This window comes from Harpia harpyja, chromosome 1 (genome assembly GCF_026419915.1).
Source record: "Harpia harpyja isolate bHarHar1 chromosome 1, bHarHar1 primary haplotype, whole genome shotgun sequence".
Lineage (NCBI taxonomy): Eukaryota > Metazoa > Chordata > Aves > Accipitriformes > Accipitridae > Harpia > Harpia harpyja.
The window spans coordinates 13442735-13514823 of record NC_068940.1 but is presented as its reverse complement, the minus strand read 5'-3'; the positions used below and the strand labels follow the sequence as shown (position 1 = coordinate 13514823).

At 43.8% G+C, this 72089-nt stretch overlaps 1 protein-coding gene across 3 annotated transcripts; it reads right to left on the bottom strand.

Moving 5' to 3' along the window:
- Positions 1-16123: 16123 nt before the first annotated feature.
- Positions 16124-44751, bottom strand: PXDC1 (PX domain containing 1). 3 transcript variants are annotated; one of them, XM_052780047.1, is made up of 5 exons: positions 44562-44751; positions 28593-28684; positions 28196-28313; positions 24332-24443; positions 16124-17760 (listed from the first exon to the last, which is right to left on the bottom strand). In XM_052780047.1, the coding sequence occupies exons 1-5, from the start codon at positions 44734-44736 to the stop codon at positions 17643-17645; spliced, it is 615 nt and encodes a 204-aa protein (XP_052636007.1). In that variant the 5' UTR covers positions 44737-44751; the 3' UTR covers positions 16124-17642. The 3 variants fall into 3 exon arrangements, with proteins under 3 accessions (XP_052636007.1, XP_052635998.1, XP_052636017.1); XM_052780038.1 differs by lacking the exon at positions 44562-44751 and adding an exon at positions 41963-42452; XM_052780057.1 differs by lacking the exon at positions 44562-44751 and adding an exon at positions 30608-30823.
- Positions 44752-72089: the final 27338 nt, after the last annotated feature.

Below are 72089 nucleotides of genomic sequence, written 5' to 3'. Positions count from 1 at the left end.
GAAAATAGGGAGCTTTTTCCTCTTTCCACATGATTTCCAGTGCAGACCAGATCACAGCTTGACAGCCTTGAAAAATTTGATGCAATGGGTTTACCATACAGCTGCAGACATCCATTGCAATCTTGACCTTCTAGTGCTTCAGTGACCATCTTTCAAGTGAATTATAAGGATCCTCATATTCAAAAAGTAGTAGCACAGAGGAGTGAGGGTCAGAAGGAGTGAAAAAAAAAAAAGCTATCCTTACTATGTTCTGCAGTTTTGCCTTTAGACAACCATAAGACCTTCTAACAAGACAGTCCTGTGCCACAGGGAATTTGGAACACAGCTTATGAGTAAGAAACTCAAGTACTGCAGGTTCATTTGGGTGGACACTCTTGAAAGGACAGATTTGATTCTGGAACAGTGACTCAGTTTTCGAGTACAATACTTCTCCAGAACAGTGTCATCTGTGTTTCAGAGGAGGGAGCGAGCCAGAAGAAAGGAGCTAGCTGACGGAAACCCATCACGTTACCCTGGTGATAACCAAAATCATTATAGCAGAATAATATGCTTAAGCCAGTTGACAGCCCCAGTGCAGCCAGGCCTGTGTCCCAGTTTACAAAAGTAGCCACTGCTACTGCTGTTTGCATGCCATTTCAGTCCAATGAAATGCTTCTCTGGCTCTAAGCTGCTTTTGGAAAAGCAGATGTGAGCTCCTCAGTCACTTAGGTATTACTAGAAATTCTACCCTGCTCATATTAATTAAGAGGAGAATAACACTCATTACAGATCCTAATTAGCACTAGATTTGGCAGAGGGTTCTGTATCATATATGTGCGATGTTTAATGAGTATGTGGCAGATGTTAGTCATCTCATTTAACATGCAGCTGGCAGAGGGTCCTCTCAGAACAGAGTAGGATGGTGAAGAGGAACCAACCACAAATACTGCTTGGACCTAAACTGTCCTTTGCAGAAGTGTTTCTGGGTCCCTAGCTGACCTGCCTATTCTCCTCTCTGCTCCACCACCACCACCGCCCCCCCCCCCCCCCCCCCCGATTCCTAGAGGCCCACCTTGATTTTTGTGGAGCTAGCATATCCCCACATTTTTCCAGGGCTGCTACATGTCTCAAAGATGAAAGCAAAGCTGTAAGAGGTTATTTTCATGAAGTAAGAGGGATATAACCCCACAGAGCCAGCCAAATGCTAGTTGACAGAGGCACACATACAGTTACTACTGCATATCTCAGAGCAGTCCCAATTCTCTCCAAATTTAGTTTGACTAGAGCTGTGCCCTATCACTGCCAGCAGTGTAAGAAGTGACCACCATAGACACCTCCATCAGGTGAACACCAATAAATATCTGTCAAAAATTCTCCCCATCAAAGGGCCACTGCCTTGTCAGGAGAGCCTCATGACTGGCAGGTGGCTGTTGTGGTGGCCGAGCATCAGCAGCAAACTGTGCCCAGCCACATGCTCAGCTGAAACCCATCCATCACAGCAAGTAGTTCCTTAACTCTTCAGCACTGGCAGCATTACAAGAGCACTCTATTAAATATGAATATCCTACAATGTTAAGCTGCCACCTGCTATAAATAGTAAGGCATTCATTTTAACCATTTTATTGGAATATGGAAGCCTGGAAATGTCTTGCTTTGGGATTTGAATATTTATTGCCTTTTGCAATGTTCTACTGCTCAGTAAGCTCCCCATAATGGTTAGCCGCTTCTTCCATCAAAAACTCATTTTATTTTTCTCGAGTACTGCAGAGCTGTAACGTAGAAATTGCAAACAGAAAGACACCTGCAACTTAGGCTTTATGAGAACAACATATTTAAAAATGGGGTGGCTTTTTGTTTATTTAGCCAAAAGGCTCATTTTTAACTGTAGTTAAATTAAGGATTTATAACAATTAATGAAAATAAAACAAATTAGAATAAATCCTGTGACAGCCTTGCCTGGAACATCAGTTAGTCCCCCAAGTGCTTTTACCAGCATCCATGACAGGCAGCTGCACTCACCTTGGAAATTTTGTTGATGCTTGCTCAAATAAACAGTTCTGTGTTAAAGTGGTAAAGAACTACAGTTAAACACTGTGGAGGAGAACAAGAGAAGTCACCAAGTTTAATTAGTGATGTAAGATTTTTCTTCTTTTATTGCTTTTTCTTTCCCCTTTCTCTTCATTACACTCAGGACTTGCAGGAGAGCATTAACCAAAGTTACCTGACTGGCAATTACCACTTCAGATTAAAAAATTTTTGTAAAGGGTGGCTTAGTTATTCCCTAGCTCCTCACTCCAGGCTACAAATGTATGCAGAGGCTCTGTGCTGGCCTTTTCAGAAAGGCCTGCTAACTCACTCTGTTTGTAATGAAGGCTTCCTCAAATTTTGTAGCAGAGGCAATGAGTTCTTCAATAACAGTCATTGGACCAAGGCTCGCTTCACCTTTACAGCAACCTGTGTGTGACAATACAGCTTCTTATGATTTTCGTGCATAGTAACAGCATGCCCTGCACTCCTGTAGATATGTCAAACACTACTCCTGGGTTCAACAAACCAAGAGCTGTACAGAGCTGGTCAGAGCCACAGGTACTTGCCAATGCTACCAAGGAGTGTAAAGGCAAGGAGAGAACTATTGCATGTCTCCCCAAACTCTGGATTATTCCTCCATTTTATTTTGAGGAAAGAACAAAATGGAAGTGTACAATTCTGAATAAGAGGAAGAAAGCACTTTTCTTCCTTACACAAGAAAATTGCACAACTTTGTTTAGTAACGTGTTTTACAACGTAGCCTGTTTCCTGCCCTTTAGCGCTCAAGAGACCACAAATCAGACTGCTTTCAGCAATCTAAGACGACCTAATGGTAAAGGAGAGTGCTACATTTCACAGTAAGACAAAGAGGTTAAGAATAACATCTATTTTCCCAATTTCACATGCTTTTACCTAGGGTGGAACGGCCACTACAGACACAAAGCACATTTCCCCTGTCCCGGATGCACTGGTTTATGTATTTGCTCTCTGCGGATTTCTCACTCCAAGAGCAGCCATATCCCCGTAACCATGGAAACCGCTCGTGGCAAATTCCCTCAAAACACAAAAGCAGAATGATAGAAAGGAACAAACATTTTAAGAAGGTTGTACACAAAGAGCAAGACAGCATCTTATCTTCAGAGAAGTGTTCCCAATGGCTTGGGAAATACCCAGGACAGGAGAAAAGCACAGTTTCTTGGTGCTAGAGGGTCCGCTGTCAGGCTGCTTGCCTTCCTCACTGGACAACAAAACAGAGGACTTTGTCTAATGCTTTTCTTTAGCATCACAGTTGTACTCTGTGAAGACTTGCACGCTTGTGGTCTCAAAGCTTTTCTGAACATTTGGTGGATCAAAGGACTCAATACTGAATTTTCATGACAGCCTATAACAACCTTGCATAATGCCTAGGACAGATGCACTCTGAATTAAAAAAAAGTAACTTAGATTTTTGTCTTCAAAAGTAAAAAATAAAGGTATGCTCCTGTGTAAAATCATAACAACAAAGGAAGAGTCATATCTGAGCAAACCTTGGTCCACCTAATTCAGTTTTCTGCCTCCAACAGTGCCTGTAAATGAGGAAAAGCAAGTACCACTTGGGAGGCACTTTCACCCAAACACTCTCCCCCTGTCCAACTCTCCTGAGCCTCAGGGGACTCCCTGAGCCTGTTGTAGATTGTCTAGATAGTAAACCTCAAAGAAGCTCTATTCCAAACACTTTTCCAGGCTCCTTTCCAAACTGTCCTTTGGCAGGCAGTACAACAAGCCTCATTCACTCCACATGAACAACCACCTCCTGTTTGCATTGAGCCTACCACCTACTAGAGTCACTTGATGGCCCCCTGTTCTCATGCCAGAAGAAATAACAAACGGTCAATCTCTATTCACCCCTCCCATGTCACTCAAGATTTTGTAGATCTCTATCATATCACCCATCCATCCTTGGAAAAGGACAACATAAAGTTCAGCCTACTTAACTGTTCCTTGAGCAGATCACCTCATACCTTCACTGCCTTTCTTCAGAATTTCTCCTGCTGTAATATATCTTGAGATGAGAGGACGAGAACTGCATGGAGGGGGTGAATCTTGGAGTCACACAGTGGCTTTTTTTTCCTCTATTGTCTTTCCACAAAGTAATAATATTTCATCTTTTTTCCATTGCTACAGAGTGCTAAGCTGTTGGTTTCATAGAGCTATCATAAACCCACAGACTCCCTCTTAAGTGACAATAATGAAGTCATAGCTCAGAATATTATATGTGAGGCCAGGATTACTTTTACCCAGGAGTTACATTCACCTCCACTGAATTTCACCTGCAATCTTACTATCCATTTCTCAAGTTCAGCAGATCATTCTTCAGTCTACCCTTGAGCTCCTCCAGAATGCTTGGGTGATTAGCACCAGCCCTGGCAATCAGTTAATTTTCATTTTATTTATTTGTACCTCAGCCTGTTTCATAATTACTTCAAAGTTTAGGCTGATCTTTTGCCAAATCACTGCTAGAAAGAATGGCACAGGGAACGTCCCCAGCTTCTACAGCAAGCAGACACAAATAATTATCTTCTCTGCAGTGGTCTTGTCCACATGGCTATCAGATGGCCCCATGAACTTTCTGGTGGACTTTTTGTTCTTGGCGCTAGGCCCTGCAGTCTCTCCTCCCTCTCCCAGGGCCTTGATAGCCATTGCTCAAGGCCAGCTCTGACACAGTGCAGCAGCGTGACCTTGGACCTGACTGCTGGGAGAAGCCTTACTGGGAACCTCTGCTCCTTCCAGGGCATTTAAGCTCAAGCCCTTGCCCTTGGTCCCTGCCCAAGCTATGCTGTAGGTCGCCCTGTGCCCACCCTTCCCCCTCACCAACCCAGACCCTGACTCAATGATTTAACTTCCCAGCCTTGGACCTGCTTGTCACTATGGACTCGTCTGGCAAGCTGGACTCCTGGCTGCCCCAGGTCACCGCCACCTGACCCACGCTGCTCTCTCTGCCTGGGCACTGTGAGACTGGGACCCATCACGAGGGCACGGTCCTACCTGCTTTGCTTCACCTTCACTCCTGGCCCCCCTTCCCCTACGGAGCAGCCTCAGCCCCATTGCTGCCCGGCAGACAGGCTGGAAGAAGGATCAGTTGCTTTACCTAGCTGACCCTTGGATGTGGATTCGCATTATGGTATCACAATATATTTCAAACTCATGATGACTAAAGCTGAGGAATGTTTTTTGAGACAGATGTGGAGAGGAGGAGAAACAGGGGCCTCCAGTTTATCCTGATGTTAGCGGAGGAGGCTCTGCAGCTGCGTACCCACACACATTCCCTCTGCAGGACCTCGATCTGGTTGCTTAACTGCTCCCTGTTAGTTTCTCTTGCTCTAAAAAGGGATTAAACTTTCCTCCTGAGAACAAAAGAACACTCCTTCCTCCCTCCCTGTAACAAATACCAACGGCAATGGCCCTGACTGGAGCTGGGAAAACTTGGAAGTTTGCCGTTAACTTTAGCAAGTTAAGAAAGAGGCTTCATTTACAGAGCAGGGACAAGATGAACTACAGAAAAGTGTTTGGTCCTCCTGTGTTCAACATGTATAAACACACTAGCGCATGAGGCTGGGCATCAGATATCATTCCTAAGCCTTGTGAAAATACAGTTACAAACTTGCAGAAAGCAGCTTTTCATTCTGAAGCATGAAAAATTTACTAGCGAGTGTAATGCATTAGATGGCTTGTGTCAATGTAGCCAGCTTGTAGCCTCAGCTAGCAGGCTTTCCTTTTTAAAAATCTGTATTTTGGCAACAAGTTTACTATGCCAAGTTACAAAGGAGATGACCCACAGAGTCTTCCACTCACTATGCTTTAGAAAAAAATCTCTCCTACAATACTAATTATCAATATGGCCTTCAACAAGAACACTAATGAAGTTTTTATAACTGTGTGTTGAGGTACACATAGAAGCACAGAAAGTTAGACATAAAACTCAATCTCAGCTCTATAGTCATGTTTCAGCAAGCTGTAAATGAAGGTCTACAGGGGGAACAGAGGCAGGGAGAGCACCTCAGAAAGGCAGCAGGTCAGAACACCACGTTTTATTGGCATAAAATCCACCTGTGATATCTTAATACCTTGTCATTTTTCCTGATTCCATTTAAGAAAACTATGGCAGTTTTACAGTGCTCTACAATTTAATTGGTATGTTTTTCCCCTTCTCTCCTTACTCTCTCTTTTGTTGTACCTTACTTAGTGGTAAAGTGACAAGAGAAGAGTAGGGAGAAAAGCAGGGATACAAATATCAGGGGGAAGAAATGGAAAATAAGAATATGTCTTACTATAATGAAACTGTTAATGGTGAAAGCTGCTTTAGAAAAACCCACCTTGCCGTAACAGTATAGGAATACATGGAAAACCAGGCCTAGAGGCTGAAACAATATTTGTGGGTTGTTTTGTTTTAAACCAATAGATATAGTTGGTAAAGTTTTGGGGAACGTAATAGAGCTTATGAGGGAAGTCTGTTCCTAAAAGCTTCACCTTTTCTCCCCTGATTGATGTCAGTTGCTCTTAATAAAACATAACTCCCTACAAATTTTGCCTCTTAAAAAAACTTGGCACACCTACATTCACATCTATTTATGTTTAGCTCAGCTGCCTAAAATGTTTATCTTGAATAACATTCCAGTGTCATCTCTAAGATTAAGCAGCACTGGCATTAACGGGGTAAAATGAAAACAAGCATGGTAATTTCCTCACTTTCAATGTTTAACATTAGTCCTACATTTGAGTGTCCCAACTTGACTTCTGAACAGGGAATTCCATACAGCATCTACCCAGAGTATGGGAAAGGTTATTGATAATAATAATTGCAATGGATCACAAGGCACTCCTCACCTCTGCAGATTAAATGGATTAAGGACTTGGAATCCTGGTCCAAAAGGCTCCCAGAAAGGTCACAATATTTACTACATAAACTTAGGCAACAGGTCATAGTCAAAGGAGAAGGCCTTAAGGAATCAGTATAGTTCATTGCATGCCACATCCTTTCTCCCAGGCCCTTGATGTTCCAAAGGTTTAAATTGTTGCACTGGATCTAAAGAGAGAGATAAACAGCCTTACCTTAAATCTGCAAGGTGGTGCATGAAAGGTAGTGCATCTACACTGGGTGACTGAGTAGCAGATCTTGCTACAAGCCCTGTTGCTGGCAGTAATTCAGAGGTGGCTTATGTGGGAATAGCTTGGTTATTTAAATACCATGCAGTAGTGTGCAGAGGCAGAGACATCAAGTCCTGATCTAAGCAGAAATTCAATTTCACCACTTCTTGAAGTGTGGCAACAGCCAGGTGGGAAGCTGGCTTTTCCCACCTGGGGAAATTATTCCTACACTCTAGAAAGCTCGTTACAGGTTTCAATTGCTCAGAGTAACACTTCCAAATGCATGCCGCGTACATCTCCTTTAAGCAAGAATTCAACATTCATAAGTGCTATCGGTGTCAATGTTTCTAGGCTGTAACCATAGCCTCTGCTGCAGTTGTAAGCAGTAGGCAGCTATTTTTAGCACAGCAGCCTGGAGTCCCATCTGATGTGTGTTATGTTGGAGGCTGCTTCATCAACCAGAATGATAACAGTACCGTACACAGGGAGCATATTTTCCCTCTTCAGGCTAATTAAATGTGTTAGGGGAGGTTCCCGAGTGAGAGCATCTAACCGCATATAAAATACGAAAGATATCCGTCTTCCTTTGCAGCTCTTAATGAATCACCATTTAGATGCCTAATAAACTTGCACATTAAATTCTAATCGCATCCTGCTTCCCTCATTAACCTGAAGCACTCTGCTGGTGAAGAACCTATTCTTCTAGGAGGCACTACAGTGCCTGATACTCTGTGATCAGGCTAAAGCCCTGAATCTGGATCTGCAATCTCAGAGCCACCTAAAGTTGTAATTCCATCTTTTCTATTTATCATGGCCATGCAACTACTCTGCAAATCTCTTCTTTCTCACTGAGCTATATATTTCTCTGCCCTGTTCCTTGCTTCATAAAAATCCTGTCTGGCACTGTAGCTCTATGGAAAATAATGTCTGTTTTCCATGTAAATGCTTCAGACATCTTAAGTCAAAGCCCAGGAAGTTCATTATATATTGCTATAGTACCTGTTACTATATCCCTTGACTGGCATTCTTGTTCCTGTTTTGCTAACATCTGCTTACAGCCATTAGCAGCCAGCTTTTTCTCCTCTCAGTCATGTATCTAATCACCCATCCTCCACAGCTGGCTTGCCGCCTCCATCATTTCTCAGGTTGTTAAGCACAAAGGAGACAAATTTAATCATAAGTCTTCTTACAGCTTAGAAAATTCAGTTCTGCACATTTCAGTACGGATTGATTAAATGACCCTGTTGTTTCCTCAACTTGAGGAGTGGGACTCCCAGCCCTCTTAACCTGTTCACAACCAAACCCCAGGGTGCTATGATATTTTCCCATCTGCACTTCAGTAGCAGAAAGGAGATCAAAATTGTTCTTCCTGAAAAGTGTACTGCTTGCCCATTCAACATGGCCAGCACCAGCAGTGCTTGTGCAGACTCCATAGTGATGTCCCACCTATCAAAACCCTGACCTTTACGGACCACTTGCCAGGGGACACCTCCACTCTTCCTCCTGCAATGATCATATTTACCACCTGGAGCCACAGAATATATGGCCAATATGGGTTCAAATTTGTGATTACTATAATGCCAACTTGTTTGCTGGATTAGATATTTAGTCAGTCTACAGAGAGAAGATGCCAATAAGCCATTTCAAGTGAACTGCCCATTGATAAAGTTTTTACCAATACAGGATGGAATCAGAAGAGAAACACAAGCAATGGTCCCAATCATCAAAGCCTATAAATTGATTATTTCTGGAAGTTACATGTAAACAGATTTTGTCATTTTATTCTAAAAGCCAGAGCATCATTAATTCATCATAAATATCAATGTCACATCTATTGTTTTCTAGCAGCTGAGCCATCAAGCAGCTATACTTTCCAAAACAAGCTAACTATACTATTAACTCATGTGTTGTACAAAGAATATATTCCCAAGCACATAGTCTCTTTAGACATCTCTGGGAAGTGCTCCCTTATAACAGGAAAGCTCATGCTCATATCGGGAAGTGCTTGTAAAGATGAGGTTTATTACAATAGGTGGAACAGGGAAACTCACTGTGAGCAGAGCAGGGTGGTGACAGCGATGGCTCCCGTCAGTCGTCCCATGAGCATCAGGCAACACACACGTCATGTCAGAGGGCAGCCTAGGAAATCCCCCAAATGACTCAGGAGCAGGACTAAGGGCAATCCCTCTTGTAGCCCATCTTAGGAGAGGACTAAAGGCCCTGGGCTGAGCTGCAGTAGAGCAGCTGGTGAGAGGGTGTGGGTGGGGTCCCAGGTGAGGATGGTCAGGGCAATCAAAGCTTGTTAGTGCCCTCACACCCTCACACCTGCAGCCATGTGCATTTTTAGTCCTAAAATATGGAAATGAAGCATGCAGTGTAAGATGCATGGGGGACTAATTGAAACAGAAGCTGAATTGCTAAACCCTTTACATTAGCTGTGTGGTGCTTTAAAGGGAGAATCACAATAAATTTTGTCACTGAAAAATGTTTGTTTCCAAAAAGTTCAGCATGCTCATTTTATACAAGGGCTCCTGATCAGACACAGCTACCTCTTCCTTTCAACAAAACCAATCAGGGCTCATACCGTTCCTTGCAGGGTAACGGGTGAGGAACAGTGTGATTCAGTGCCCAGACACTGCCAGTACAAGAGCACACGAGCCCACCCTCAGTCTGACAAAGATGACTTATTGCAGCTTCAAAAATGAAACTATCCCTGCAGATCTCCTCTGTTTGCACTACAATCCTTCCCTTATTTCTCCATCCCTCTCCCTCCAAGCCACCCCTGTGCCTCCTGCCCCCCCTTACACATACACCCACTGGTTGCTTTTCTATCTGAAGGTCACTTCAAGACAGCTGAATGCAGCATGTGGTATCACTGCGCTCGACCACCGAAGCCAGCTCCCATGAGACAAAAGGAAACTTGGCAAAATTTGGGAAATTTCTGTTTTGAAAAGAGCGTATGTTCATTCAGAAGTCATGGATTCTGTTCAACTTAATTTTAACAGCTACAAGGGAAAATAATGAACAATGGTTGTTTTGCTGGTGGTGCTGCTGATGGTTTTTTTTTCATTTTACATAACAAAGTTGGCTTCTGGTACATGTAATTATTTCTATCTCCAGCCTGACCAGTACAAGGTGATACAGCTAAACAAGAGGTCGTGATTACTTGCAGATGGTTTCCAAACTAAACTGCAATGCTAAACGAAGCTAACTTACTAAAATGGAAATTACTAAAGCTGCTTGGAACCCCCCCAGAATGCTGGAGGCATTTTAAGGTTACAGCACAGAGCTTTGTATAGAGGTCCAGTGCCTCTGTGGAGTTGAGAGCCTCCTGTGAGATGCCAGGGGAGCCGAAGGAAGCCCAGTGGCTCACAGACCTTATAAACACACATGCTGCAACTGGGGCCAAGTATTTATTTTTGCCAGGTTGTGTCAGAAATAGCTGTACCAGAGGGACATGCAAGGTCTTACATGGAGCTCCAACATATGCTATAAACGATTTGAGAGAAGACTCCTCTATTTTTTGAAGTTGACTTGAAAAAACACACACGGAGCTGGGATGCTTTTAATCAAGATTCAGTGTTCACATTTGAGTTTTCTTCTTGCCAGTATATCAGCTGTCATTTCTACCTAAAAGTTTCTGAAAATTGTTTAGCAGAATTTGAGGACTAGAAGATGAGTGTTGAAGGCACCTCTGCAGCCTGGGATGGGGCTGGGGTCTAATCCAGTCCTTTCTGGCAGTAGCAGGCCCTCGTGCAGCTGAGAGCTGATCTGGAACCAGCCAGCTCTTCAGTTCAGACATGTAGGTAGCCTCATCAGACAGCAGAAAATGAATTTTACTACTATGCAGGGTTTGACAAGGCATCTTTAGAGAATAAGGAGCTTTCCTCTAAATCCTTACCTGAGCAGGTTCCCTTAATAGCAGCCTTTGAAGTGAAGAACAACCACCTAAACCTCTGTAGCAACTCCCATCCTATGGTGCAAGGCACCCATCTGCTAGATGTCCTGCTAGGACAAAAACCTAAGCACTGCAAAATTCTGTCTCAGCCACCTCTTGGTGTCCCATCTCCCCTTCTGTGATACGAAAGTTCAAGCTGTTCTCTCTCTCACCAGAGCATGGTGGATTTATATACATTAACTGTAAGAAACACAGACATGATAACAGGGATTGGGAAACCCCAAGCAATTTCCACATCTTCACTGCTGCTATGGACTTAAGGTGAATGCAGATTCTCTGTTTATTAAATCTAGATATATTATGTATAATACTACCTTGGTATTTTTCCCTTACCTAAATCCCCCAGTGTATGTATGACTAGCAATGTTAATTATAATGAGAATGGTTTTAGAGCAAGAAGAAATTACCTGACAATGCTGAAAATGGGAATGCTCTGTGTGCTATAAAACTTGGGAACTGCACTTCAGGGTGTGAATATTTCCGTAAGAAAGCAATTACATTGATGAAAGCTGACCGGTAAAATAGCCTGAATAATTTGTGTATGTGTGGGGAAGGGAGTTCAGAGATAGCTGACGGGAACAGGAATGGACATTATTATAGGAAGCAATCAGAAAACATTCATGTATTTTTTTTAAAGAAAAAGTATTTGCTATAACAAAAAAATAACAAAAAGACTGGTGGACAAGACATAGCACAGTGTGATACCCTTTGTCTTCCCTAACTCTCTTAAGATTTGGCAACGTTATAATGCCAGCATATTTCATGACTTGAAAAATAAAAACCAAATTATTTTGTCATTGCTATTCCTCCCAAGAGACACATACCGCTTGCTCCTTCACTAGATACCAGTATACTTCAACTCTATTCCGCTCATGCAGCTAATAGCAAGGACTGGTACACACAATCCCCATGCAGTGTGCCAAAGGGAGAAGACGAAGTTGCAGAAAAAATAAAACCCAGCTTTTTAACTACACGGCTTACATAGGAATTGGCTTTGCATTGCAGAAAGGGGTTTGGGGATAAAATCCTTGTGCCGCTTATTTCTGTTAGAATCATCAGTAGGTTATCTAATGAATAATGCTGAAAACTACATGTTCATTGTTAGGTTCCTGAAGAAACGCACCACTGAGATGGATGGTAGCACTTGACATCCCCCGAGGTATTTTTCGCAGGGTTCTGCAGACCTGGGCATGGGGGATTTTACCAGCTACAGTGTGTTCACAGGGGACATGTCTTGTTTAGAAATCTGAGAGATGGAATTTTATTTCAGCTACATTTTTCTTAAATGATGAAAGACTGGTGGTTGTTTGTCTGGGGTGTTTTTTGCATGCAAGAACTGCACCATGTTTCATGTCCCCAGAATATCAGGGTACCTGTTTAACTGCGGCAAAAATAAATGTACCTCCAAAACACTCAAGACAAAAATCCTGAGCATCCAGCATCTGGGCCCCAAGGGCACCCACAGGCCTGCCTGTCCCTGCCTGCCCCTGGGCTTCCCCCACCTGCCCACAGCCCACGTCAGCCCCCCAAGGCCGTCAGCCCCTGGCCCAGTGACACCACAGCAGGGCCGGTCTCCAGCTCCCCATAGCAGACCCACGTCCTGGCCCATCCTTGGCCCATCCCCAGGGAGATGCCCGGTGCCTGGGGCTGCCCCGGTGCCCCCAGTGCTGCCCCCAGTTCGGAAGAAAACCAAACATGTCCAAATAATGAGAGGAAAAAACAGTTACCATAGCGTATGTTAAGCACGTAAGCAAAGGACCGCAAGGGATGTTTGATCCCTGGTTGATTTATAAATTGTTTTGCTGGCAGCAGCCGCAGAGACCCTTTCCGTGCAAACCTCGCCAGGCTAGGCACAAGGTCCTCCCTCAGGCACCGAGCCCGGCGTTAGTTTGGGCCCCACATGCCCTTCCCTGGAGCCAGGACACTGGGGCACCGGCAAAAACCGGGCACAAGGCAGCTGTGGCAGCCGCCACGGCCCCAGCAAGCCTAGGGAGGGAAGCCCCGCACGCTCAGCCTGCTTGCTGAGACGTTTCTTTCCAGTTAACATGGCAGCTGCTGAGCAGCAACACTGGGACTGTGCTTTGCCAATAGCTTTTGCCCGTGTGTTTATGCCCTCTGTACGTCAAGAGGATTGTTTATATACAATGATATAAATGGGCAGAGCATCCCCAAACAGACAGATGCGCATTAACTGTCCACCACCACGGCTACAAGCCCTGTATAAACAGACGCTCTTATTCCTTTTCAGCAGGACTGGCTGATGGAAATGGCCACTTCCCCACCAGCTACTGTGAAACAGGGGAGGGGAGAGCCTGCCTGTGCTCCAGGACCCCCTGCCCCTGCCTGGGCATCGGTTTGTGCCCGGCACCCCAGCCAAGGATCTCCGTAGACACACGCTTTTTCCAGCAGATGGGATCCACAAAGGAGTGCCAGCAGCCCAGTGACAACCAACCACAGACAAAAATTAGGGCAAATCCCCGAAGTAGAGAGATTTCAGGAGGAATCCCTATTTCTCCAGACCTTTTTTTTTTAATCCCCCCAACATAGAAGCAGCTGCAAGAAGATAGGAACATTTTTTTGCAGTTGCCAAGGTGAAAGAAGAGGAAGTAGCTAAGATATGGTTTTAGGTATTCGCTTTGTTGAAAAATAATTTTCTTCTGTGAGGGGCTCTGTTGTGACACAAATACTCTGGCTTAAAAATTTCCCAAAAGGGCTCTGTGAAAGGAAAAAATGCATGAAACCCTTCTACCCCTCAACAGATGTTTGAAAGGCTTTTTTGGAAGAGAGTAACTCCAAAAGAAGAAACACATTTGACCCACAGACTGAGCACTTGGGGTTCCGCTTTGCCATCTTTTACTTGCTTCTGAGCACTTGATGCTTCAGCTGAGGCAGGTCCAGGTCTCCTGTCACTCCTGTGCAATGCCAAGGACATTACTGGGAAGCCAAAAAGAGTGGCCCAAGCCCTCCGTGAAGGGCTGGCAGGACACAGCAGAAGGTACGTGTCTGCTCTGCAGTGGTCTTGTGCCCTCTGGCATGGTGGGTGAACCGCGTGCCAGTCCAGCCCCACAGAGTAATTCAGAGTATTATAAAATGTGAGCTGGAGAACCGCTGGGCCAGAACAGAAGAGAGACAATACCAGTACATGGCAAGGGTGAACATTTCAGCTGGAGCATTCCTTTTCTCAGCAGAGTGAGAACTGCTTGTACAGGCTCCCTGCTCCCCAAAAAACTCTCCAGGAGGGCCAGGTCCACTTTCTCATCACTAACACATAAGCTTAGGGCTATTTTATCTTTAATGAGTAATAGGGTTACATCTTAGTACACTATTTACAACTCACATGCATTTGTAGTTGTGCATACATTTTTACCTCATACCTGTTAGCCCTTTATCACACTATATTGACTGAGGAGTATCTTTACTCCTCAGCACTGGCTTAACCAATCACATTTTTAACCATAAGCTTTACACCAAGGCCTTATTCTGCCTCGATGGCAAAATATTCTCTTCTGACTGCAGGTTTTTCATAACTACCCATATTTAAACTGCTACATTACAGGCCTATCCTCTGGATCCAACATCCCATTCACACCTAAAGCATTTGGAATTACTAACCCATGTGCTGTTGTAAGCATTGCTCTCTTTATAACATTGCCATGACATTCTACCAAACAGAATGGAAACTGAAGCACAGTTGGAAAAGTTGACCATTCTGCTACATCAAAAGACAAAATTTAATGGAATGATATCTGGATAATGAGTTTAGACTATCGTCTTGCAGGATGTTACTAGTCTAACTAAAGCTGGTTGAAAAGAAAAAGAAAAAAAAAATAAACCTTTCTATGTTCTTTTTCAATCATGTGTTCAAACTAAGATTTTTTTTTGATCAACAGTAAGGTACCTGTACATATGAATTGACCATATGCATAATTCATACTCTGAACCTCTCACAGTTCTAGAGACCTGATCCACATAAGAAAGTTGCAGTGATTTAACCAAAGAATGGTTTTTAAATTGACTCTATGGACAAAGTAATACACATAGTCATTTGCATTCCTTTGATTTATCAAATAAACATATTTCAGCTAAGAGAAATAAATCGTATGACATCATGTCTGGAAAATACTTAATCAAAATGGCTTTTGAAAAGTCCAAGTAAAATGGGTGCAACTTCTGTTTGTAGATTAGTTTCTATGCATTAGACTCCCCCTTCCTGTGCATGTAGCTTAGCTGGTTTTCATATGAGGAATGTGGTTGTACATTTTAAAAATTAGCAATAGTTCTCTATTTAATTTTTAATCCATGTATTTTAAAGTGCTTTAAAAAAGATAAGTAGTTATCATGTGGTTAAAAATTCATAGGAAAATTCAAATGAATCAGGGACAATAATGCATCAAAAGCCAATGACACTTGGTGCTTTTCAAAATATTACTCAAGGAAAAATCAGGGATAGGGAGATGAAGTTGAATTACCCAAAGCAACATGGTAGGCTGACAGCAGGGCCCGGAATTGAAATCAAATGTTCCAATTCCCAGTCCAATGCACATGTTTACTAGATGTTATTTCTACCTCATCAAAGTTAACTAAAAGCACTGAACGAAGAGTTAAAACTAATCAAAAAGTAAAGCAAACAAACAAACAAAAAACCTTCCCAATTCTAGTTCAAGAGGCTGCTCAGAAAGCCTTTGCGTGAGTGAGAACATATCCCTTTCTATTCCAGAAGCTGCTTTATCTTCAAAAGAATAACTGTCAGATTCGATTTCAGTTACTGTCTTGAAAATGCAGAATTCCTCCACCAAACTTAGTGGCATTAAACCACATACACCTAGACACAAGATCAAGAGTTAGGCAGAGAGGTTTCACATGGTATACACCATATCTACAGTATGGGCAACACATGGAGCACAGAAAGACTTGCCAAAAGTCAGCATATTTCCAAAACTAATAGAAAAAGAAAGACAATTTTACATGGCTGGGAAAGAATCCTCAAACGAAAAAAAAAAAAAAAAAAGAAGCCACTTTTTTAAGCTGCAGAAGTGTACTGAAGGTGAGTTATATTTTATTTAATTAAAATATATTTTAAAAACATACTGTGTAAAAGAATTAGGATTCTCAATAATTTATTATTTACATTAGCAAATTCTGTTTGACTGTTATTCTGTAGATAGAAAAGTCTGCAGAAGGGAGTTGTATCAACTTCTTCAGGACCAAGCAAGCCCCTTTACCAAGAAACAAGTCCAAAATGCATTCCTTCCCATTTTGATCCCTTCAAATTCATGTTTGCAAACAGATTGCAAAAAGCTGAATGAAAGGTCACATTGGCGAGTGTTGAGCACTCACAGTGAGAGCCGGGATTTCAGAGCGCTCTGCAAGAGAGAGAGCCCGAGGAGATTTTAATGTTGCACTTCTCAGCAGTCAAGAGGCTGCATGGTCCAATCCCACTCTTGCTCCCACTATCCTACCTCCACCGAAATCCATGGCATTACATGACAACGAGGCCTGCACCTGGCCCTGCAGGCAGATCTTGGAAAGCTAGACAGAACCCTTGAGCCAGGCTGGCAGTAGAGAGAGTGTTTTTCCTACCACTGTAGACACACTGTAGCTTATCATTCTTTTTCAGTCCAAACAGAACATAAATCTCATTATCTTCCTCCCCATCCTCTGGAGAGAAATATGCATAGGGAATTATCTCTCTGATGTAAACAACTCTAAGCACCATTCACATTTGCTGGTCCACGTGAAAAAAAAATCGTATCCAAGTCCCTGCCATAGCCTTGACCCTTCTTAGCAGGGCAGCTCAGCTTTCCCGCGAGCTTTCCAGATCTCTGAAATCACACGGGTACCCAAACATCATGCACAATCCATTGCAATACCAGCTGCTGTCTGCTTTACTATTACAGGAAAGAGCAGTCGCCTCTTCAGTGATTATGTAAAAACTCATGATTAAAAGAAGTAAAGCTGTCAGTTCATGTGTTTTGTTTCCTGGAGGCACTCAGTGGTATTTCTGATATCTCGTGTAAGGCACCAGTCATCTGGTAGCTGAGCAAAAAGTGACTCACAAGACCTCCATTAAGCAACTGCAGAGGGAACCGACAAAATTCAGCTGGTTTGCTCACCTTCTCACTTACATGGCATAAAAAGTGTGGTCACACCATCTGGGGAAGTTTCTGGTGGTATCCTAAAAGAGGAAGCCTCAGCTTGCACTGCAAGCCAAAGAGCATGGGCTACAGCACAAGTTTCCGATGGCTGCGTCAGAGTGGCAATTCCCACAGACATAGCAGAGATTTCCTTGAGCCCCAAGAGGCCTCTGCTGCCTTGCTTTCACAGAAAATGAATTTGTTGTCAACAGCAAAGCAGTCACCTCCTTACAAGATGTCTCCATAACACCCAGCGGAAGGCCAGACTACAAAACCAGCTTTGTGGTATACTTGCTGCAACTTCTCTGCTGTTGGTCTTGCCCACACAGCCTTATTCACAGAGATGCAATGCTGGAGATAGCAGAGCCTATGGACGAAGAGGTCGGCTGGATGCTGGCCGACTGCATCACTGAGCAGCCTCAGTCCAGAATATCAGTCTCAAATGGGACCAGGTGGTAGTATGTCAAATTGGTGACATAAGCTGTTGGATCATCACTGTCTTCTAGCTCTGAGGTAAAGTCACTAACACTTTCGAACCTAAGGAGAAATAAAAAAAAAACAACAAAAAACACCAAAAGACATTAAGTCATTAATGTTCATTTAGGAAATCAAAGTCAAAGGAATTGGAAGAAAAGTACTGAGGAAAAGAAAGAAGGCTAGGATATCTGAAGACTGACCCCTGTAAATTTTGAGAAAAGATGTGAGGGGATTACTTGGAAAAAGGGCTGCAGGCAAGAATGCTTCCACTAGTACTGCAAGTTAAAGTTCTGAGTAAATGTAATATGTGGACTTGCTTCACACTAGAGCAGTGTTGCATTAGAACTGTTTCTAATGCTGGTTTGCAGCTTAGGTTTGTGAAGCTTAGTTTGCAAGACAAAGATCTAGAGTCCCAACTCTTTTTCCAAAGCGTCAGTACCTCTCTCCCTCTCTTGGCAGCCTGAAATTTGAATTCATACTAGAAGTTGTCAAGGAATGTCCATGCAGATCAACTATGAATCATGAAGCTAGTTTCTCTGACATCAGCCTATGTATCATTATGCTAGCATAACCTACTGGAGACACCAGCAATGGCATCTACTGTCACTTTCATAAACCAAGATTCAACGCTTCCTAGGCAGAGTTGAGAGTAAATGGAAACCGTTGCTCTCCATGTCCTTAAATAAACAGAAAGCCTGTTTCTTTATAACCTATGGAAATGAATGGGCTGAAGATTCTGCTTTCAGTACACCTGGATGGCTATTCCCTTTTAGAACTGCTAAAACACAGCTGTGCAGCATACTAGGAGAGCAAGTTCTCATTTCTTTAGATAGCAGTCTTCAGTAAAAGGGACTTCCATGCCTCCTCTCCAGTATGACACTGTCTCTTCACAGCACTTGTCATTATAATACCTGAACTTCATATCCCAAGACACCTGGCTACCACACTGCATTTAAGATGAGCCGGATCAAAAACATTTTTTTTGTTTTTTTTCAGGCCCCAGGCCTCCCCTCCTACTAATAAATGAATGATTTGGTGGGACACAGCCTTTCTTGTCAGGCAGTTCTGGATACCTCTACAAAGACATTTTTATGAGTCTAGAAGAGCTTTCACTGTGATATGGAAAATCTTCACAGAAAGTACTCAGAGCTGATCCCATCCACACGTCCTCCTCCCCACACTCATGTGTATATGAATAAACCACAGGCCAATGAGAACCATGGTGAGTGCGAGCAAATCATCGTTACCGCTGACTTTCAAAGCTGCTAGTGAGGAAGGAAGGAAGCAGCAAGTGAGCTCTGGAAGACTGAATCATGCAGCTGAGGTCCACATCCTTCCATTTTGTTCTCACAGCATGTGGCAGCAACACCAAATGCCTCAGTTCCCACACAAAAGTGGAGAGGAAACTGCCTTTGTTTCCCATCTGAACTTGGACTCTCACCCTTTCACTTCACAGGTACCTTCTCCGGGTTTGCCTTTTGTATGAGGCCAAATGTCCAACAGAAATAGAAAACAATGACTACAGTGTCCTTTCTCTGGAGTCCTCCCCATGGCACAAGATTTAGGTTTTGACAAGACGAGAATATCTGAGTATAAAGAGATTCCTAAATTTAGTTTCATTTGTTCTGGTATTTTCCTTCCCACTTCTAACTCCTGTGTTATAACCCGAGCTTTTGCAAGAACTACCTGCTGTCTCACGCCGACTCTCAACGAGAAGGCATCAGCTTGTTAAAATCTACACTTTCTTCAGTTACATACATTCTTGTTCCAATGAGGCTTGAATTTCTGCTGTAAGAAAACATTTTACTTCTTTCCAGACAGCCTAGCAGTTAAAGGCAGTCGCTGCAGGCCAAGGATTGAATCTCATTTCAGTTCAAGCAAGGGACTTGAAGAACTATCAAGTTTCTTTTTCTCACACTCTTTCTTTAATATTTTGGAAGAACTTGCATTCATTCTGATAGAGTGAGAAAAAAAAGAAATAGAAACTGAAAAATTGCACAAGAGGGAAAAAGAAATCCTAACCTAGCTCTTGACTATAGGACGTGTCTTTATCAACTTTTTAGGCTGGCATAGTTCAGCTCTCTGAATAGCAGATAAACAGATGAAGCTAGAAAATAATTTGGTTTAAAACTGCATCTCACCTACACATGAACTACTTAGACTTCTTTAGTTAAGTGAGGCAACTGCAGACATCCCTCTAACCTCACCCTAGAGAGCCCTAAGAGTCAGGTATTTCAGAGTACCTGAATAAGCGTGGTAGGGTAAACAAACAGATAAATCTCCCACTCCCATCTCTCCCCAAAACTTTCTTTAGAAGCATCACAGATTATTGGATAGCATGGTCTATACATCCTGCAATGTATGGACACAGCTCTGTCTTTTCCACACTCCTACCTGGTCCTTCTCACCTCTTTTTTAACTGAGGACCACAACATTTTTTGAGCAGAAACTCATGGGTTTTCTCCCGCAGTGCTGTTGCTATGCTCTTTACTTACAACGAAACAGAAATGAGACTGAACTTTGAATGTTTATTACCCTCATTCCTCTACTCCCTCCAGGCTGTTTGCTTGCCTGCATGTGTGGGAACATGTGCAGAAGGGAGTTGACTTGGTATCTTGCAAACACTTCACAGATCACATTGTGCTGTCTTACAGACTGCTAGGGATCCAGAAACAACAGATTATGAAATACCAGTGGGACAGACAGAATGAAGCAGAAGAGGAGTCAAGAAGGCTATTCAGATTCTGCTCTCCTTCTCTTGTAAATTGTATAAAACTAGATTTTTACAACTGGAAGGCCCCACAGATTTTGTGGTTCTTCAGCCTCACTGATAGTGTACTACAAGCAGTATGTGAGGTACAAAGCAGTGGCATTCACACGCTGTGGTTACACAGAAAGCTTTCCTTGCCACTAAAAAGGAAACATGGGCACAGAAGTCTGCAAAGCAGTGCTCTAGAGTGCTCATACAAAACCAAACCCAATAAACCAGGACTGTTTACCACAGCTAGCAGCTGTATAGGACACCCAACAGTCAAACTGCTTTTGTGCTGTTACCAACAGGTCTTTTTTCCAAAATAAACGCTGCAAACTACTATGGACATGCAGATTCCTAAATGCCCAAACTGCCGCCCTTGCTATTTTTCCCTCAAAGTACCTTGACAGACACACCATCCTTCACAAGGGCCTACTTCTTGTGCTGTAAGACAACCTTCTTTATCATTTTAACCTCTGTTAACGCATTAGAGTTTCTGCTCACATTCGCCAGAAGAAGAGGCAAACAAGGTACATAGAAGCTGATGCCTTGGACAGGCATACTCTTCGCTAGGTAAAAAACTGGCTGGATGGCTGGGCCCAAAGAGTGGTGGTGAATGGAGTTAAATCCAGTTGGTGACCAGTCACAAGTGGTGTTCCCTGGGGCTCAGTATGGGGGTCAGTTCTGTTTAATATCTATCAATGATCTGGATGAGATCAAGTGCACCTTCAGTAAGTTTGCAGATGACACCAAGTTGGGAGGGAGGGTTGATCTGCTGGGGTGTAGGAAGGCTCTACAGAGGGATCTGGACAGGCTGGATCGATGGGCTGAGGCCAATTGTATGAGGTTTAACAAGGCCAAGTGCCGGGTCCTGCACTTGGGTCACAACAACCCCATGCAGCGCTACAGGCTTGGGGAGGAGTGGCTGGAAAGCTGTCTGGTGGAAAAGGACCTGGCGGCATTGGTCAACTGCCAGCTGAATATGAGACAGTTTAGATTGGATATTAGGAAAAATTTCTTCATGGAAAAGGTGCCAAGCAGTAGAACAGGCTGCCCGGAAAAGTGGTTGAGTCACCATCCCTGGAGGTATTTAAAAGATGTCTAGATGTGGTGCTTAGGGACATAGTTTAGTGGTGGACTTGGCAGTGTTAGATTTACTCAGTTAGGTTGGACTCGATGATCTTAGAGGTCTTTTCCAACCTAAATGATTCTATGATGCTTCTCGTTAACTCACAGGAGTAACCCCAGTGTGAACATGGCGTGAGGCAACAGCCCAGCTCCTCTCATCACCTTATGTACAAGCAGTACCTGAACAGATCTCCTCCCATCTAAGACTAAAAAGCACAGGCAAAGCATTTTCTTTTCCTGTCAAGAGCAGGATTTTGTTTTCCTGGAAAAATTCTGTATCTAATTTCACCATCTCTGTGCTGCTTTTGCATCACTGCCTGTAGAAAGTCTCTCCCATGGACCACAAGATGCTTGTGACAATGGTAGCACTGTCCAGAAAACGCACATCTAGTACTGGAGTGAATTTGCCAAAAAGGCAGCAGGTCCAATGCCACAGCTTCTGCTGCTGGCCTAAAAGACTGCAGTGCAAACAGTCCTGGCAGGGGAAGGCACCTCTGTAATAAAACCAAAGCATAAGCTAGAATGCATTTATTTACCACCTTTCCTTTCAAAAGGACTGCAGAGTACTCCAAGAACCATGTATAAAAGGACTATTTATGCCACATGGATGCTGAGGACACTTGGTTCACCACATTTTGCAATAGTATGGTGTACTGCCAGCTCGAATTAGAGAGAAAATGAAGGAAGCAGAAAGCAACTACTTCAGAGTAAGCAACTCCAACTTGCAAAAACGCTATAGTTTCTTTTGCAACAAGTATGAGTCTTTTCAGCTGGTGGATCACTGGGTAGGTAGCACTGCAGGCTACAACAGCTAACCAGTGCAGTGGGACCTCGGGGAATGAATGCTACCTGCTGAAGCTCCAAGTGCTTCTATCCAAAAAATACAAGTTTTCTTCACAAAATGTCTGATTCAAGTACATCAGCAGCCAAAATCCAGAAGTCATACAGAGTTTAATGCTGCTGAAAGGAAAAAAGTTCCCATCTGAGGATATACAAGTCCACAAGGAATTAACTCTGATTTCAGAATAGAAAACACCAACCCCATTAATCCAATTTTACAGAGACCAAAAAGGAACTGCATAGGATTTTGAAAGATTTTAAAGCATCCTTTCTGGGCTACTAACCTACATTTAAAGCAACAGTATAGAAATGCTTTTAAAAAAAGATCAATTTTTACAAAACAGCTGTGCTACACAAGTGCCATTATCTCCTAGCTATTACCTTTCAGCTATAAAATACAGCTATAGGATGGGCAAATTTAGGGTACTATGTAAAACAGACATTTGAAATTTATTAACTTCTTGACTCTTCATTTAACTTTCTTCATGGAAGTTAAAATACAAATGCACAGCAGGCTGTTATCCTAGATTTATTTCTTCCACCATAGTTTCTGGGAAACCATGCCTACCATACAGTTTTTATCATATTTGTATTTTCTGGCCTTAACAGTCTCTGACTTCAATGGGATGACAGTTAGATGGTGGCAGTTTCTGATCCCAGACCAGTAAGTTTTGCTTGGGCTCCAGTACATTTTTAAAATTGAAGATAGATTTTAACATTTTTTTAATCAATGTTTTTCAAATTATCAAAATAATGCAGGAAAAGGCTTTCTTTAGTAATTTGCTCCTATTGATTTGTCACTGTCCGTACTAAAGAGTGATCCACTATGAACTATGACAACTTTAGTTTCCAGACATTGGCCTTACAGAATCACCTCCAGTGTGTCGCTTCAGCCTCATTAATACAAGCTTACAAGCTTAAATGCTGTTAGCAAGGTCAAGGTTCAAAACACTAAGTGGTAAGTTAATAGAAATTACTCTGGAGCCAGAGATACACTCCAGCCCCTGACAAAATCTTGTCAAGCTCTAAACCTTTCCACAGGCTGGCAATAACCACATTTCAAATGTGGGAAGACAGAGTACTGCATTCAAAGATAAAGTCTCCATAATGCTTTTAGTATTCTGTTTCCATCATTTTGACTGCTCTAATGAAAAACTGGGTCAATGTTTCTCATTAAAAATATTTAAATGCTTCACTACCTGAAGCTCATTGAAATATCAATCACTTGCCAAGACAGAAATCTGTAGGAGCAGATTTCCATCAACACCCATCTGTCAATACAGTCGCTGACTTAAGACATACATGAAAGGCCTCCTGGTTACAGGTCTCTGACCCCAGAATACCTACATGCATTAGGAGGCAGAATTTACAAATTAGACTAGTCTAACTTCCCTCTCCCCTAATGAAATGCACATGCTTCACCAAGACCCAGCATGCCACAGCACCTAAGCAGCTGCTGAGCTTCCTTCGATTACGTTCAGGGGCGTGTTCCCCTCCGAGGGTGGTGTTTTGCTTCCCAAATAAAGCATACCATTTATAGTAGGATATTCCATTTGTAAGGATGTTTGAGTTTCCACATTTGGGCTCAAACCAGCTTTCATCACAGTCATGAGAGAAAGAAAAAACTCTTCTATTCTCACCTGGCAGGACCCCCATGACAACCACAGCTTTTTTTCTTCCACAGAGCACTAAGCTCCTTGGGGTCAATCATTCTCACCGACAGCCATTCTATCCATTTTAATAGGAAGACCTGTGAAGTGTAAGCAATCAGGCCCAGTAATCCTTAACAAGTCAGAATGGCAGCTGTACTAGTCTTGCTCCTAGACAGAGGATAACATTTTGCTAGGGGGGGCAGGAAAGCTACAGTTTATCCAAAGCTGACAGCATTACTCATTCACACACAACACTTACAAGTGTTCTGCTGAATCTACGTCCAGGTGCTTCTCTTTTCCATTGGGTATACTGTGGTCAATGACTATTGTTTCAGTGTTGGCTAAACAAAATCCATTTGATCGCATGATTTCTGTCGGGAGAAGAAAGAAAACAAGATGAAAATCCAAAAAAAGCTGGAAAACCACTGCATATCGTATGTAATTGACATGGTTATGAACTGAGATGTGTGCGTGACATTGAAAATCTGCACATGAAAGCACGAATGAAGAGTTGGTTTCATAGCTTCTTACGTCTGCAAACTGCCAGTGCTTAAGCAGTTTTATTCATATAATCAATTCATGACACAGAGCATTTGAAGCAAGGCCCACGTTTCAGCCCTGTTACTGCCAGTAAATGGCAAAATTGCCATCACCCTGAGCAGAATGGCAGCCCATCCATATATTGCAACCTACCACTAGTAAAACATAATTGTATTTTTCCTAGACAGTCCCAGGCTTAAGCCAGTTAAGTAAAAATCAAAAAGACAGGAAAAAGAAAATGAAGAGTGAGCTTCCAAGTTAATTCAACCACCATCTTCAAGTCACGTGAAGCAATACCATCTTCTACACTGCCTTCAACTCTGCTTATTTGTTTCTCACTGTGTAAGAAGCCTCCAATCCAGAATAGCTAAAATTTACACCCAATTCCACTGACTTACTACCATAGGGAGAATTTATAATTAAAGAATAGTATTTGATGTGAATGAGAAGTTAATCCATGTCTGTGCTACACGGAAAGGCAAACTAGGCAAATCGCAAGGACTTCTTTCAGTCACACAATCTTAGATGAAGCTAGGGCGACCACAAAATGAACATACATCTCTATATAATTCTGCATTGACTTAAGTGGGATGACTCATGATATGCCTCAAGGCACGAGGACCCTGTGTTACAGCCTTGCATTATCAGCACAAGCAAAAGGAAATTAGTCTGCGGCAGAAAATATGGTAGGCACAAAACATACATACAGGGAATCCTCAAACAAATTTCAACTATACATACAGTTCAAGTAACGAGCAGGAGATGAGACAGGAGAAAGAAGGGAGGTAGTTTTTTAAAGTGTACATTTACAAGTTCCTACATTAAGGTAAAGCCAGAACTCACTTCCATATTTTTCTTGAGAAACTCAACTTTGACTTTCAGTCTATATTTTACTGCAACTCACTTTAGCAGAATACATTTGGGGGTGGTAAAAACACTGAATTCCAGCAGAATCACACTTCAGTCGTGACTCATCTTGAACCAACATTGTACTGCAGAATCAGATTTATACCATAAATTCAAATTCAGCTTTCATCTAAGAGGGCGGCCCTTTCCCTCTTCCCCATCACCTTCCACTCTGAACAGGACCACGTGGGGACAGTTTGTTTTTTCAGAGAATATAAAACATTTTTGCTTACTTTTCTGACTCTGCAAGCCATGTAGAAAGCTGCACTACGACTAACATGAATGCCACAGTGTTTTCCTAGTGTCCTTGACATGACCTAAGAGTTACAGCGTCTCATTGCTGTGTGAACTGCTTTAGACGTTAACATTTACTGCCATCTACTGACAATGCTGCCAGACACTGAAACCATTGCCAGTGTGCAACATTCAGACGAGGAAAATGCCAATTACCATCAAATTTCCACCTATGTTCTTGAATTCTTTGCTGCAATCACTTAAATGATAAAACTAATTACCACAAGATGCTTTTGGATAGCTGCATAGGTAGGAAAATCTTCCTCCAATTAATTAGGTATGACTCATCTCTACCAAAATTAATTTAGAATCAAAACAAAACATGTTATTATTCAGCTAATGTGGTTTCCACAGCTCCTCTACATAGAGGCTGGCAGGAGGGTTCCCTTTGCTGCTAGTCTTTGTCCATCAGCCAGGCACCCTCACTCTGAATTTACGTTCATCTTGCCCATCTCTTTGTTGTACCCACTGTGTGACATATTCAGTCATGTACACACAGAGTATGTGTACCCTAAGGGGGCACAAACTCTCACAAAAATTATAGAAAACCCTTCCAAACAGCAAAAAGTCCCAAGCCAGAGCAACACTGCAGTTTCTAAACAGTGCAATTCCAAAGACATTTATTCTTGATATTTGCCTGTTGGAAAAAGAACAAGGTATCACTGACAGCAGCCACACTTTGAAAAATTTTTACAGCATATAGTTTGAGGATCCTTCATTTCATAATGGACCCGCTTCGCAGGAATTTTACCTGAGGTTTCCGCATGGACTCGAGACATCATCCAAACCTCCCTAGCCACAGATGGGGTGTGAGACACACATGTTGACTCCCATCTCTTGCTCCCAGGGAGCCAGACCTGCATCACCCTCCTTTGCAGTGTGGCCCCGGGGACTCTTTACAGTCCCTGTGCTGCACCGCAGCCTGGGCTCGGGGGCCCTCCAAGAAGGCACCAGACCAGCTGGGCTGGCAAGACCACGCTTCTCACTGAGGCTCCGCGTTACATGGTACACTTCTAAAGAGTTACTGGTGGCCTCGTAAACCATCTACCATTTAATTAAAAGAATATTTATTTAACAGAGGACTAGTTCGCTTAGAACCAGAGCTCAGGATCAGTTACAAAAAATCTACCCTGTGTATAAGATCGATCCATAAGACACACTGTTTACACTTTTAGCATATTGACATGCTGACTGGCCATTAACTGATACACTGTTAGTACCTCAGAAAACTGGTACCAGTTTCATGCTAAACACTTTATGCACCTTGGAGGACTATGTAGTATTTCACTTTTGTTTCACTCTCTGAAATAAACTCTTCTGGCAACACAAGAACAGCAGTTGCCATTAGGCTCACACGAGCTATTTCAGTATAGAAACACAAAGCCAGACACACCAAAAGTCCACAAACCTTTTAACAACAGTCAGTAGCAGATGCAGAGGGGAAAGGCTGAAAGAATAGGCAAGGATAGAGTAATACTGCTCTCCATTTAGCCACTAGCAATCTGTGGTTTAGAAACTTCCTATGTCTCCACCTGTAACAGGTCTCAATGTACTTTTCCTCCACCTGCTTGTCTAATTCCTTTTTGAAGTCATTTATGCTTTCAGTTCCACCATATCGTATGACAATGAGTTCCACTCCTTAACTGTGCTCCGTATGGAAACAAAACAATATTATAACCTTTCTTTTGTTTGTTTAAAATGTGTTGTCTGTCAACGTTATTGGATAACCTATAGTTCTTGTTTCATGAGAAGTACAGGGTAATTGACCTTCTTCTATTCACAGCTTTGTAGACTTCCATCATATTCCCCAATCTGTCATCTCTTCTCAAAGTTAAGTGTCCTTCTTTATTTAACCTTCTGCTTAGAGAAGCTGTTCAACAATTTGAATCCTTGTCCTTTATTTGTATGCTTTTAAATTCTATTATATCCTTTCTGAGATGGAGAAACCAGAATTGCGCACACTGCATTCAAGACAGGGTGGTGCTCCTTTCTTCTCCCCTCCTTTCCTAAAAATATCTAATATTCTCACTGCTGGTTTTGCTCACCGCTGGGCACTGAGCTTACATTTTCACAGAACTGTATCAATACCCTCAAAATCTCCTTCCTAAGTGGTAATAGCACTATCATATGTGACGATAGTGAGGACTGTATTTTCCTCACATCCACTTCTTTGCATTTACCAGCCTCCAATTTCACCTGCCACTTTACTGCCTGAATGCATGTTGCATATTATGTCAAGGCTAATTCTATGTTCTATATTATAAGCAGACTATGGAGAACTATCTGCTGAATTGCTGATGGAGAAAGAATAAGGGCAACAGCAAATAAAGTAATTTTCATTTTGTAATTCTTGTGTCAAATGTAGCAAGCTAACAACTCTTACCCGATATTTTAACTGGACTTTGAAAGCTTGGCTGAATCTTATGGACGTTGTCATTTTTTAGAACTTGGTCCAAAGGAGATCTCTCAAAGAACGTGAGGACGACTTCAGATCTTGAATACTTAAAAAAAGAAACAAGACATCTGTTTTTACCAGTAGTTTGCTTTGTCCCTCTTCTCCATTTCCACCCCTTCGTAGTACAACAGAAATACTTATTACAAGCAACAGCCTGGAGACGTCATTACATCGTTCTGGCACTCAGCACTTCTCCAAGATACTGAATAAATTGCTGCTGCTTTTAGAGTTTGGCAAAGCCCATCCCTTTCTGATCTGCATGAGAGTGCATGTCACCATCAAGGAGGAGTCAGGCTGGGCTAAATGTGGAACTTGGCTTACTCACCTTCCAGGGCATGTTTATAATAGTCTTCAGAAGCTTTTCCACTTCATTAAGTCTGGCTTCTATATCATGGGCTTCTTTTATTGTGATGAGCCCTAGAAACAAAGTAAACAGATTGTGAGCACAGACAAAAGCACGCTTCCATGTGCACACGCACTTCAGCAGCCAGAAGCAGCCACTCAAGAAGATGTGGAACAACCTCAGATATCATGCCTCCCAGAAATGTCTTTTAACTCACACTGATGATAAAGCATGTACCCCAAACTCAGGTGGGTGTAGTTACAAGCAGAGTTGCAAGCCTGACACAAATTCAGCTGTTTATGATCACATTTAGGAGTTGCCAGACAAGCAGAAGTAGAACCACCTACTCCCTCACCCACAGTTTCACTACACAGCATTCCCAGCAGCGATAATCAAACAGCCTGTTTTCTGCTTCCAAGAACCATGATTCATCCTTTTTTCCGTCAATAAAAAGCAAAATAAAAATCAAGAAAACCAAAACCCACAACCCACAGATAAGAGCAAAAGACTAAACATGAGCTAAACAAAAGGCTTTGAGGGCAGTCTTGTATTTCTCTGAATGTAAGCCCCAGTGAGTGGCCCAAGGAAGATTGCTCAGTATCATGTTCTTCAAGTGCAAAACAACCTTTTGGGATTTATTTTATTTTTTTTTAATCACTGAATTATCACAGTGCTGCAGAAGGGATTAAAATGGAAATTTTGCTGTCTGGTGTCCAGAATGGTGCATTACAATGCTTCTAATTTTGAATTGCTTGGTGTGGGGATCTTCAGCTATAATACCATATTTCATATGTATAACCCGCAGGACATCTGTAACTTCCCTCTCCTCTGGCAGACTCAGGAAAATATCACATAGATTACATGTACATACAGGGAATATGAGGAGAAGTAAACCCCATATCTTGCATCCTTCTAGCAGCCCTTTTATTTCTGATCTTTGTAACCTACTTTTTCTAACCCAATCATCGTTTCACCTCTGCATTTGGGCAGATTTTCCAAGGAACAGAATACATGTATGAAAACGAAATACCTAAGAGACTATTAAATTTAACAAGCTTCACTGGTAAAAAAAATACAAAAAGCTGGAGGAGAAAAAGACCCAATAAATCAAAACCATTTAAATAAAAATCAAAACTAAAAATCTGCGAAGCACTCTGTGAGAAACCACTTCAATATACTAAAATTGTAAGTGCTAAACTCTAAGTACATCTCCATCTCCCTATTCAAAAGGCAAACACACAGAAAAAGTTGTGAGACATGCACAGTGTAGGGACAACATCCACAGTTTCAGGCTGTATCAGTCCTTATTATTTGTTACCAACAAGATATGATCCCATACAAACTTTCCAGACAAAAGTGTGACTTTGAAGCTGTCAGCTCTCCTCCAATTACAGCTCTAAATAAAACAGATTGTCTCCAGAGCAACACGGTTTACTTGATGGTTGTCCCACAAAAGTAGCCTGGTTGCATAAGCCTTTCTATTGCTTGACAGTCCCTCATTTTGCCTGTTTTTGTCAGCACCACAACCACCTCACCCTGGTACAGCTCGCTCCCTCATCTGACAGCGGAGCAGAGCATACCAGCAGGCATATAAGGCAGGCAGACGTGTATGCTGCTTTGACCGGTGTATACTACAGTCAGGTAGATTTGCATGGAAATTCTCTGAAATGTTGTAAACGCGAATTAACTCATCTGCATGGGTCCACAGACTGTGTATTAGCTGGGTTGTGCTTGATGTTACAGACCTGAATTGCAGACCAGCACCCTTCGTCTTCCTAACTACCAGGTGTGAGCAGGCTTGGGTGGATCTGCTTCACCCCTCCACAAATATGTTCCCCTCCCACATCTGAATGAAGTTCAAACCTTTCAAAAAAAGCGTTTTCATCTTCCCTAAAAAAAAGCTGCCAACGGCCCCACGGCTCAGGCACTCACCTATGATGTTAGAAACACACTGTCGCCCTGCTGTAGCCCACATCAGAGAAAACAGAGCTACCTACCCTGGTGCCAGCTACCGTGGGGTGCCTCCGCTTCTCCTGCTGGTCTTCCTCCAGTCTGCATAAATACTGAGACAGAGTAGAGACTGCCCGACTGCGGCTCCCACCTTGCAGGCAAACACCTCATCACTGACCCACCCGGGATTGAGCATTCAACTGCTCTCTCTCTAACCCGCCCTCAACCTCGGACCCTTTCCCAAATAAGCATTTACTGTTGAAACTAGTATTTTACCAGGAAGAGGGATACTTTCAGACAAATTAAGATATTCAGACCAGGGGAAAACAAGGAAAAAAAAAAAAAGAAAAGGAAAAAAAAATACCTCACCAACAACACTGAGCATTCATCCTGTGAGGAAAACCAGCCAAGCAGTTAGGATTTTCTCTCATTAATAATCAGGGAAAGCATCTGCAGCTCCACACAGCCTTTTTATGTTTCAGCAAGGGAAGCTGGACAAGGCCATCAGCCTGTTGCACTGTCACAGATCACCCAGTGGGAGGTTTTACAGTGTCTTGCATTCACCAGGAATTTCCAGCCCTGGTATATTCCTCCTTCCAGATCTTGGAAAGGCATCAGCCATGCAAACCCACACTCTGACTTGGAAACTGGCACAGATGAATTGTAACATCTGACATGATAAAAACCGTTTCTTTCTGAAGGTTTTACTAATATCAAAACCAAAAGGCAGACAGCGTAGGAAGGAGAGTAAGTGATACATCTGCCTGGATAGCTTCTTATATTCTTGCTTAATGATTACAGATCCACAGCTTTGGGATGTAAAGCTGCTGACCTTACATGAATTCCCTGTAGAGGGAATTCAGTTTGGCTCAGCTAAAGCCTTCCTTTTCATACGTCTACAGTCCAAATACACAGAAACCACTTGACTGGCTATATATATATAACCCCGTAATTTCTTCTGCAATAGCCACAAAGTTTGTAAGGCCCTCATTTATCTTAATTCTACAAGTCTCTGTTTTTAAGAGTTAACAGATGCCCTTGCGGTTTTCAGTTAGTTGTAGCCCATGATCCCACAACCCAAGGGATTGCTCACAACCTGACAGCCACGCTAACCAGAGCAAGGCACTGCCTGCCCAAGGAGCGGGGAGGAGCAGAGGCCCCAGTCCCCCCTTTCGCCCCCTTTCAGCGCTCGCTAACTGGCTGCTGTCATCAACCACAGCACATACGTGCGTGAGGAACACTGTGGTTTAGCGAGGTGAAGTCTCCGGTGGCAACACTGGTTTAAGGTGCTCTCACCCTCCCCTGCAACTCATTTCCTCTCCCACACCGCAACACAGGGCTGCCTCTACTTTGCCAGCACAATTATGCAAGCAGTGGGGAATACCTCGAACTGCTCTTGTCGAAGGCTTCTCCTCAGGAAACCCCAGCCTTCGCAGAAGAAGCAAGAGACTGCAGGCTAGGATGCCCCATTCAAGCTCCTTTCTTAACTACGCACTAGACTGAGTTTGAGCAGGAATCAGGACTTGTGTAAAGAAGGGTCACAGAACTGCACCCAAGCTTTCCATCTCTATTCTTCACTTTGTGGGGGTTTCTCCCCTGCCTGTCTTCTTTTTCCTGTTCAGAAGCTTTAACAAGGCAGAGAGAAAGAAAAAAAAATCCAAAAACCAAAAAGCCAGAGACTTGTATAGGATCTCCAGACGCTGGGAGCGCCTGAACAAACACATGCACATGCCAGCTGACTCTGCAGACAGAGCCCAGCAACTCCACCATTCATTTACCCTGACACAAACGCACCACAAGCTGGATGCATCTGGAGTGCATGGGACTCACTGGCCACGTATGCAGCGTTCGTATGGCAGCTACAGCATGTCCTGAGGCTGTTGTCTCTCTGCCCATGGACCATAAATACATTCCTATCTTTCCATCTGGGGCTTTTAGACCCCAAGAACCCTTATTCAGAGAGTTTGCTATAAAATAAAAATAAGACACCAGTAAAGCAACCAGTAGCCTGGAATCAGTTGCGCTTTCTTCCACTTGTTCGATCAGGCAACAGAGCTGAGCTTAGAGCTGGGAAATCTCTTAGTGAGGTCACGGTAAAAGGCTGTTCTCATGCCTTTTCCTCTGCCCTGGCCCCGTCTGACTGCTAATGGAAAACATGCGCAAACTCCTCCCAGGAAAACTTTGCTCTCTGTTTTCTTACCCGTACTGTGCTTGGACAATTAACTATCATTTCAAGTGATTTAAATGCTATAAGCACCTACGTTTATAGGGCTTGAGGAAAACTGAAGCCCCACTGGCTCCTTTTTTACCACAAACCCTGTTGCCAAATACCACAAACCTCTAAGATTTCTTTACCCTGCGCACAAGGGAGCCCACTCGCTGGGTGACAGGAGGGACGATACGGGCACACTGCCTGACCCTGGGTAGCACTCACCTGTACCAGGGATGTTTGCTTTTAGCCCGGTTCTGCTGTGTGCACAACCCCCATAGTCAGCAACCTCATTCAGTCCCTTTGACATCTTCTCTGCTCCTTTCCAGACCAAGAGCCCCAGGCTGAGTCCTTAAGACTGGGTGAAAAGGATTTGCCTGCAGTTTGAGACCAAGCGTAAATAGCAACTTTACGCATAGCAACACGTCTCTGGAAAAAACGTGGCACAAACAGCACCAGAGGCCTGCAGCATCCTTCCTGCTCGGGGACCCTGGTGCCGGAGCAGCTGCCGGAGGCTGAGAGAGCAGGCCAGCAGCTGCGGACCTGGCACGCTGGCTCACGGCGTGGGAGAGGGGCCCAGAGCTGCAAACGAGGAGGAAACGAGCTCAGCAGAGGAGGAGAACGCACTGGGAGCCAATTCCTGATGTCAACACACAAGCCTTGGTAGGCCTGTCCTACTACTGCCATGTAAGCCACCAAATCTGCAACTAATGACATTTTGACAACAGCAGATAACGCACTGCATGCTTCCACCTAACGAAGCAGGACAGGAGTCGCAGCGTGTCCTCCATGGCTCATAATGAAATCGCAATGCAGTCCTGACGGTCAGTGTCCACAATGAGCAGGTTGTCTCAACAATCCTCTAGTACCTTCCAAGGAGGAGTAAGTTCATGCCTAGGTCAAGTACGTCTCATATGCCATCTCTCAATGATGACACATAGAAGTCTGTTTTTCTGGAGAGGTGTTGCTATGTACAAGTTGCTATGCATACGTGATCTCTAACTGTGGGCAAACCCTATTTCTCCAATCTGAAGGACTCCACTTCAGGCTTGTGGTGAGGAGAGGAACAAAGAATGTCCAAGAGATCTCCTACTTTCTCAAAATCAGTTCAATATGTATATGAGGCTGAGCAAGAGCAGAAGCCAAGGTGTACTTTATGAAGATGTGTGCAAGATCAAATAGCAATAGGCCTAAATGCTGTGTATTTTAGTATGTACATGAAGATTAAAATACTGCATTGAGCCCTCCTCACCTAATCCTCTCTCCATCCCCTATGGGAAGACTGCAGAGTCGATATCAAAGTGAAAAAAGGGGTAGCGAATAAATCCAGGGAGAAATCTTACTGTGTTCTGCTAACCTACACTGCAAGAAAGATTTAAGGCTTATAGATTCAGATCTTGAGCCCATCCTTCTCTCTTTGCACAAGCCCATGAGCAGCAGTTAGGGATTTCAAATCTTTAGGGAAGACACATAAGCTGTCTTGCACAGGGGACTGCTACTCTGCTTTCTCTCCTGACCAGACTGTACAGTGTCAAGAGGAGATATGCCCCTTTTCCCCAGTTACAGTATTCATTAACACTGCAGTGCTCAATCTTTTTTATCCTGTACCCTCATTCCTCCTTTCCCTCAGATATCTTCTAACCCATGTGCACACACACAGAATTCAGGATGTAGATAGAGCGATAGCAGGAAGGTCTCAGCCACAAGAGGAGGTGTACAAAAATCACAGAATAATGGCCAATAGAAGAGTTCAGTCCAGTTCATCCAAAGAAGGGCCAAGACCAAAGTCAGATTAGGCTGCTGGGGACCATGTCCAGTTGACTTCTGAATATCCCCACGGACAGATATTCCACAGAATCATGCAGGAACTGAAGCTACTCAGCTGGGACACGGATCAGGGCTGAAAGGTGGCAACTCAGTCCAGAGTTTTCCGCTATTTTGCTCCTTTGCACTGCTTCCCATTTCCTCCCTCTGCGGAATCAGGCTCTTCTCAATACCACTTCAGCTGGCATCTTTCCCTGCTTCATGGCCACGATGCCTCCCTCCTCCCAGCAGCTGCCCTGCTAGCATCCCTCCTCCCCGCAGGCACGTTTTCCCTCAACCTCACTGCCTGGGAACTCTGGCATTAGCCACCTCAGACTGGACTCTGAAGAGGCCAAAGCAGCTCCTGCTTACGGCTGCCTCCTCTCTGACAGAGGAGAATAGGATAAAAGGTCGTTAGAAGGACAAAGGAATACTCAGTGGTATGTAAAGGCAGGAAACTCAAAAAAACAGCAGATGGGAAAGCTTGTTTCACACAACTTTTCTTCACTAATGCTGCAGAAATAACACCACAGGAATCCCTTAAGTCCAAAGACTTAAGATCCAGAGAAGGGCAGATAATTACAGGCAGTCAGGGCTATCAGATCTTCAATTACTAAAGACCAGGACTGTCACTTTTCTGTTCTCTGCCGATTAGTTATGCTGTCTTCTGCAGCATCTGGTTCTCATCACTAGGGACAGGACCCCAGAGCTAGCTATGGCACTGGTTTGACTTAGTCTGGCAGCTCTGGCAGCAACTCTTTGATGCCTCTTGCCTAATTCTGCAACACCCCTCTCTTGGGGCAGACACACTTGCCCCTTCCCCTCATGGGGAAATTCATTCATCTCATATGACAGGAGTCACTACAGTCTCTAAAACCTTTACAAAGGGTTTACTATTTATGCAGTTATCACTGACAAGATCCATCTTCGTGGCATTGCTCAGAGAGCAGCTAAAAGGATACAATGGAGTTCAAAAGAGGGGTGCAAGTAGGTGGATTTTTGAAATTTGTTACATGTTGTGCTGCTCTTCTTAAACTTGATGTTGAGGAACAAAATAGGGACAGTTTTTTTTAAAAGTATGAGTACACAAAGTGCATGTAAGTCACTCCCTACTTTTAGAAGTCCCACTAGGTAGCAACAAGCATATTGAGGATACTGAGAGAAATCGGTTAGATGCAGAAAGACAGAGAGCTTTCAAACCCCTGCCTGAACTGCACACACCTAGCTCTAACACACACCATTTCTTCTTTTGCAGTTCATATGCAGCAGATATAAAAATACGGATGGAGCAAAGTCCTATCCAAACAACTGTCCAGCTGAAATCGCCCAGAGCAGAGGTTGTGATCGTGACCACCTGAGGGCCCTGGCACACTTGAATACCCATGCAAAGCGAGGAGGCAAGTTAAAAGCTGAGAAGTCCAGACCCTCCAGCTGATGGGTTTTCCACACATGTATTGTTAGTTATGGGATCTCCCAGGATCTCTGGAGGGGAGACGGCACCTCCTGGTGACAGAACTCAGCAGACTGGCTTTCCCCACAGAGCTCCCCCTCTTGGTGCCTGATGAGCCACAAGAAAGAAAAAGATGTCAAAGAAGCACGAGATAAAAGCGAACAAAGCAGTCAAAGCCTGATGAAAAATGCAAGCCCTACAACCATTTTTAGTGCTGAATTCTTATCAGGTGAGAACTGTCATGAAAAAAACAACCTCATTTCCATTCCTTTCCACCAAAATCCTCCCAGACACATTGCCTCGGTCCACCACAAAAAGGCAACTTGTGCCTAGCTTTATAACAACACAGCCAGCTTCATTTATCTCCATCATTACTGATGAACCATGAAATTCAGCTAATAAAAAACAAGCCCAGAAGCCCCAAACTTAATTTTGGTTATACAGCACTGCTAGAGCCTGATAACCAAGAGCTGCATTCTTTGCCTGCCAGACAGAAGCTCTGAGCAAGCTCCACTAATGAACTGTTGACAATGTCAACAATGAAAAGAGCACAATAGATGCCGTGTATTTATCTGTATTGTCACAGCACCGAAACAGCTGCTGTCTGTGGAAACCACTATGCTGCTCTGTAGAGCTCCCTCTTCTCATAAATCACACTCCCAGATGGTCTTGTAAACAACAACAACATTATAATGCAGCATATAGAAAACCGTAAGTTATGAATGCGACATTTGCAAGCAAACATAATGTTCCTGGGGTGGCTCTTCAGGAACTGCCTTCTGCTTTGCAGAAGTCCTTCCAATGGCAGCCTTGGAGGAGCTTCCCATGTGCTTCCCGGTGCACAGCCACTCGGACACAGAAGACAGCTGATCATCTGCTTCCTGCATGAGGCAACCACGCCGGAGGGCAGGCACAAGCCTCAGAGCTAGAGCTCTGCGTTAGTCATCTGGGAGAGACTGCTCAGGGTCTGCTGCAGGTGAAGTGACTACCTCTATGCTACCAGGCAAGCTACAGACACAAAGTCTCTATAGGGAATCTCCACCGCTACTGGAGAACTTCTATGGACGGACAGAGGTTGAGCGCCAACAAGGCAGAAAGGAACAGAAAAGTTCTGGAGAGCCACAGATAACCATGGATGGCAGCAAGCCGGTGAGGGGAACCTGAAGGCAAAGAAAGGGAACAGAAAGCAGCTCAGGGAAAGCGACTTGGAGAAGCAGAGAGAAAATAACAGAAAAGAGAGCAAGGGGAAAAAAGGCCACGACAGAGCAGAATGAGTCAGAGGAGGGATGGAAAGAAAGAAGGGGGAGGAAAATGAGCACTTTGGGAAGAGAGAGCCCAGCTACCAAAAAAAAAAAAAAATCTGTAAGACTGAAGAGAGTTTCTGACTTGATGGCTCAGAGTATCAGAGCAGGACCAGGCGCTACACGTAGGCGCAACATGAACAGCAACATTGGAAGAGCATCTGAGCCTCTGTTCTGATGACAAAGGCAACAAAACAGTGGCAGAGGAGGACTGCCAGAAACCAACCTGCCACTCCAAGGGGAAAACAAATCCCAACTTCGAAAGGCTGCTAACGTGCTCTTCTGGCTTCCTGGTCCAGGACTTAAGGGACTGATCCTGCCCTCACTGAAGTCAGAGGCAGCTGTCTGACTGCTGACTGCACTAACCTGGATCAAGTTCTAGAATAAATCTTAGATTACTACCCCTCAGAAGTAATATTTACAGAAAATAGGAGAGAAAAAAAGAGTACTTTTCCAGGTTTACACTTCACTTCCAGTGTCTATTGGGTCATTGCAACTATTTCTAAATTATCACTTTTAAGTTGGCTTCTAAGTCCACAGGGCTGCTTTTCTCATGAAGAGGGATTTAAATAGAAAAGTTGTTTATTTTACATATAGAAACAGACAGTTTAGTAACATTAGGCTGTGTTCTAGCTCTGCTAAGAGTGAACTAGCCTGTGTTTTTCTGTGCTCCTCTTTTGTGCATTTGCCTAGAGCAAGGGATGGGCACATTTCAGACACATATAAAATACTAGCAAGTTACTGGTAACATCACAGTGAATCATATTTAGTCACCCTGCAGGTATGCACATATCTAACCTTGTTTACCAGCTTGCTAGTAAGATGTCTTGTGTTGTTGAACGTCCTTGGCCCTTAGCATCATAGTACACTCCAGATGCCGAGAGTGCACTTTGCCACGTGTTGTTATTAGTTATCAAAGACAAGACCAGATTGTGTGAATGCCATACTCCCCCCGGGACCTCCCCTCTCCTCATATCAAAAAAAGGGGAAGATGAACAGCCAGTGCAGAAAACTATACCTCCCGTCCCCTCCTCTGTCATCTCAAAGCGCTCTGCAGATCTGAGAAATATGTGGAGAGGGAGAGCATTGTGGAAGTCAGTCCAAGGGGACGGGGGTGGAGAAAGGAGAGGGCCATTTGCTGTTGCTGAGCAAGAAAAGGAGCACACTCCTGTTCAGTACTAGTTCTTTGCTGAAACCAGCAATAATGGTAACAGCCAACTCTTTCTAATATTGCTGACATTTTTAAAAAAAAATCTTCTTTTAAAAAGTTAATAACATCAAATAAGCTCAAGCTTTCACTCCTCAACCATACCCCTTAAATGTAAGGTACTGCAGCTTGACTGAGCTGTAGGATAATGTAGTCCTTTTAATGCTCCTTAGGCAAATCTGTAGGAACTTTGGAGTCCTTCAATGCAATGTAAATTTGGTTTGCAACATTTTACCACTTCCTCCAGATAAAAGGCACAGCTAATATTCACCTTCTTTCAGAAAGCCTAAGATAAACACACACACACATATACAACCTCACATACATATGCATATACATTTGTATGTATATAAAAACACTCACACACAAATGTATATGACTGAATGCTAACACACACAAGAGCATGCTTTTGTCAGGTGTTCTTTTTGGGTTAAGTATATTGAGCTTCACTGTAGGTGGCAGGACATCTGCTTTTAAACAGGACATTAAGAAACCATGCTTACCCCAGGAGTTTTGTAAAGACCGGACATGCACCGTGCAATGTCTTCTCACATCCGAAGCTTTGCGTCAGTGTTACTTAATTAAATGAGATTTTTATGTTTCAACTTAGTGAATTTACACAAGGCTGTGGCCAGTCACTTTAAAATGCTGGTATGATGAAGTGTTCTCTATGCAGAGAAGCACCCTCTGCAAAGTAATTTTCTTTAGAGCAGGAGCAGCGTAATTTTAAACAGTATTACTGAAATTGTGAAGTGTGCTGTGATTGCTTAGAAAGTAATCCTGATTTTTATTCCATCTCTGTTGCAGAGTTAACCCCCACCTCCTTACCAAGCTGAACAGATCACGATCTGCTTATATTGGGTTTCGATTTTTCAAATCCTGGACTGATGCTTTGCTCATTCCTGATTCTACTGAAGTCGGTGCGCCTGTTCCTGAGATAAGGGTAAGTGAAGGTTGCTGGCTCCAGGTCTTAGGCAGGAACTGAGCATTGCAGGCTGAGGATGCTTACTTTTTCCCAGCTGTTCATGCACTAATGGTGTTTGTTACCTGGGACTGTCAAGTAAAGCCAGTGCAAGGGACTATAATCCCATCTGGCTCTAACTGCACAAACGGTGCCTCAGAGAGATGTGAAAACAGTGTAGTATTTTGCAAAAGCTGTGATAGGTCTTGAGGCAGGAGAGGAACCACGCTCACTTAAGGCAGGCGCTGAGGAATGAGAATGGCTTTAGGACGCGCAGGGGCTCCTGTGCCAAAGTGATGGGGAGGGAGTGCGCTGGGAGGGGCAGGAGGCCAGGGCCAGCAAGGACCGACTCTGTCTCCAGCCAACCCAGCACACGCCCCAGCCTGGCTGCCAAGCTACTCTTCAGAGCCCCATAAATCCAACAAGTACAAAGACTACCGGCACGCTGGGAAGTCAAATTTTAGTCACAGTGACCCTGGCAGGTGCTGTTCCCTGCAGGCCACAGGCAGATTCTCTCTAGACCTACCCAGCATCCTCAAAAGCTGGGGCTGAGGTGCCACATACACATAAAGGCTGTGTTATTTAGAATTTACTGCCGCTCAGCACTGCTAAAAATCACGCTCGGAGTACTTTAGGTAGGGCACCCGCAATGGAAAATACATTTTCGCAATATTTTAGATCCCTGGTCAACAACCTCATCGCGTGAGACACTATAAGCACGCTGTGCCGGGCACACAGCAGGGCTGAGGGGGGGGTGGGGGGGTGGGGGACAGGGATCTGCAGGAACAGCCAGCGGACTCCCCCATTCCCAACCTGCACCCAAGTGGAGGGAGACAGCCCCCCCCGCCCTCCGGCACCGAGCCCCCGCAAGCCTCTCCCACCCCGCACGGGGCTGCAAGGGGATGGCGGGGCTGCCGCCAGCCCGGCAGCCCTGCGCCCATCCCCGCCGTCTGCAGAGGGCACCCGGGACCCGCCGGTGGCGGCGGAGCCGAGCTCCCGCCTCCCGGCTGCGGGAAGGGGAAAAGCCCAGCGCCGGGGGACGCCCGCCGGGGAGCGGGCTGCGGCTCCCGCCACCCGAAGAAGATGAGGAGGGGGAAAGGTGTAAGCATTTTTAAAAGGTAAAAGCATTTTTAAAAGGTAGGTGTAAGCATTTTTAAATGAGGCACAAACGCACACAGCGCCCCGCCCCAACCCCGCCGCAGAGGTTAGGGATGTGGCAGGACAGTAGAAAAAGCCCTGTCTCGCCTTAAACACCCGTCACAAAACATCCTTGGCGAGTCAGCCCCGGGGGAGACCCGCTGGCGCTGCTCCCCCCTCGCAGGGAACAGAGCCCGCTGTCACACAGGTAGGGCCCAGAAATAAGTCCGGTGGATTTATACCGCTGTGCAGCGTGGAGAACCAGCCCCGAGAATGTCAAAACGCAGACCCTCTGCAAGGGGAGGGTCACACAAGGTGAGAGGCGAAGTGAGAGCAGGGGAGAACTTTTCCATCCTCTCAGAGGGGAAAACATTCACAAAATACCAGCTTCTCCCCGTTCCTGTTCAATCAAATCATTCATGTAGTTACTCAAACAACTAGGGAGAGTGGAAGTGCTACGCATACGTCCATTTTCAGACGAGCGGATGCTCCGCACCGCTCTCCACACTTGAAATATTTTAGAGTAAAACACGTAACTGTATCTAAAAAATACCCCAAGCGTTAAACAAATTAAAATCAACCCCCAAGTCAGCTTAACAGGTACATTCTGCTTCTGCACAGTCAGGCCTGAGCATGGGCAACATCCCCCGAGCTGGCTTAATCCACTTCAGAAACGAAAAGAGAAAACATGGATCTAACCGCTGGTGCAATTCCCCTGTTTTGCAGAAGTTATGCGAGGAATTATGCCAGCTCCCAGAGTCGCTCCGTCCACTGGCAAGCGCCGCAGCCTCTTCCTCCCCCCCGCCCCACTCTCCTTGTGGCAAACAACATACCAACACGCGGAGATTTTTCAGCTACAGCCCTTCTCCTGCCAACAACCCCCGAGGGGAGGCCGGAGACAGCGGGGAGGGGCAGCGCGAACAGGGACCCCTCTGCTCCCCCAGCCCAGCCCGGAGCCCCCGTTGCGGCGGGGCTGGGGTCTCCCTCCTGCGAGAACCCCGAGCCCGCGGGGCTCGCCCCCCCCCCCCCCCGGCCCCGGGCTGCGGGGCAGCCCATCACCCCCACAGTTTATTTACCCCCCCAAAAACAGAACAGAAATCAACAGCCCGGGCGGAGTTTCCGACCGCAAAACGTCCCCGCAGCTTTCCTGCCTCCCTCCCCCCCCCGCCCCGTCCGGTCCCGCAGCGGCTCCAGCTCCTCATCCCCCCCTTCCCTCCGCCGGGGGGGACCGCCCGCCCCGCCGCCGCCGCCGCCACCGCCACCGCCGGGGCAGCGGCGGAAAGCCAGCCCGCCCGCCAGGCAGCGAGGGCCGAGCCCGCGGAGGCTGCTCAAACCTTGGAGCAAGGGGGAGCGGGACAGCTCGGGCCGGTCCTCGGGGAAGGAGTCGAGGAGCCGCTTGAAGAGGCGGCCGAGGTCGGAGTAGCTGCGGTGCAGGTAGAGGATGTTGCGGTCCGACCACTCCGTGCGGATCTCGTAAAACTCCTCCTCGTCGCCCCGCCGGCTGATGATGAGCCGCCGGATCCCGTTCACCCAGCAGCCCCGCACGTACATGTTCACCAGCGAGGTGCCCTCAAACACGGCCGAGGCCATCCCGCCGCCGCCCGCGCATCCCCCGCCGCCGGCGGAGGGCGAAGCGCACCGCCCCGCGCCGCCGCGGCCAAGTTAAGAGGAGGAGGAGGAAGAGGAGGAGGAGGAAGAGAGAAGGGGGGTGCCACCCGCCGCACGGCCACCCCCCCCCGGCCCGGCCCTGCCCGCCGGGGCTGTGCCGCCTCCCGGCGCTGGAGGGAGGGCCCGCCGGCGCCTCATAGACGGCGGCCCGCAGCGAGGGGCCGGCCCGGGCACCCCTGTCCTTGCTCCGCCGAGCCCCCGGCACCGAGCGGGGCGGCTCTCACCCCCTCCCGGGGCGGGGAGCGGGGCGGCTCGGCCCCTTCTTCCCCAGGGCGGCAGGGAGGCAGAGCCCCCCCCCGTCCCACGGCCGCAGCGGGGGGCGGGGGGGGAGCGGGGCTGCCCGCGGCCGCTGTGACCCCCCCGGCCCCGGCCCCGTAGCCAGCGCCCACCCCCTCCGCCAAACACCCGCGGTCCCCGTGGCGGGATCCTCCTCTTCCTTCTCGGGGCGATTTCGCAGACGCCACAGACACGACAAGGAAATTTTTTCCCCTCCCAGTGACCCCAGAAGTTTTTTCTTCTTCTTTTTTTTTTCTTAAAAAAAAAAAAAAACAACAAAAAAACCAAACTTCCAGCCCGGCCAGCGGAGGGAGGAGAAGGGGGAATTGCTCACACCGCCTCCAGCTGCGGCATGCGAGGCTGCCAGCCCTCGGCAGCGCACACACGGTTGAAAAGCGGCCCTGGGTGCCCTGGGAAGCCTAAACGGGGACCCCGGCCGCAGTGCCGGCACCTCCGGGGAGAGGGAGGTCCCTCACAGAAAGGCGAAGCAGGAGAAAGGGAGTACCCGGCTGGTGCCTGGGACCCCCTCGGCCTTTTCTTAATAGTCTGGTGGGACGCCATCCCTGAGGGAGCCTCCAGCAGCATCGCATACGGGAGGGAGATGGGGAGATGGATGGGGAGGCCTGCGCTTGCAAATACAGCCCCTCCTTCCCACGGGACCCCCAAGCAGTGTCTTAACGCACAGAGAGGGGGGCACTGGGAGAGCTGGCAGGGACTGCAGCAGTCAGCAGCAGTCATCTGGCAAAACCGGAGACGCACTGTAAGGCAAGGAAGAGTGTGTGAGAGATACCTGGATGCCTGAAAATGCCTAAGAAGCTGCAGGGTTAAGATATACATAGTGAAGGTCAAGAGAATGACAGCGTGGTGACGTGGGATGCATCATCTGGGACGGGCCTCTGCTTGAAGGCAGTGGCCTCCGGCACCCGGCTTTCTGCTGCGGAGGGGCTCAGCGGGACGGAGGGAGGTGGTGGAAAACTTCCCAGGGTCACGCCGTGGCCTGGGGCTGGAGAGACCCTTCCTGTTTGTGTGATTTGGGGAGGTCGGAGGTCGTTGCACTCACACTACATATTATCAAATTTAAGCCAGTTTTTGCCAGCGTGACGTCTGTGGCTCAGGAGGCCAGGAATTCACACGGCAACAATTCGGGCGCTGTTTAACCGCTCAGAAAAATCAGCAGAGCCCAGAGACAAGACCACGGTTACAGGTATCAGCCAAAAAGTGGTGCTTGCAGAACATCGCAGCTGGATCAGCTTGGGACAGTACAAATAAGCACGGCGAGGGGGGCACAGGAGTGAAAGATACTGAGTAGTTTTCTGTAAAGTGTGTAATTAAATAACTAAATCATACTCTTTTCAACAGATAGCATGTTGCTAGCAACTGCCTAAATCATTCAGGTTCCACATGCCTCTATGGTAAACCAACTCCAAACCAACAAAGGCAGTGATGTCCCAATCTCCCTATTCAAATACATCATTGTATATTTTCTCAATTTAACTTCTACATAACAAAACTGGTTTTAGTTCACTCTGAAGCGCAGTCGTATGTAAAGAATGCAAACAACTGAGCCCCATCTCTCCAAACAGAAAGGCACGTGCCTGTTTACTGCAGTCTCACTCTACAGCACCTGCAGACATTTCTTTAGAGAAATCTGCATTTTTGAAGACAGGACGGGTGATACTCAAGATGTCGGAGTGGATCCTGAGGCGCTCAGCACCGATTCCTACCAAACCAACTTCACTGAGAATGGCACTGGGCCCACAGCTGCGATACAAAACCAGGCAAAGCAAACAACCTGAAGGCACACGCTTTCCAAGGAGAGCTGAGTACCCCTGCCTGGAGCAAAGCGTGTGGCAGAGGCCCACCCACTTCACCTTGGGTCACCACAAAAAGGGTTTTCCTATCACTGTCGGGCTAGACATCTCCTGAGTATCCCGTATTAGCTGTTCAGAGTATTCAGTGGGGCTTCACAGGCAAGGAATTGTCACAAACCTTTGTACTGTAGGAAGATCTCCACACAGCTCCTTTTGTTTGGGGCAGGCTTTTGTGATCCCTCCTCTTGTTCCAGTACACGGTGGTCTTCCCAGTTCTTCCGTGTAAAAACAAAACAAGAAAATAAAATGCCTTTTCTTCTGACAGTTGCTGTGGTAACCTGAAATAACCACATATCCTAAGGAAGTGAAACTTCTAGGAAGAGAACTGTGAGAGTAACCCCCCTTTTTTTAAAGATGTCAGCCTTGCATTGCTTCTATTTAAGCAAGGAAAGCACTTGACTTCTGCTCGTTCTGACTGGTATTTTCTGCCTTTGCAATAGAATGATTTTTGCCGTTGTCGGCCTGCCCACAAACTGCGTGTCACTCGATAGAGGGTCTCAGCACTTTGTCAGAGCTCCGGCTTCAGGTGCATTCTGCAAGGTCTTGGTTGGGGGTCCTCGACTTCTGCTGGGCTAAGGGTGCCGTGCACCGTCCTGTAGGCTTGAGCATTAAATGCTTGGTTCTATTTCTCTCTTTCAGTCTGACTGGTGCCATGCTTCTGACTTAATTAAAATATTCAAATCACACAAAACCCTATGTGCCTGTCACTGCCTGCTCATGGAAAATGAGCCTATGCTGAAAATTCTACATCTAAAGGGCTTGAAGCTGACATACTGATGCCAGATCCTGAATTTTAGGAGTATGAACAGTAGAAGTAATCCTATGCCTAATGCTGCACATGTAGGATCAGTTCGTTATTCCCTCATGAGGACGATCCTGTTCCAGAAAAAGGAATCTTAATCCGGTGAAGTACAGAAGTGGAACATCCCCTTTTTGGAGTGGAAATTAAACTGTGGCATAGCTTTAAATCCTGCCACTGAGCACTTCTGGTGTGGCCACCCATTGCCTGTGGGCGGGTCGGTAGCCCACCACAATTTAATCTCGTTCTCAGCTCAAGCGGCAGGACATGTGTATATATGTCCTCTCACCTCCCTGGTATGCTCCTGAGCGTCCCTATTACAGCAGTGTAATGCTCGCCAGCCATTAAATCTGGGCACAACTGCTATTCGTGAAATTTGGGTTAGTAATAGTCATCTGTTACTGTGTGGCTCCAGAAGTTTTGCCAGAAAATGGCTCACGCATAGAAAAGAAATGTTTGCATTAGACTGGTGGAGTGCCAGGGAGGACGGCAGGACTCACGAGATTATCTGCAGCGTGGAATGTAAAGTGGATGTGCAGGAAGGACAGATAGTCCCAAAGGACATAGACATTTTCCAGATGAAAGTATCTTTTAACATCAGCACCTTTTATTGTTGCTCTACAAATTGTATCTGTCATGCACTTTTTAAAGTACATAGAGGGTGGGCATTTGCATTTGACAAGTTTTTCATGTGGATGCAGCAGGGGCAGGACACTGCACAGCAGCTGCTCTTCAGCAGAAAATGGGAAACATGACTTTGCCTTTCTTTAAAGAAAGGCTTTTACTGAAACACATTTTATTCCTTCTTGTGTGACTTGGAGAGTTAGTATTTTCCATATTTTGATCTATTTTTGACACAAAAGTAATTAGTGGCAATTGCACCTTAGAGAATAAAGATGCTGACCGACTATGTGTTTTATCCCCTTGCATTTTTGTGATCTTAGTGTCTCATTGGAGTCATAAAATATTACGGGAATTCATGCATTTTCTTGGCCACTTATTAGTTTGATTTCTACCTAACAATTTTTCAGTCTTGCATTTTACTTTCACAAACTGGTAAACAATATAATTCATATAAAATACATGCAGAGTACCTAGCACATACTGTTAATCAGCTTGCTGAAAGGACTCAGGCCCTGTGAAGGTTATTCTGGCCAAAAATTCACTCCAAAGTCTTCGACTGATGCAAACACAATCAAAGTGATGCAGCAAAATTGTCTGAATTTGAGAAGAGGCCAGGGCCAAATCACAGGGCTTAAGAAGCCCAAGGGCAGGTAACTCCTGCCTCTTACGCTTGCGATGTGAACCATGCCTAGAAACACAAATGAAGTTGAATGAGCCTGTGGCTCTAACCTTGTGCTGTGCCGTGACATCTGTCAGCCCTGTTTTTTTCAGGTTTCTTCACTGGTGTAGTGGAAATGATAGGGATACTTGCCTTCTGTCATATACAAGCAAGCTATGAAGACTTCTGAAAGCTATTTCCATACTATCTAAATTTTCTTCGTGTGTCCTACACCCTCCAGTCCACTGCAGCACCTTCTTCTGCTCTCGCCAGTTATAGTCTCCAACAATTATCATCTCCCAGACTGCATCTGTGTTTGGGAGGAACTTCATCTAAAAGTCTAAGAAGATCTCTCCCTGTTATTGTTTGAAAGTCATTTTAGGGCTCCCTTTTGCAATTATGCCTTCAACCCCCTCAGCAGAGAGGCATGATGATTCACCCTCTTTCTCTCCACATTCATGAACTATGTACTTCACAGGGTAGGAAGAGGCTTTTGTACTATATTCGTAGTTAAAGTCCTCACTTTTGGCAGTAGGCTTTATAGTAAGTAATAAGGAGTATCCTTATTCCCTACTGCAAACAAGGGATAAAGAAAGTAGTTTTCACCCTAAGGAAAAAAATAGATGGTATCTTTTGTGAGCGCGACCAGTGAAGCTGGCAGGTTTTACTACTTCAGTTTACATCATTAACCTCTTTAAAGGAAATAGATTATTGAAATAGCAGCAGCCACTAACCAGCCAACACGCATCTCCACCTCAAACAGAGGTGAGAGGTGTTGCAGAGTGTCTCTGGGGCAGGAACACCTAAAGGTGATGATTGTCATGGAAAAGCCAAGTCAGAGCTCAAGGACAGAGGCAGGCTGTGATCTGAAAGCAGCCTGGCTCTGGCAGCACTGTCAGAGAGTTACGTTTTCTGCACTGCAGTGACTACTCCTGCCAGGTGATCTGGGTTAAAACCACAGTACTGAGGTATGGAGCAGGAAGAACCAGCCGGGGGCAGAGAGGGGAGGTATTTCCCTTAGCTGATACTGCCACCAAAACTCAAGCGATGGAAAACGCTGATCTGAGGAAGGAGTCTGAATAGCTTTGGTGCATCACCCTGGAAAGAGTCTGAGAGGGGCAGGAGGGGCACAGTGCCCGCTTTGGGGGAAGAGGCTCTCTGGTTGTTCCAGACTTCCTTTGCTCAAGGCAGCTGACTCTCTACATTCTTGTAAATAAGCAAAAATTGCGTCCAAGGTGCCTGGCTCCATTAATAATTTCTCCTTCTAACTGGAACAAGTGTTCAAGACCCAAAGATTTCAGCAAGCCACTTAGCAAGTCAAAAAGCAGTCACAGCTCCCAAGCCTGGAGTCACCAAAGACCTCTCTTGCCTGGTGACTTTAAAAAATCATTCCTGCTGTGAAAACATGGACGGTCTGGACTCGACAGTGAGGGAGAGAGTCACATTTCCAGCCTCAGCTAGCAGATTTGTAAACATGGGAGACCAGAGCCTTTGCAAAAAGATGCTCAGTTAGCTCATTCTGCTCTGTTGCCAGTGCAGTGTTGGAATAAATAAAATGCTCACCTATTGCTCAACAGTAACAAAAATAATTTGGAAAGCAAGAGGGATTGAAGCTTTATCCACTTACACAAACAATGTAAAGAAGATAACGAGATTTAAAAAGCAGCCCACAGCTCCGTAAAACCTGCAAACAATGTGGAGTGGGCACCTTTTTCTGTTCTCCCACAATGTGCACCCTTCTGTTAAAAGGGGTTGTTTTAATGTGCAGTCCAAAGGCAAAGCAGCTCCTCCTGTTTTAGTCTTTAGTTCATATGACAAGATCATCCCTTCTGAACACCTCTGGTGAGAGGGAGCCCTCGATGAAATGAGCTACTGACTGAAATATCCTTTCATGCTCCTGTGGGGTGGTTTGACTGCAAAAGGTTTGCATGCACAGCCAGAGCACTGCTGGGACTGTGTTCTTTGTTCTCCTCCTCTCTCCCCCAGGCTGATTCTGTGAAGTACTGAGCCCTCCTGGAGCCAATGGGAGTTAAAAAAGTGCTCAACATCCTTCCAGCTTTGGCTACCTCATAATATAGCCATTAATGTATGCACAACCTATTTTTAGAATCTGTAACATGTTTTCTGGGTAAAAAACTGCTTGAAAGACCCCTTCCTCTCCCTCAGAGTTGACATTGAATTTGATTTAATAGAAGAGCCTGAAATTCTTTCCATTAAAAAGTGTATTATAAATGCTCAAGGAGCTGTAACTGCAGTTGAAAGCTAGGTATATTCCTGCCAAAGGGTAAACTAGCTTCATCTAATAGGAGAATATTTCTAGTGGAACAATTTACCCTTTATGAGCCTTTTTCCTGGAGACAACATAGAAAGTATATCTTCACTATGTTTTCAGCAGAGCAAAATAAATTAAATATACATACTTGCAGGTTACTAAAAAAATACTGGCATAAAAATATGCAAGACAAAATTTATCTGCGTTTTCAGACTCTTAGCCTAGTGCAGTTAGCCAGTTGGGCAATAAAAGGTCCACAGTGCTGGCCTTCAGTATGGTTTGTAATGATCCTTTGTATGGCCTAACACTGCAAATTTGTATTGCGCATCGAAATAGAAAGCCCTAAAGTGTTCAAAAAGATGAGCATTATTATTCTGAGTCTGCAGAAGGGGAGACAGCCACGAAGCAGAGAAAGCAGCTTGCCTAGGACTGCAGAAAGAGGTTGTCCTAAAGGTTGAAATATTTGTAGCACTTGGCACATGGACTTGTACACAACCCTTAGAGAACATACTGTTTTGCAGGGGAAAAAAAAAAATCACATTGCATATGCCCACTAGAGCCATAAATGCACAACAGAGCCATTTGCATGTGCTAAGAAATCTTAGCTTTTTTTTTTTTTTTAAAGGATGAAGCTGCTCTAATGTTCTTCCTTTTTTTTTCTCATTATTGTGAAGAAAAATTATTCGCTTTAAAAATGGTAGGTGGAGGATAATAACTTCAAGTTGGGTGTTTTTTGCTACTGTTGTTAGTAATTGGAACAAATTCTTCCTCTGCTCTTGCTACACTACCCCAGGGTAAGCAATTGGCCTTGTTTTAGATGCTGAAAACTCTGATTGTATCCTAACCAGTGGTAGCTCTCCCTTAAAACATATGAGCAGTCCAGCTGACCTGCAGTAGACTACTCATGCTCTTAAAATTAAGGGCACACTAAGTGCTTAGCTATGACAATATGGAGCCCTTCAACATCTGCTCAAGGCAAGAAGTTCTGAGTGAAAGAAATACATAAGGAAGTCACAGCAACAGGAATGCTGAGTATGAAAGACATGCAGGATTGGACCCTGAGCCTGATGAACAAGTATTACTGAATTGCATTCATTCACATAGCAGCATCCATAAGATACAGCTCATCAGTGTTTGCTGCTTCAAATACTTCAAGTCAAAACAAGCGTGAGTGATTTGATGTGTCTACACGGCATAATTAGAGATGTAAACAATGACTGCCATTGCAGAAACTAGAGCAATATGCTAAGTAATTACCTGAGTTATTTCAGTCTGGCTATATTCTGCATCATTAGTATAATTACAGGAATTAAATTCAAGCCCATCATACATTTGGTAGTTCTGTTTGTGCACAACAACCTCATCCTCAATTTTTATGATGTTTCCTTGATCATCAGGGTGGCCCGTACTCTCCCCTATTTTTCGTTATCTGAGCCACAAAGGAAAGACCCATTAACGAAAACAAGGTTAATTATGTTTTTATCAGAATGGCTTCAGAAGGGATTCCTTCTGAGAAACAGCAGAGTGGTGAGTCCATTCGTTCTGTTCCTTTCCTCCTTAAAAAATAAAGTAAAACCACACAATGAATGTCTCTATTTACATTTCAGAGTTCTTTTCATGCCTAATATGCCCATGTGAATGTACCAAACACGAGTGAAGCGTGAATAATATGTGACTATTTTTCCTTTTTTTTCCTATATTGCTCAGCACTCTATTTTTCTAACTCTTCCCAAGAGCAAGAAGGAAACCATTTCCCTGCCCCCTCCCTCTTTGTTTCTTTTTCTTCTTATTCAGGACGAGGCTTGTAGTGAATCTGTTAGGACTATTGTGCTATATTCATCAGTTCTACTTGGCGCAGCTCATGTGTGAATCGAGGCTCTTTTCTCTATGAGAAAAGATATTTCCCTTTATAGTGTTCTAAGTCAATTACTGTGTTGGCCTTATGTATTTTTTCCCTTCCAGACAGACATATGATAAGTATTTTCCCTAAAGCCCTTTTTATTATTTGTGTATTATAAAGACCAGCGTACCTTCAACATACATATGGTTTGGTTCATGCATACTTAACGCACGCTGAAAAAGGTAATGAAAGGTAACACAGCACCTTGTTCTTACAAATAAAGGACAAGATCTGATGGACAACTCTTATCACTCTCAATATAAGGAGGTTAACAAAGAACCTACAAAACTTTTGTGTTTGCACAGGACAGTGACTGTTTTTCCCTTAAACAAATAAGGTCAGCTACTTCAACCAAGGGTTGACTCTCAGCTGAACACACTGTGAAGCCTCAGAGGAACATGAAGAATGAAGCAAAAGACATACAGTTGTTTTAGCACAGATTGCTGGAAAAACAACCTCTACCCATGTTAAAAACCTTTGGGCTTGATTGCATAGATGCTCCAAGCACAAAAATCAATCATGTTTCAGCATTAATGATATTTTGTTTGTTTTATTCGGGAGAAGATGGAACGCAAAGCCAGTGGGAGTTGTCTGGTTCTTGTTTCTATACAGCGCAGGTATAAAGCTCATTGTATTCCAGTGCTAATCCCACTGGACAGCAGCCTAAGTTTCAAGTGCAGTCAGGCCTAAATTAGACCAGTTAAAAAATCTACAGAAGCCTCCTGGTTTCAGCACACAATGTTGTCATGTCCCATGGGGCAGAGCCAACAAACACTGCAACATGGTGCACCGACCCAACTCATCTTGTGAGAGAGGGAAGGTCTTTACCGTCAACGTCAAAAGTACAAGTCTTCAATTTCTGCTGCAAGCGGAGGCTATGCAGCAGAAATTGCTGCAATATCCTACTGCAAGATTACTGTAAATGCAATGCATGTTTTCTTTAGGCCTCCCCAGCACAGTTTTGCCCCTAGTCATCATGATATGAGCCCAATGCAGTCCTTAGTCCAAGGCCATCTCTTCTGTTGCTTCAGTGAAACCAATACAAATAGAAATTAATTGTATTAGAAGTTGGCAGTTGTGCATACAATCATTGACCCCAGAAAACAACTGGAAATTAAGAGACTTCAAGGAGCCCTCCCCTAGAAGGACTAGGTTTTATGGGAATAGTTAAAAAGAATTTGACTTAATAAAATTAAAGATGCAATACAATGAGTAAGCAAAGAATTATTTAATACAGACTTCTTATGGAAAATGCATACTGTCTAAGCAGAACCAAAAGTAACAAAAGATATCATAAATATCTAAAAAGAAAAGAAAAAGGTTTCTGAAGAAGTCTAGTAGGGAGTTTACCAATGAGGGCTGAAAACCTTACTTAACTTCAATTCAGGGACTAACTGTCAAAGAGATTTTCACAACCTCTGTAGATGGGAACCTCTGCATGAACAGGGGTTCACTGCTGCAGGAACACCAGCTTGGTGCCAGACTCTTCTTTTATTCCAGACCCTAGCAGTGTCATCACTAACAGTAAATGATTTAATTATATAAGGCAAAGAGACACGATAATACAATCTTATCTTAATCTAAGTATGGTAGAAATTGCATCTACTGGCTACTTTGTTGATCAAGCTGCTTCTCTTCAGGTGTTGCCTGCAAAACACTAAGGCTTGTTTTTCCTCTCCTACCGCTTAGGTTTCTCAGTTGTCTTTTTTCCCGTTGCCCTAACTCAAGCTGAGGTGACAAACACTGCCTAGAATTGTTACTTGTAGCTGCTAAACTAGTACTCATATTTTTTCTCCTCCAATCTTTAGTGAACATCTTATGTTAGTTCTTATGTTATTTCATGGTAGCTACTGCACTTAAGCCTACTAAAAAAGTTAAGATTAAATGAGAGGTACATACAGTTAGCTAGATGTTTCTTATCCAAACAAGAGATGCACATTCCACTATTATGTGCAATTTTCTTTGAATTGTATTTACTTTTGGAAACCCATTTAACAGTGTATATTCCCAGTGTATGCTCTGTTCGAAAAAAAATAATACGGTAATGTTTTTTGTGAGGATCTGTTTTCTTTGCATTTCAATTGCTTTCTCATAGCATTTGTGATCAAAAACCCATAATGCTGCTTGTGCAGTGAACCTTCTGAAGAAAAAGATCTGGAATTAAAGGTGCTGTTAATATTATAAGGATACTGTTTGCTCACAGGGTCCCAAATGCAAAGCAAGATTTGTTAGTTGCTGCAAGAAATTTCTAATAATTCAGCTTGCAGGACTGGATGGGAATAGAGGGGGAACAGTCTTTGTGAGGACTAAAGGCAACGGGGATGCCTTCTCCCTCAGCCCTAAAGATATTCCCCATAAGAATTGGAAGTTTTTCTGCCTCTGAACATTTTGGAGTGATGTAACTACACAAACGCAGCTTCATTGGTGCAAATCACCAGGGAGCTCTGATCGCTCCCATGTACAACTATGTGTCAGCACAATTAAACACAGATGCCAATTAAGCCCATGCAGAATTAAGCGTAGAATAGGAGCTTTATAGCAAAATGCTTCAATGGGACCATAATTTCAGTTTTCTTTTCCTTCCTAAAAGGAGCCACCAGGAAGGATCTAGAGAAGACAGAGGCATCTGCATAGATGAAAAAGAGATGAGAGGCCTTGGGAAGACCTACAGGGAATAAGAAAACCAACAGTCTAAAGCTTCAAAAGCACAGCAGCTTTCTTGTCTTTTTAGCTGCACAGAAAAATCAATGCTAGGACCTTGTATCCTCCTATCCTGAAAGGAAGCAAGAAACACAAAGGCAAAACAGCGTAAATATCAGCCATCTGCTTGGGGGGAGCTGCCAGTCTCATGGTTTCCAATAGGCGACGGACGGACACAAGCCCGTCCTTCTGGCAGGTGGGGCAGCAGCAAGCTTTTGTTCCTGCCTTGCCTCTACTCACAAATGCCACCTTCTTTCGAGCAAGAAGTTGAGCAACTTCTCTCTTTAGAGTGACTTGATTCCACCACATGCCAGAAAAAACCCTGTCTCCAATGTAGTTAACAACATAACTATTTTATATAAAGCCAGCCCCTTGCGCAACAGCTAAGTAAAACAAGGGAAACTCTTTCAACTTCCTCTTCTCCACAGTTTTCATTTAAAAAAGCTCATCTCTGTGTGTGTGTGTGTGTGTGTGTCTGTGTGTGTGTGTAGAGATTCAGCTGCCTCCTAATTGTTCCCTGGCTTCCCGTCAAAAAGGTCTGGACCTAAATCCCAGGAAACTTCTCACTCCCTGTCTGAGGCAGGACTCAGGAGAACAATAGCTGGCTACAATCAATGGTGCTGCAGCAGAGACTTGTTAAAATACATGCTTGCATTGCTATCTTCTACTGAGAAGTGCCAGTATATTAGAGAAACACATAACAGTTACAGCAGCAGAGTATTAGTAATTCTAAGTGCTGAAAATCACCAGCTAATTTATCTTTTAGCTTCTCTGACAATTGCTAGCAAGAATTATTTCCCTTTAAAAAGAAAACCAGATGGATGGAATAAAAAGGTCTACAAAGAAATTTACCACAGTACAACTCAAAACCATGGCACAGTGTGGTTTAAAACAGAAGAGCTCATTTTTCCCAACGCCATAATTTTTCATCTTGATTTCAGTTCCAAGGATTGGTGATGCCATAGCACCTGAGACTGTGAAACAGAGTGGCCCTAGAGTCATTATTCTTCATATCCTTCTCAATGCTATATCACAACCTTCAAAACTGATAAGCAGTTTCTTTCGGTGCAAGCCCAAAGGCTATGTATCCCATAGTAGTTTTCCAAAACCACATTTGGTACTCGAGTTTGCCTAATTTTCCCAGAAAAAGCAACCCTTCTTTGCCTCCTGGAGCAATAACAAAGTTGTCCAGCATGGAAGACAGCGCCTGAGTAGCTACCTTCACGTGGTTGCCACTACCAGACAAGAGACCCCAGCACATGACTGAGGGAAATAAATATCAGAATACATAACAGGCTATGTCATTCTATGAAGTTGCCATTGTCTCCAGCTTGCTTCCCACCATTGTCAGCTTAAAACTATTAAAAATACATAATGCTTTCCAGGTTGCTTCAATACATGTGATAAGATCTCCCCTATAAAGGTCTTCCTCTTCAAATCTTGCTCAGATTTCCTCTGATAGCAGGGGACATAAAAAAAAAAGTAGTAGATTTGAGGCTGACTTCTTTGAGAAGAAGGTGAAGTGTCATCTCTTACTTTTCTCTCGCATTGCTGACACTCAGTTGAGTCTCCCACTCAGCACTGGGATCATCCAAGATATCAGCTGTTCCCACTGATTCGGAAACTTGAAAAACCAATTCTGAAAACAGCAAGCAGGACTGGAGGGGCAAATCCTGTTTATCTGGCTTTAAGGCAGAACCGCACATTGAATCAGTCCTTCCTTCTGCAAGAAAGCACGAAGCACAGATGTGGTTGTATAAGCATCAGCAGCTTACTTGGGGAGATCCGGTCAGATCACAGCATATCAGATGAATTAAGAGGCCAAGCAGAGCAAAATGTCCTCTGTCCTGTTGAGAACTGGTAGGTTTGATGATCAAACTCTCTCACAGTTAGATTGCTTACTAGAAGCATCTCTGCATATGAATGTCTGGTGCCTACCCACAGGCGCTCAAGCTTGACCAAGTCACACAGCCTAAAAATGTCAAGATCACCAAGGAAATTCTGTGAAAAAAGAGGAATAAAACCCTTATTGTCCTATCACTACAAGGCTTGCTTTCTTCCTTTGTTACAGTAATTCATTTTGTACAGATTTAACAAGCTAAATCTTCAAGTCCTTCCTAAAACAGATTTGGATCCAAGCTACCCTGCATACTGGCTGGCTTAACTGAGGTCAGAATTCAGACTTCCATTCTTCTTCATTCCTTTCCAGGCAGCCCTCCCGCTCCTTTAAAATAAAATGTAGATGCCAGTTACATAATTACGAGTTCATCTCTTCGTAACTAACTAGAAGTGCATTTTTTTTGCTGTACTTTTTGCCTTAATAGCATCATGGTATTTCTGGAAATTAATGGCGGCTTTAACAACTAATGATCATTTTAGAAATAGGAGTAACGTTTTGCTTTGGTTTCCCTAATAGGATTCAAGAAACACAGTGTGCAGTAGAAACCCCTGTTGTGCATCTCAGTCTCCCACAGAGATCATTACCGGGGCGCACACGTTTAACAGAAGAGCCATCACCACCTTTGTATTCCCAAGGAGAGGAAAGACCACTGGAAGGAATTCGTCCGAGTTATAAGGCCACAGGGTTCTTGTGCTCAGAAAGGATCACCGAGCCCTTAACTCCTTAAAGAAATGGTCTTGAGAAAGCTCAAGGGCTTGCTTCTGCGCCAGGGAGGAATACTCTGAGGAACAGCCCCTGACTTGAGTGCCAACTGGGGGCTGCCTGGCTGGGGAGCAGCACTGCTGAGAAGGACCTCAGGGTGCTGGTGAGCAGCGACCTGGGTACCAGCCACAGCCTGCGTGGCAGCCAGGAATGCCAGCAGCATCCCAGGCTGTACCAGCAGTGTCACGGGCAGCAGATCAAGGACAGTGATTATTTCCTTTTACTTGGCATTCATGAGACTTCACCTAGAATATGGCATCCAGTTCTGGCCCCAGGGCAGGAATGAGGACAGTCACATAGAACAAGCCCAGAGGAGGAGGGCCAGGGGCTGGCACACAGGTCTGAGGAGACACTGGGGGACCAAGGCTTGTTCAGCCTTGAGAAGGGACAGCTTTGGGGACCTGGCAGCAGATATCCAGCACCTTTGAGAAGAGATAAGGAGGGAGGTGCACAGCGGAGAGACAATGGCCACAAGTTGACACAGGGATAGAAGGGGGAAAACTTCCCATTGGGACAGTCAGGCAGTGGCTCAGGTTGCTGAGAGAGGTTGTGCAACCTCGGTCCTTGGAGGATTTCAGGACCTGACTGGATAAAGCCCTGAGCAACCTGGTCTGATGTCATCGCTGATACTGCTTTGGGCAGGAGGTTGGACTAGGGACCTCCTGAGGTCCCTTCTAACTGAAATGGTTTTATAAAAAATTACAAAGCAATAAAAGTTGCAAGATATCTACACAAACAAGTAAGAAAAATCCACCCCTTGTCACAGTAGAACTGCAAAGTTTTAAGAAGCAGAATTTTTCAGATGCAATGTATAAAACCAAAACCAACCCCCCCCCCAACAACATGTAATATTGAGACATTATACTAAAATCTACTCCAGATATCATTATCTGACACTTAAACTTTGTCCTGCCCAGTCACTTCAGAGATTAATGCATTTGGGATTCAGAAGAAAGAAATCCTTTCCTTTCTTCTGGCAGGTATTCATAGCAAAGCAAAGAAGGGAGTGTATTATTAAAGCTTAGCTGCTGTTGAAAGCTTTTGACATAAGACTTCTGCCTGTTTCTTCCAAGAAAATCCCTGCTCCCCCACTCTACAAACATAAAACCAGACTAAATCCACTAGTGTCATCTAGGGAGATTCTTATCATGTTTACACTGGCCCGAGTCTGAACAACTCCCCAAGAAAGAAATTCTTCTTGATCTACTCCACAGGGACTGAGAAATGCACACCCCACTGAATTTCAGCATAAACGACTGTACAAGAAAAAAAAAATAATCAAGCTAGGTATTGCTCAAGAAGAATGAAAAGGCATCAAAAGAAAGCAGTTAGTGCATATCACTCTCTGTTGGCATAGGTAGGAAGCTGCATAACACTCTCATGTCCTAAATTTACGTGCCACGTAAGTTGGCCAAAGGGGCCCGTGGGACCTGAGCAGGGAAGGCTGCTCTCCACCGTCTGCACAACGACTTCTAAAGTCCTCTCAGCTCTACGGGGATATGCATGAAATGTCCAGGGTGCTTACTGCAGGTCCCACCAAAGGGCCAGACAGTGTACTGCCTTCCCACAGAAATTAAAGGAGTCAGAAACCACTTGCAGCTCATACTGCTGCTTTAGCTCTTTTAACATCAAGAACCACGGGCCTGGCTTAATTCTTCAGAATTACCTAGATCAGCAATGATCAAATTGAGAAAGATGTACAGGATCAGGTTCCACACGAAGAAGAGTTTTTAACTGGATCCTGAGTGTATTATAGGTTTTTGATCTGGAAAGACCGTCTATATGGCGACTTATAGGGTGAAGAGTAAGCTCTGTGCTGAAAACTTACCTCATTCCATACTTTGAAATGCTACACTCTGTTTTCAGATTAACTCCCTTTCCTGCTTGGGTAATGCAAGTTTAAATACTCCTTCATATACATCTGTATTTTAAAAAGCATTCCAGAATGAGCCCCCTTCACCCCGCAAGAAAAATGCTTTGGGGAATTTGTAGGAGGATTAGAGCTTTAACAACAACAGGCAGAATAAAATATTAAAATCATATAATGCTTTTTCAGAAACCAGCCTTTCAAAAAGTGGCATTTTCTTTGGCCTTTCTGTGGTAGAAAGCCCTGCCCATGAATCTCCTCTGCTTTGAAGTCTTAGCACTTTTGCAAAATAGGAAATATTGAATCTGGAGCATAGGGACTGTAATTATAGTCCATCATTCAAAATAAGGGGGAAATAAAAAGCACATGCTTCCTTGAGTCTTAAAGCTGCAATGGTCATGACCATGAAGGAGATGGTAAAGCCTCAGGATAAAATTCCAGCTTTGCTGAAGTGGGCTCTACCTTCAGATTTCACACTTAGGATTTCACTCCAAGGGCTTGAACCTGGCCTTGTGCTGGTGTAGATCTCACTTTAATGTTGGCGTGCAATGACACACAACTCCCACATTTCAAAGGGAAAAGCCCTGGGTGCAAAATTCTTCTTTTCCTCTGCCTCACCCACACAAAAAGAAGCATTCAAGTCTTTAGTTAAGTAAATAATATGGGAATTTTCAATAAACAGAAAATAAATTTTTGTATATTCAAGAAAAACAAATTTCAATTCTAGGTAATATTTAGCAGCCTGTAATTACAAGAAATTTACAAAGATTTCCTTGCAAAACACAAGGGATAATTAAACTTTTTCCTTCAGAGCAAATACGATATCATTCACTATAACCAAAGTTATAAGTGGGGCTAATGAAGAATTTTATTATGTGTATTTCTTTTCAGGAGGGTGCTGTGTGTCTCCAACATATCCCTCTAGACAGGGAAAGATGTTCCAGAAACAGATCTAGTGTTTATAATGGGGAAGGAGGCCAATGATCATGAACAATTGTGTGAAACAAAGATTAAAAATAGTATTTTTACATTGCAAATACATCCTAGTAAAAGTAAGAAGGAACTATTAGCACTCAGAGGATTTAATTCTTCCCTTTCTTGTAACATTTCCAGTGTGAATTTTTGGGGCTCCTACTAACAATCAGTGACAGAAAGAAAAATAAAGAATAACATTTGAAAAGGGAAATCCCATTGCTCAGTTTTGCTTCTCTGCAAAAAATGTGTTGCACACAAAGGAAGACAAAGGAATTCAAAAGATAAAGCAAGTTTCTCTCATCATGGTGGGAAGCAGAAGAAAACCTATGATGTATTTGCTGGCAACCCCTCGCATACCATCCTAAAGTATGAGGTAATAGCAGCTCTCAATTGCATTTAGGAGCAATTTCACCTTCACTATACTTGCAGTGAAAACTTCCATGAACAGTGCCTCATTACAACGTATTGTCATGCCTATGCAGCATCATGTGTCATGCTGTATAGGCGTGCGCAGTGATGCTCTAAAGATCAGTGATACAGGTCAGACATGATAAGTATTTACCACTTGGTTCAAAAGGGAGCACATTTTAGCACTACTACTATCTAGTCTTATCGCATATATTTTGTTAAGTATTCAGACCTTGCTTGCAAATTATGTTTTGCATCATGCCTGTAACCCTGTAATTCTGGTTGGATCAGATCATCTGCCACAGGTTGTTACCAAGACTTGCCCAGAAGTAATACAGTTTTGGAAAAGCTTTTTTAGAAGTCTTTCAGGTCATTCCTTCTTATCTCTCATTACTTCTGGTACAGGACTATAGCTAGAACCCAAGAGCACCTGTTAGTACAGTACATTGCGCTTGGCATATAATTTATGTACTCTTTTGCAACAGGCAATATTATGTTGTTTTTACGTTTGATTGTGCCTTGAGTAAATCTCAGCAAGATATTACAAACGTTTCAGTTTTAGATCTATTCTCAAAGACATTCTCCTTGGGTAGTTCTCATGCCCCATAATTTACCTTCATTTTAATCTACTTTCAAGGATTAAACCACAAGTGTCCTTGTTGTACCCAAAGAGAATTAAAGGTACCGGAAATGCTAAAGCCTGTAATATCATCATCTTCTTTTCTGCCACGTTTATGGTCATTCCCTGTCCTGTGATACATGGTGGAGTCATTCCCCTGAAAGCCAAGATGGAACAGTATAAAAGGAAACAGGTTCTTCAAAACTATTGCCATGGTTTAAATGACGCATAACTCTTATGGTCGTTGACTGTGAGTAACAAAGTAGTCAGTTAAGTGACAATAGGTCCTGGTTTCAGACTATGTTAACTCCTCTGCGGTCATTTGGACTAATAAATGAGGTAAGATCTTTCCCTGACATCTATTCCCCCCTGCAAAAGAAAGATCAAATTATTTCAGACAAGCACAATGTAATAGTATTACAGCATGTTGCACTGGATCACCTAATGCTTCCAGACTCATGCTGAACTCTTCCTTTGCTGCTCCAGTCCCCTCAGAAGTAAAGGGACCAAAAGGCTTGGGTGCAAGATCTTCCACATAGAATACATCCACATAGTCTTAAAGCTGATATCTGACAAAGCGTCAGAACTCAAGAACTTCAATAATTTACTGTAGTTCAAAATTAAATAGTCCTTATACCACATAGCAGCAGAAAAATGTGGTCCAAAAGAAGTTAGGGAAGAACAGTATCTTCTGCATGCTCCATGTTGTCATTTTCATTAAGATCATGAGGATCTACTATTTGCCTTACTGTAGGTTTAGACATTCTAGAAAAAAAAATAAACCAACAAACCATCAGGGCCTAAAGAAAGAAAGAATAGTCCTCATTTGGTGTGCCTATTTAAAGATAAACAAAACCCCTGCTTACGCATGCTCTTTCCTCATCTTTCTGACACTACTGGGTTTTGGCTTATGTGCTTTTTAAATCCTGCCTGAAGAAAACACTTGGGGCCTAAATAGTTCAGAACGCAAAACTGAGGGCTAAAACACAATGACAGGATCATCAGCATTTTGCAGTTAAGGAAACAAGAGAAAAGGAGAGGAGAGCAGCAAGGCTGAAGGTGCTCTGGAGCCCCAAAGCCCTCTTGGTGTTACCTTGGACCTCCACTGTGGTGTGCCCCCTGCAAATACAACTAGGAACAGTATTTTTAGATCACGGGAACAGGAGAGCTTTTCTTCACTCCACTTATTGAGTCTGGTCAGCTTATTTGTCCTTCTTAACTTAGTCATAAATGCTGGAGTGGAAGATGACATCTGACTCACTTCCACAGTAATTGATTGCGATTTCATAAAAGCGTTGTTATGTCATTGATTCAGACAGAAGGAAATTGAAATAGATAAATAATAGTTAACAATTACACATATACCAACTATAATCATACTATGTACTTGTAAAACCCTTCATTTAAGGAATTACACCACAACTGATTAAATATGATGGAAGATACATGGAAAGCACATGTAATAATGTTTTTTAGCAGTGGCAAGTGTTCCTACTCGCTAAGTAGTTCGAGTATAACACGGACAGACACTCTAAAAGGTTAATTCAGAACAAAACACCAAACTAGGATCAAGGAGATCCACCTCCAAATCTCCCCAGCAACAGAAGTTTCTCCTGAAACTTTTAACGAGTCTCTTCTAACCCGCATTATCTGTGAAATTATTTTCTCTAGTCTAAGAAACTCCAGTATTTCAGTAACTTTCCTCAGTTTGTGTCAGTGCCATAGGCTCTTCACTGGGTTAGCAGAGACCAAGCCTGAACACCTTGATACAGACCAAGAATTCAAATGTGATCTTCTAAATTTCAGGATGTTTTGTGGGGATGGAAATGACCAGTGTGGCTATAGGACTTTGCCTTTGAGAATTCTCTTCCGTAATCAAAATTCTCACCCAATAACAGATTTCCATTCCTAACATTTCAGAAGCATGGATAGTCAGAAGTTACTCTTCAGTTCAACTCCTCCAGATGCAGGCAACATTTCCCTTGGTGTCTTTACAACCCACAACACCATGAAGTATGCATTTAGCTTTGCTAAGGCAAAACACCCCAGAAAATGACATATTCAGGACCCCACAAATAGAACTTCCTTCAGCTGCCTGCAGAACAGAGGTGAAAATCCTTGTGAGACCAATCCAGAGTGCATACTGGACCAGGTAAAAGAAGAAAGCCTTGGGTTTGTTTAAAAAAAAAAAAGTAGTTTCACCTTTCTGGTTGCATAGCATGGCCCCACAAGCAATTGCTCAGGCTCCTGTTTGGAAGAGGAGAGCAGCAGAAACAAACCACACACTAATTTAGCTGGTCCTGTATTTTAGTTATGTTTTAGTCAGCAGCAAATCTCACTTTTACTTTATCAGATCTTAAGTTTATACATGTTTGCTTCTATTTGTCACTTCAAAAACTCAGTTTGTCATAACTGCTTCCTACTCTGAGTTTCCCCTTAAGCACTTCCAATGCTCTCTGTCTAGACACTACTTCTACATCTCAGGTCAAAATTACTTTCTCAGTTGTGCTCAGCTCTGGCAATAACTCCCTCCCGTGTGGTAAATGCTACAAAGACCTTCCCCTTCAAAAACTGAAAGAAGGATAAAAGAGGTATTTTCCTCACATAGAAATAGCCCTCCCCTCCCTTTGTAGACCCAAAGAAAAATGTTTACAAATGAGTTTTCATTGAAACTCTTCCCACTTTCATTTGCCTATGTTTTCATTTTGAGAAGTGTTACAAAAAGGAGCAGAAAAACAAGTTTCTGTATTTGGTTGGTTGTTTTGAAATCCATCAAAAGTTTTTTTCTCCTCAATTTTGTATCCAAAATGTTTTCCAGGAAAAAACATAAAAAGTAATAGAAAGCAATACCAGCTTCTCTTCTCTCCACTGGGAATTAAAAAAAAAAAAAAAGAGGAAATTATGGTCTCTCTACACACATATATACACTGACTCTTTTATCTTCTCCATTAGAAATCTAGGATATTTAAGAGCATTTAACTACCCTATTCATTTCCCTTCATTATTTTATTCATGTTTGCAGAAAATGAAGTCTATTTTCAGTCGGCACTCCATAAGAGCATAAGCATTTTAAGAGCTTGTTCGGCAGAACACCTTATCAGAAGTTGTTCCTGTTCATAGGAGTCAGACACGGCATTCCCAGGCACAGCGCAGCCCTGCTCTGTAAGCAGCTCCATAAAGAAAGAGAGATTCAACTTTGCCCATTACTTCTTTCTTCAGTAAAATTAACTGAAGGGTTGAAATTTCAAGGGCTGGTATGTGTTCAGCCAAGACTGGTGGGTGACTTCTGCCTTCAGCAGCAAGGAGGTAACTCCACCCTCGCCAAGCGTGATAGCTGCTGAGATCAGAAAGGAGCCTGGAACACCTTCAAAGTCAGGCTCAGCCTTTACTTCACAGATGCAAATCCAGAGGAACACCTTGTATCCCTGGAATTGCATTAACAACCCATGTTGGATGTTGGGTTTGGTCCACATACATCAATAAAACTATTCTCAAGTTGAATCTTGGTTACTGGGGACAACAGAGGTATTTGGGTACACCAGGAGCCCAGCACAGAACCAACCTGGGCATGCTGAAATGTAATGAATGCCTCTGTGTGGAGGAGAGGAAAAGGAAATTCTTCACACATATAGAAACCAGATTTTTATCATTTGAAAAGGGTTCTTTTAAGGACACTCCACAAGAACAGGTTTGGGAGGTTTTTTTGATAGCTGTTATGTCACTTCCTTCTTGTCTAGCAAAAGATGAATTGATGCTTTTTGACAAACTCCTACTCACAACTGAGGTAATTCCTAGCCAGCCATTACATACCATACAATTTAAAACAGCATAAAAATAAAATAATGTGGAAAGTTTGGAGTTTGTAAAAGCAACCTTTTAGAATTTCAGCTCAAACTTGCTGTCACCAAAGACAGTTGGTGCTCTGGGGCTTGCAACAGTGACAGACTTAGCTTTCAGCTCCGGACACTTGATCCAAAAAGAGCTTATTTTCAGGTCAGTTCTTCTGAAAGTCTAAGCCTAACGGTAGAGGACACTACCACTATACCATCACGTAAAGACCATTTGCAGTTATAAACTTAAGCTATTTTTTGAATAGGAAATACTGGACAATATGTACAGTAGGCTTACTGGTGTATACATTTGGGAATTGGAACAAGGAGGAAAGATAAGAAAGATCTCACTGTACTACTGGATATTGGCCTACTGCTTTTGGGGGGTTCTGCAAGCTGCAGAACTGCAAACACCATCAACTGCAAACCTGGCCTTGGTGAATTTAGTAATGCAAGGGAGCATCAGAGCTTACAACGTAAGAAAGAGAAGACTCCTAGAACACAAGGCATGGAAAGTTAACACAAGCCAATGAGAAAGCATTTTTGGTACCTGAACATTCACAGACACTTTTGTTGCAAACATAAATGGGACAGTTTAGTTGTAGGGTACAAGAGGAAGACCATAGAAATGCCTTCTCTGAAAACTTTACTAACAGCAAAGCATTTATTCTAACACATTCAGCATGCCTTTTTGAGACCTATTATCCATACACATTATGTTCTTATTGCTGCTTTAAAACCAAAAGTGTCTCTGTGAAGGCCCTGGATACCTTAAGTAATGGAGACTGACTAAGAGCTACCAATGCAGAAGGGCCCACAGAAACAATCTTCTCATCTTCAAATTGATGTTCTTGGGCACTCTGTAACTTCTGTCACTGCTGAATGTGATCAGTCCTAACACTGTAAGGGAAGCTGGAGATATCTATGGGCAGAAACCTATTGATCTGAGCTGGAATGGGTTTAAGGTCCCCTCCCAACAAGATGGTGAGATAAAGAACAGCTAGTACCTTGTTGGCAGCCTGGGCCACATCTGCAGTTGTGCAGATCACACAACGGCAGGCATTAATACTCCAGTCTGCCACTGCTCCCTCCCTTACCTTAGCTCTGCTTGTCTCCTGGCACGCTTTACAAAGAGACATGCTGAAAGGCCAAATGGCATAGGGGAGAACTGGGCAGTTTGGAGCACATCAGAAACCCCTGGCAGGATGGAGCAGGGAAGGGAGGAAAGGAGCAGTGAGAGACACACGCAGTCCCCCGCAGTGAGAGCAGAGAGGAGGCTGCTGAACAGCAAAGGGCAGTGCTCAGAGCCCCTGCCAGGCAGCTGTGGGACTCTGAAAGGGAGGATGGTAAGACACACAGAAAGTTTCTAGTCGCAAGATGTACTGCAACGCAGAAATCCTCCCAAGTGCCATGAAATACAGCCTATGGGAGAAACAAAGCGTGTAACCTTGTAGTTCAAATGCAAAACCAAGTTATGCCAGTTCTTAGTAGGTGACCTCTTAGATGTACGTATGCATGCATAACAAGATGAGACAGTTGTGTGCAAAGGAAGAGCCAGCACCAGTGATCAGATATAAAATGACAAGCCTTTTCGAAATAAGGGTTAGATTAACAGGCTTGTAGGGTAAGCCATTGCAGTCCATCTAATCTCACAAAGGCCACAGAGCTGTAGAGCTGGAAACCAAGGATTAAATCTGAAAATGGTTCTAAATCAGTTTTGACAAAAAATTCCGGAAAACTCTTCCGACGTGGCAACGGCCGCTGTGCAAAGACTTCCAGGGCTGTGTCAAGGCTCTTCTCAGGTCAGACTCAGCTCCAAGAGGAGGTGGACCATCTTCTCAGTTTCAGGTCCTACCTAGAACCACCATCTGCACCTGGGGACTGACATCTGGAAAATACATGCATAAATGCAACAGGGGAGAAGCACAACGTGCAACCTGAATTTCTCTCCAGGGGAAAAGAAAATAGCAGGAGGCAAGAAAAATAAGAGATTCCATATAATATAGGGAGGAGGTGGTTGCAATAAATGTATCAGCCCATGAACAGCACTTTCTAGTTTGGAGGCAATAGAAGTGCAGTCATGAGCAAGATTCAAGGCGTGACAGAAAAAGTCAGAGAGGTTAATTGCCAGGAAGAAAAACACCAGATGTGAAGCACTAGCTCACAAAATCACATGAGTTTTGCCACTGATTTCAGTGCAACCAAGCCTTTGCTGCAGGTTTCTTTAGGGCAAGCTGTGGTAATTTCCTTGAGCTGCAAAGGAAAGTGTGGAATTTCCTCTCTTTTCCTCCCTTAAAACATTTTCAAGTTTACTGAATAAGGCACAATGAGGATTTTGCACATGCCAGGGTAAATCACAGCCTTTGTGTAACTTCCCCTGCATCTGCTGGAACAGTATTCACACCAGGGTTAACTTTGGCTTGGTAACCTCAGTGGATGTCTCACTCGTGTTGGCAGTCCCTCACAGAGTTTGTTCCTGCTGCAATGCATTACCTGGAAATCTCAGGTCTCTGTTAAAGATTGATTTCCAAACATCTCTTATGTCAAGTTCATTATGCTGCACCGCAGTCCAGGAGAGAAGACAAAGGCAGCACACTTCATTAGAACGACTAGGTGTTACAGAATATGGTATAGGCATTAATATCTAGAAAGGCTGCTCTCCCAAACCCATGCCAAATTTACTTTTACATTATGTGGAAACCCTCAAAACAGAACCCAATAGATGCTACAGAAATAACTGTGCTCATTTCAAGCCTCAATTCCATGCATCTAGAATATGCAGCTCTCTTTCTGCACTGAGGCAGAAAAGGAAAGAGAAACTTTCATGTTTCGCTTGAGATCTTAGTTTGGAGCCTCTAAAGCAGCACTAGTGCCTGCACCAGCACTTGTCTTTGTTATACTAGCTTTTCCTCTTTGCAGGTTTTACATCACCTCAGGGTTCTTTCCCTTCCCCTCCTCCTCTGGTTTGCAGCCAGCTCGCTCAGATAATTTCACTATTATCACCCCTTGGTTCAAGAGCTGCAACATATCTCTTCAGCAAGTCCCACAGAGAAAGCCAAAAGAAACATGCATTGCACAGTCTTGCAAGCAGCAGCCTTTGCCATATGCCCTCTGTCATGAATCTCTGATCAGGCAGTCAAGATTATATCCTTCTCACACCCTTTGCTCTGGGCTTGCTGAGGTGGTTCCTGTCTTGTGGACTCCCCCATGAGAGCTGGATACCAGCCTGTTGACGCCCTCATCGTTCATTTGTAAGCACATTCAAATCAATACAGTTAACATTCAGGTAGTATGAACTTGTGTAAAGAAGTTTACAAAACTTTCACATTTTTTATGAAACAAAATCAATAAACAGATACCTGAGAACTAACCTCTGGAAAAACCGTGATTTTGTTATTTGTTCTTCCCTTGGGTTTTTCTCTGCTTTCTCTCCTATTCTGCATGGTTTCAAAACTCTTTCTTACTTTGTGGAAATATTCTCATCCTTGACTCCTGCCCTCCAGCCTCATGGTTTTTCTGTTTTGCAGAGCCAGCATGGGCCAGGGGAGGCAGGCACTTCCTTCAGCAGCCAAGGGGTCACTGTATTTTCAGTAGGGACTCAGCCCAAAGCAAACCCCTCAGGGCAGGGCTGGCGGTGACGGCTTTCGGCTTTCGTAGTCATGGCACTGTACAGCCACTGGTTTTGAGCTGTCCTCTCCACAATGAATGATCTGCACAGGGGAAAAGTGAGGTGTCGCAGCCCCCAATTTTTATTGTTTCTCCACTTCTAACATCTTTAACTTCTGAGGACACTTCCCCTGTAGCTCTAGATTCAGGCCCCAAATCCCATGCTTTCTTCATGGGAAAACCAACAACTATTCCTTGCTCCTGAATAGCTTGCAAGAGCCCAAACATTGTTTTTCCAACACAGATTAATCAGTATTTCCACAGGGGAGGAAAAAAATGGTCTATATTAATACTTTGACTAATACTCAAAGATACCAAGCAACAAATAGCATCCAAAATTTTTCTAGGCAGTAATGAAATCTAAAAGAAATCTCTCTGCCACCCACAGCTTCCTAACCCAGGCACGCCAGTAAAGGCACAGAACTAGAAAGAGTTCCCATGGCCGTTTTCATTAGGAAAATCATAATAAGATTTTGTGAATGAGGTAACAATTCATATTATGGTAGGAAAATCCTATTACGATTGTTATCTCATTCACAAAACACATGATTAACTCTACCCTGCATCTTTTCAGAAGACCTGTGAATTGCTTGTTTACATTATAGCACTACAGCAAGGGAGAGGAAGTGCTATGTTTGGGACTGTTGCCATGGTTGAGTTTTTAAATGTGCTGATTTTTTACTTTAGTTAATTTGTTTGTTTGTTCAAAACCACTAACCTATGAGGAAAGGAGTTTGCTGGCTACCATTATATTGTTTAGTGCAGTGTCTATGGAGCATCTTACAATGTTGGTAAATATAATGCTAGAGCAGCACCAGCAAACCTGTAATTGAAAGAGTCACAAGGGACAACTATAATAAAAACTGGCAGCACAGATCCCTGGATTAGCTGGGCTGAATTTCTTCAGCTTATGAGGGCTTTGGAAAACACTGCAGAAAGAATTTTGAGATGTAGTTGGTTTTAATTTCTCTACACATTGCCCAGAAGTCATCTAAATCACTGCTAACAGTTGCTGGAAAACCTACGTGATGCACAGTCAAATTTTTTTTAACTTGATCACTTCAAACCTCCTCTGTGATTTTTTGGTGCTTGCTGTGTCTGTCATCTGGAGTTTGTATAAGTTTCAAAGAATCCAAAACCTCACTTGAGGCTTGCAGGTGAACAGAAAACGTCATGACCATGCTGCTCTTCTTTGGGAAACAGCTGTCAAGAAAAATATCTTCTATTCTTAAATATTTTTCTCTGCCCGCTGTTTTCAGTCGTCATCAGTAACTCAGAGTCAAGTAATTAGTCTAGAAGGTTCATCAGGATGCAGCACTCACACCATAATTCTTAGGGGAAAAAGAAGAAATTGGAAAAGACCATCTCCAGTGAGTATTACTGCTATGCAGTCAACAGCAGGGAGTCAAAGTGTCTGCTTCTTACCTGGAGGCTGCAATAATTGTATCGTGTGATCTTCCTGGCATCTGCCAGCTTGATGAAATAATAACCCAGAGCTGCTCCTGCTCCCTTCCATTATCTCACGGGTTTAGCCGCCACAGAAGCTCTTGTTTTGACTCATGTGGGAGAGGGCTAGTGCCAGTCTCCATCCTCTGCACCAACCACAAAGCAAAGGGAAAACAGTGAGATCTGAATGCAATACTCATTAAAGACTGCCAGGGTTTCCTTTCACTTGAGATTGCAATGCTCGGAGTTAAGAAGTTTTATTGCTATCTCGTCAACAAGGGAAGCCTTGGGTCTGTGAAATCATTCATCCTCCCAGCATTTCCCCTTCTGGATTTATGTCCATCAGCCAAGCCAATCTTCCGAGTATTTCACAATGCTGCAATTATCACTGTCTCAGCATCAAAGCAAGCACACAGTGAGGAAGCCTGCATAGGTAACCACAGGAATGGCTCAGGAGAGGTGGGAAAGCCAAGTTTGGCGAGCAGTGCCGAGTGACCTTACCTCCTGGAGGGGTTCAGCTGCCGTCCCAGCCTGCAGTAAACACATCTTCCCCTCTGGCAGGAAGGAGGAGTCATCAGTAAGGGTTGCCTACTCCTGCTGCTATTTGTGAGCCTAATATAAACTTTGAGGTAACTTCATCATTCACACTGAGAACTTAATTAACTTCTAGTAGATCCAACTATAGGAGGGAGGCCTGGGTGCAAAAGCAGAGGAAAGCACCACAGCTTCAATTTTTAAAGGTAATTAGGTGGTTTTTCCATGGCTTTAAGATGCTTAAATGTCATTTTCAAGAGTAACTTAGGTCTGTGAAACAAAGTCTCAATGACATGCAAGGGGATTTCAGTTGAGTCACAGCCTGAAGTGAACTTCAGCTATCCACATCACATAGTCCATGCAAAAAGTGGAAGGACACCCAATCACCTGTAAAATCTGAGCCTGGGCCGCCATTCATTGCCAGCACTATTAAATTTAGAAATCTACATTTTATTTATTTTCTAAGGGATTCACCCCTTTACTCTTCCATAGTAGAGGGAGAAAACCACTCATTTAGTGATGAACCTGTTAGAGGCTGCAAGCAGCACCTCAGGTACACTGTTGCTAATAATCTGATGACCTGCCAGATCCAATTTGTTTCAAAACATAGAGGCAGAGAGGTCTTTGGAAATTGTGAGCCAACTACTAATAATACAAAGTATTTACATTGGAGCTACAACTATTTGGAAAGGAAATATGATTCACCTTTATACATCCTTTAGATACTTTTAAATATCCCTGTTGTCTCCAAAGATCCCTTGGAGAGCATTCCTTTATGTGACTGGATCAAAGGAAAAAAGGGGTGCATGAAAAATAAGACAATCACTCAGGTGAGCAGATTATTCAACAGAACATGAAGTCCTTGGTAAGGTCAGGAGAGCTCTACAACATAAAGAAAACACTACTGTTTTAAGAAAATGGTTGTAGGTAGAAAAACAATACTCCTACGAACATAAAAAAATGGCCAAAGCATGTGATTTGTAGTAAAAGAATCTCAAAACTGTTTTGAGAAAGCATCTCACTGAAAAGCTCAGACTACAGAAAATTTGCTACCTGTGTGGAGGAATTTGGTCCCAATTTTCAGAGGCACTGCTTTCACGACAGTTGCAGTTTCATGGCTTTTCTACTGTGGATCATGCGTAAGGAGCGAGAAGTATAACTAAATGTCCCCCCGAGTTTCCCAATAACGCTATGAAACATTGGAGAACTGCCCACAGTTTGTCAGCGGAAGCCTGGACACCTTGAAGTGAAGGTCTTTTGTATGAACCCCTGGCTGAAACAGAGCACAAAAATGCATCCCTTGCAGATGCAGGCTGTCGCCGAAGAGGAACACCCCCAGCCAAGGGCGCACGGCAGGGTACGGGATGGAGCCGTACATGGGGAAACACGCAACGCAGGTCTGCACTGAAGTACCAGAACCGGGTAATACGGTACGGCTATGGTTTCGTATAAAGGCCCGGGTCCTTTTCAAAGCATCCTGTTACTTTAAGCATAACAGTCCTGAGTCTGAATAAACAGCCCAAAGTCCTGAATAAAGCCCATTTGAGGCAATGATGCAGATCCTGGTAATGGAAGTGACATGAGGAAGAGGTACCATATGCCTTGGAAAGAAATAATTTTATCAGGAAATAGACAGCAAAAGCCAAACAATACCCATAAAAACTGAAACCACCAGAATATAATTTATTTCCTTGGGAAAGGAAATTTTCATGAATGCTTAGAAGGTTTCATATATTTTCCCAGACCCACAACGGCTATTTTCCATATGAGCCAGACTGAAATAATCAGTCACATAACTCTGCTCTGGTCCTTACAAATCCTGGCAAAGTTAATCTGGGTATGGACTTTCCCATAAACTATAGCCCCTCCACAGGCAGCTAGGTTCATTTGCAGACCCCATGCATTTCTAGGGGTCAGATAAGACTGACTCACAGCCTAGATCCAACTCCAGACATGTCAGTAATTTGAATCAAATGCATTTTCTCTTAACAATAGACTTCTGGCTATAGGCTGAAGGATACCAGTGACTGTGGACCAGTGCATGCAAGGGAACATCAGAACCACAGTGAAAATTGTGAGCAACCCGCTGCTGGGCAAGAAGGGACAGAGGTAATTTAGGATGCCTCTATCTGTGTGGAGGTTATTTCTGCAGCTGGCAAAAAGGTTCTGGGGCAAACTTCAGAATGACAAAGATGCCAGATTCCTTCTTTGCAGAGAGCATCAGTCTATCACCACATTCTTGTGAAGAAAAAATTACTTAAAAACTCAAGCAGCTGCCAAGCACTTAATAAAAGGTCAGTATTGTTAGAATAGTCAAGTCTGCACTGGGGACACCAGTTTTGTAGGCTCAGAAGGCCTACAGTGTAGTTTTTATAGGAAGCACAGACTGTTTCAGTGCCCAAAGAGAAAGCAAGTTGTACTGAGCCAAAGAAAGTATGTGGGAGTCAGGAGTTTCATTAAAATTTCCAGCTCATTGCCTTTCAGATCCCTCTTTTGTCAACTGTGGATGAAGTTTCTCTAACTCACGGAAGTGTTTTGAGAACAAGCTAACGTTCATGAAATACTTTGAAAGTAGAATGGTCAGAGTATTATTCTATTGCATTCATCTTCTCACTTCCTGGGAATCGTTGTCCCATAACAAGATCTCAAACACTCTTAACAACTGTTTTTTTACATTCACATAGCT

What these genes read in the sequence shown, in the direction of transcription:
- PXDC1 (XM_052780038.1), bottom strand. Translation starts at nt 42,218, where the DNA reads ATGGCCTCGGCCGTGTTTGAGGGCACCTCGCTGGTGAACATGTACGTG. An exon ending in TTATAAACATGCCCTGGAAG is followed by an intron (nt 28,314 to 28,592) that starts GTGAGTAAGCCA and finishes TCTTTTTTTAAG; the next exon opens with TATTCAAGATCTGAAGTCGT. An exon ending in GTAGATTCAGCAGAACACTT is followed by an intron (nt 17,761 to 24,331) that starts GTAAGTGTTGTG and finishes ATTTCTCCTTAG; the next exon opens with GTTCGAAAGTGTTAGTGACT.